Source organism: Dreissena polymorpha, chromosome 6, assembly GCF_020536995.1.
Source record: "Dreissena polymorpha isolate Duluth1 chromosome 6, UMN_Dpol_1.0, whole genome shotgun sequence".
NCBI classification, from domain to species: Eukaryota; Metazoa; Mollusca; class Bivalvia; order Myida; family Dreissenidae; genus Dreissena; species Dreissena polymorpha.
This window is the reverse complement of record NC_068360.1, coordinates 46,572,639-46,633,586: the sequence shown is the minus strand read 5'-3', so window position 1 is coordinate 46,633,586 and position 60,948 is coordinate 46,572,639. Positions and strand designations below refer to the sequence as shown.

Genomic DNA, 60,948 nt, shown 5'->3' with positions numbered 1-60,948 from the left:
AGTAAGGAACGACAACTCTGCGTGGAGATTGAACACACACATATACGTATTTCTCTTTGTTTAAGGCAATCGCACATTCTCGGCCCTTTCCGTCAAATTTCGGATACGATTATGATAATCTGCGAGGGGTACCGAATGTGTTAAAGGTTGTTTTTTTTATAGCTTTGACACAAGGTTTAAAGTCTTTCGTTTGAGCTGAAATTTACTTCTATGAAATTCAAAGGCCGCACGTCTTTTATATGTAATAATGAATTGTGATTATATAGTAAAAATGTTGCCTGCAGACCACCAAAGCGACATACAAACCGACCGAAATTTGCAAACCAATACACACCAACGTAGATGTAGGCAAACAATATATAAGACAAAACAATAAACTTTGTTTAATGTTTATTGATTTAATTTGAGTTTTTTGTTATACAAAAAGTCAAATACATACAAAAATAAACATAACGTAATTTACATAACATGAATTATCATTTCTTTTATTGCCAACAAAACTGTAAAATCGAAAAATAAGAATTCATAATTTAATTAGCGTAGATAAATGTTGTCAATATTAATCAAAATCGACAAGTCTCAATAAAACTCGTGACATAGATGTACAGTATTTTCAACCATAATGTTTAGTATTGAAAACGATACTTTGTTTCTTGTTAATCTTTGCTAAGCACGTTGACATGAGACTGAGCAAATGAGTCGCGTTCTGAGAAAACTGGGCATAATGCATGTGCGAAAAGTGTCGTCCCAGATTAGCCTGTGCAGTCCGCACAGTCTAATCAGGGACGACACTTTCCGCTTTTATGACATTTTTCGTTTAAATGAAGTATCTTCTTAGCAAAAATCCAATTTAGGCGGAAAGTGTCGTCCCTGATTAGCCTGTGCGGACTGCACAGGGTAATCTGGGACGAAACTTTACGCACATACATTATGCTCAGTTTTCTCAAAACACGACTCGTGACATAGATGTACAGTATTTTCATCCATAATGTTTAGTATTGAAAACGATACTTTGTTTCTTGTTAATCTTTGCTAAGCACGTTGACATGAGACTGAGCAAATGAGTCGCGTTCTGAGAAAACTGGGCATAATGCATGTGCGAAAAGTGTCGTCCCAGATTAGCCTGTGCAGTCCGCACAGTCTAATCAGGGACGACACTTTCCGCTTTTATGACATTTTTCGTTTAAATGAAGTATCTTCTTAGCAAAAATCCAATTTAGGCGGAAAGTGTCGTCCCTGATTAGCCTGTGCGGACTGCACAGGGTAATCTGGGACGAAACTTTACGCACATGCATTATGCTCAGTTTTCTCAAAACACGACTCAATAGTCATCCAAATACTAGTAGTTAACAACAATTGTTCACTTTTATATATTTAGTTACGCCAGATATCTCGTATTTTTATGTATTCAATGCGAGAATACATGCTGTTACTTAAATGACACTACTCCCTTTATTATCTTACCCCAATATGCATTTTGCTTATTTGAATAAATGTACAGCAAACAGCTTAGTAATTCTCACAATATAATTATCGTCTTTGAATCCGTGATAAGTTATCTACAAGAATATAACATAATAATCATAAACACAACCATGTATAACACGATTCGAAAGATGCTTTTTTTAATAATGCTTCTATACTGTTGATTACGAACGAAATATGCATGTAAAACATGTTTGATTTACTTCATGCTAGTACATTTTTGAAAACAAATTATAATTATGTTTACAAATGGTTTTGAAATAATTAAAATGTTCAACATATTAAGGACTTTATCAAAATAAACGTGTACACTATGAATGTAATGAGTTTGAATAAATAGAACATATACAAACATGTTCATAGATGTATGCATATTTTATATGCGTGAAATACGACTTCAGCTGAAAATTCGTATATGACCATTGTAACATTTTAACATTGAACACAATAAAATCACATTTTTCAATAACAGAAGCACAACATAGCATCGTAGCAACACTGAAAAAATATATCACAGGTAGCTTACCTAAAATACATAAATAAACTTATAAAATATTTATCAAGCTATATACATATCTGAGACGCGTCATGCGAAAATGGATCTTACGCCAAATGCGGACGCGGAAGCCCCTGACCTAACTACGCGATTGCGAAGGCTTGTCTAGAGCTATGCTGGCCTCACATCTCATAAGACCCCATTTCGCATGACGCGGATCAATGAATGTCCACAATTTTGCACAACATTTAAATTTGAGCAACAGTTAAAAATGGAAAACTTATGTAGTATGGCATCATTGTTTCTCAAAAGGCACTTGGTAAAGTCATTCATTTGGCATTTCTCGCTTCGACGGAGCAGAATGTTCACTAAGTATTATAAGTTCTATCGTACTGGTTACCATCGCGTCTGCAATGTCCCAAAGAACGCGAACCATAATAGGACGATCTGTATATTCTCACCCGGTGGATAGTTGTCTTGTACCGAATATTGCATTGTTTGTTCAGCAGGCAAGTGACCGGACATGTCATACCAGTGTCATTCCAAGAATATGGTCTCTTTAGCGGACGTGACGAGATATGCAACGACGGTATTATCGCATGAAGTTCGGACGCTACTGAGCACGTGACCGGATATGCTTAACTCCCGGCGTGGCTGCTTTTTACGAGACACGTTCAGTCAGGTCGGGAATATTCCTGTCCTCAACAGGCTTCGAGCTGACGAAATGTAAATAACCAACAAACCAGAAACAGTATATATTAGAAAACCAGCGAACGTTCCATCACTTTGGGAACCAGCCCATATAAAGCACAATGTCAAAAATGATTGGAAGCCCGTTTGTCAATATGAACACATGACAATAGATTAAAACCCTTGGAAATGTCATCTATTGGTTCTCAACCTATCTTGAACAAACCGAAATATGTTACTCCGGCTTCTCCCTGGGCAAGGAGTTGGATTTTAGAGACTTTAACATAGATCAGATCGCCCTTATTGAGTTGGACTGAGGCGCCGACGTAGCTCGTGTACCGTCCGTAGTCTTTCTTCTGTTCCCAGCACTGTGTGACGTCACTTCGCAACAGTTCCTGGTCGCCCAAGGGATAGATGACGTTGTAACGGTAGACGGAGTGGAACAGCGACTGCGAGCGATCCTGCGGATCAAGCAGCGTGTCTTGCTGGTCTTGCTTGTAGTAGATGAGGAAACCGACCTGACTGTACAGGAAGTAGCGGCCGGACTCCGGAATGACTAGGGAATGGTTGTCATGGGAGAGCTGTATGTTGGTGAGGTGAGTTCCAGGCGCGACCGGGCCGATACTCCAATTCCGGATCGGAACGTCTCCGACTGGAAGAAAAAATAACACTTCTACTGAATATCTGAGACAAAACAATATCGTGTTGCACTTTCGTCTATATCTATATAAGCTGCTTTGAGGTGTCAGGACTTCCTCATTTAATTAAAGCATACTATATGTATTAAGCGACTTTTTTCAAACGATAGTTGATTGTCCTTCAAACTAATTTCGTTCTATTCTATTGAAAATAAAGATTGAAATAAAATCCGTGAAACCATTATTCTTTAAGATATTTATTACAGATATTACCGAATATTGACGCATACATTACTGGTTTTCCAGTTAAAATGTTGAAATAAGAAACGTGATAACCGGGAAGTGTGAAATCGATAGAATCAAAGGGTATTTTAATGTCGTCGTGGTGCAATTTTAATGTTTCGCGTTTAACAAATCAGGTAGTTATCTTGAAAGCTTACTCGTCAGGTTTAAATTAATGATACCTCATGTAAATTCAGACATTCGCTAGCTTAACCCATTAATGCCTAGCATCTAGAAAAAAGGCCTTGGCAAACAGCGTAGACCCAGATGAGACGCCGCACTGTTTGCTTAAATGAATTTCTGTACGAAATATTCTAAATATAGAAATAAATATACTAGGCATCCCTAATTTTGGAAAAATGATCAAATTTTGAAGGAGGGGGAGTCTACTAGGCATAAATAGGTTAATAAAGCACAGTGTTCCCCGATAAAGTTACGTGTATTGTAACCTCACCTAGATTTGACGGCTGCGTCCCGGCCTGCAGGTGCGCTGATATGTTGCCGAATGAGTTACCATTTGTGGGAATGGACGGAGAGCCAGCAGTACCGGAAGGATTGCACAATGCAGACGGCTTGGTCTCCGAGTTGATTAACTCTATTGAAAGATTTTTTTTGTTTTATGTTCAAATGAATTGATTAGAAATACAACCATAAGCAAAGAAATTACGTAACACTTCTAATCACTAGCATATTATGTAAATAATAATTAAATTAAGGTTTAATAATTCAATTTGGTAGCATTTGTGCAATTTATATGGAAATTGACCATTTTAACAATAAGAAATGTTCTGCATTTAAAGTAAGGTTGATATACTATAATAGATGCATTTGAAAATCTTTAGATATTTTACCTTGAGCACATTTTTCCTCCTGCTTTCTTTTTGCGAACTGTAAAAGAAAACAGTATTGTCTATTAGTATATGAGTCTTGTTCTGAGAAAACTGGGCTTAATGCATGTGCTTAAAGTGTCATCCCAGACTAGCCTGTGCAGTCCGCACAGGCTAATCAGGGACGACACTTTCCGCCTAAACTTGATTTTCGGTAAGGATTGACTTCCTTGAAACTAAAAATACCATAAAAGCGGAAAGTGTCGTCCCTGATTAGCCTGTGCGGACTGCACATGCTAATCTGGGTCGACACTTTACGCATATGCTAAATACAGAGCGATCGTCTTGATACACAAAATAATGCGCATGTAAATGTCATTCTTGTAAAAACAAACAAAACTTACCAAATTCAGGAACACTGACGTTTGGTGAGACGTTTTTGCACAGCAAATGTGATGCCCGTCTTCATCGCGTTTCAGAAGCTCATCGAGTCCCGGTGTATTTTCCGGGAATGGCCCCAACGAAAGATCCGCACACGGCAGACACAAATTCGATCGATCTTCCGCCTTCGCAAGCGCACTGCGCAAAGTCTCGGTCGTCGTGAGCAGGTTTGAAATCGTGACTTGGTGACGGATGTTCATGATCAGGGCGGCAAAAGATACAACGCAGCAAAGAATAACAAGCAGTCCAACAATAATAATCGACATTCTCGAGGTTATCGACAATTTCCCCTTCGACGGCGCTGCCTCTTCAGCTTCATTTAACTGGTTATGGTGACTGCCCGAGCTGTCACGTGATGTTGAAAAGTTCTTACGTTTCTCCTTGAGGTTATTTTCCACCTGATCATCGCGTGGCCCGTTGTGACCTGTAAATAATGGATACATTTGCACGGGGTAGATTTGAGGACTGTGGTGGGGTGAGTGTAGGCCTACATCCGACCGGAAGTGGTCAGGGGAGTGGAACGAAGACGAGCTCATGCGTGGTTGAATCTTTTCAAACTTCCGGTGACCATGTGGTTCTCCGTGGGATAATTGCAAATTTAATGGCTCTGAAAAATAGTAAACTCTTGATCAAAATGATGTTTTAAGCTTATTTAGTTATAAAGCTTGTATGTATGTGATTGCAGTGTTTAACTAGTCCTGAAAATTAAAGTGCGTTATATTTTAATCTGCAAAGCATGTTTCTTTCTCAAAACATTTGCAAAAAAACAGCTATAATAAGTGATACGCTGCTGTGTTATTTCATTAGACCTTAGTTACATTATCTCGTTAAATCGAAGCAATTTTTCGTTAAACACAATCCCGGCAAGGTAACATAATAATACATTATCCAAATCCTCAAGTTTTAAAATGTCGAAGATTTGTTTCAATTTGAAGTTATTTGGAAAGTTTATGCTTATTCTCTACTATCTATATTTAAATATGCATGATACCCATGTAAGTAAAAGGACAGTTTAGGAATGAACAACGAAATAGCTGTTGTTATACAAGCTTTTTGCTAAAACTTTATACAGTACTTTTATTTATTGTTTTAAATATGATCACGTTGGTAATGTTCGTATACCCCACGCTGTTATCAAATTTCACTTCATTAAATAACAATACATTCAATACAATTTGATAAGCGTTCGAATGTAAGTGCAAATGTATTTTTAGAGATTTTCTGAAAGTTGGAAAAAGAAGCGAGTTATTAAAAGCGTTGTGACATAATGACATAATCCAATAATTGAGATCAGTTGAAACCTTGACACGAATTGCAAAAACTTTACATGTTCAATTTTTAATTGTAAATAATAATGACTTCTAATATGTGTGTAAGCCATACCACTATTTCGTCTTTCACTTTTAAAGATTGAAATTAAAGAAATAAAAGCCGTGCAAAATAAATAAAGTAAAAATTATAACATGTCAAGATACAACGGATCGCATTCAAAGTTTCGGAAAACTAATTTATTTCCTTAAAAAACACTGGATTATTTTGTAATAATATAACAATGTCGCAATGTTGAAAATTTAATTAAACAAAAAGCGTATTTTCTCCGCGTTTTGTGAACTCCTAAAACTGTTTATAGTTTAATGATACTGCATCTTAAAATATAATTGTCATAACTTTATTAAAACTAACAATATACACCGATGCAGCATTCTGCAACTATTTATGTACATGTCTAGTTCGGCTAATTGCTGCGCAACAAGTACGACTAAAACACGTATTGCAATTTTTCTATCAAGCGTTTCATAGTGTACAAAAAGAAAATAAACAGCTTCGTACTATGCAACCTCGTAAACACCGTCCCTAAAGATTCACAATAAAAATATTACTTAATGTACATCCACAAGCGTTTAAAATTTATAAAGAAATACCAAAATAATCGCTAAAAATATTTCACCTGTGTGAACTAGAGAGTACATTTTAAAAGGCAGAGTAGCTCGTGCATTAAGCATTACTCAACACACTTAATGTAGCTAGATAAACAATGTTATCATTCAATACAAATAACAGGTATTTATACAGTATACAATTTATATACTACAACCGTTATCCCGAATCGAAACTATTCATTATCAGTTGTTACTATATATAAATTGTTTAGTCGGGAGGGAAATTTTGCTCTTATCGAAGATGAGCTAAATTAACCGCATTGTCTCGCTTTAAACTGATATCCGTAAAAACTGATTTTACATTCCGCATAGCTGCACGCCTTATTCGATTTAAGAAAACCAATTCGCGAACGTCAATTAAAAGCGAATAACGTTTTTGCTTACACGTTGATTCTGACGTTTATTCCATTAATTAAACCATTTATGCCTAGTGGACTCTCCCATCCTTCTAAATTGGATCAATTTATTTCCAAAATAAGGGATGTGTAGTATATTTATTTCTATATTAAGAATATTTTTTACAGAAATTCCTTTAAGCAAACAGCGCAGACCCTGATGAGACGCCGCATCATGCGGCGTCTCATCTGGGTCTACGCTGTTTGCAAAACCCTTTTTTCTAGACGCTAGGCATAACTGGGTTAAAACGATATGTCTATTTAAGCAACCATGTCCTATCTTATAAAAGCTAAATTTAAGTTACACTTTCGTTTCAAAACGACTGTAAATGCTGTTAAAAATGTGTTGTTTTTTTGTTAATGTGTTTTGGGAATTAAATACATCATCATGCGACACATACCTACGATAAGAAAATAATTCCGGTAATTAAATAGACTTGTCTACATATTTTCGTATTTTTCTTAAATTATGGTAAAAGGAATTTACTGTACACAACTTTAATATATGGAATATTTTTTAATTATTGAAAGAACACAGATATAATAAATGTGTCAAACTGTTACTCAAAGAAATAATCGTTGTTTGCGATTTGCTTCTACTCATGTTTCTCCTAATTTTAATTATGATTCAAATATGCATGTTAACTACCTGTGGTCTCTAATGAAAGCAATTAGTCAATGTTCTAACTGTTAATATGTTCATAAAACTGCACATTACCACAAATGATACCCGTTTGCATCAAGAATTACTATCAAAATACAACCTGCAGGCAAGATTTCCATACATTCGGATCGTGTTATGACGGCGAGCGCAAGAAAAATAGGAAAACGACACATCGCCATATCAGACAATGCACACTTCTGAGTCTGTACAAGACTATACATAAACTATGGCTTTCTGCGTAAGAACCCTTATCGCTGTAATTGGTTAATTGCTTCACGAATCCGGCTCTTAGTTTTTTTGCATTTGCACCCTTATCACTAATGGTAAATCCCCCGTCGTTCATTTGAGCATTGTTCTGAGAAAACTGGGCTTAATGCATGTGCTTAAAGTGTCGTCCCAGATTAGCCTGTGCAGTCCGCACAGGCTAATCAGGGACGACACTTTCCGCCTAAACTTGATTTTCGGTATGGAGGGACTTCATTGAAACTTAAAATACCATAAAGGCGGAAAGTGTCGTCCCTGATTAGCCTGTGCGGACTGCAAAGGCTAATCTGGGACGACACTGTACGCACATGCATTAAGCCCAGTTTTCTCAGAACGCGGCTCGTTTATTCCGTTATCGTGATCGTCGTAATCTTATAAATGTTCAGTAGTCATGCAATGTTTAAATTTTCATTAACCATTTGCATGCTGGAAAATTTGTCTTCTGCTTAAATGTCGTCTGCTGAATTTTTATAATTAGCTTTTTCTTCTAAAAAAAATACTATCAGAATAGCACACAGTTTGGATCCTGATGAGACGCCACGTTCTGTAGCGTCTCGTCTGGATCCAAACTGTTTGCAAAGGCCTTAAAAATTCGGTTCCAGCACTGAAAGAGTAAAGCTTTCTTTCTGTCAAAAACGCGCACTTTCCGGTGCGGTCTAACGTAAAGTAGCTACCGGAGGCCTTTGGTTGCATTTGACGCATAATTGATTTAATTATTTATTACAGAAACTACATGTATTTTGTTATAAAAGATTTATCCCTTTCATCCGATAAATAACTTGTGTACGAGTTACTAGTATTCGTACACACATTTAGGAGTATACACGGTACTTTGCCAATAAGTCATGTTCATTTTGATGAATAGAACGGAGACTCAATAAGTTTTTATTAGTTTACTCCTATTTTGTTCAGCTCAATAACATTTAAAGCTCAGTAACATCTAAAGCCAACGTCTTATTGTAACGCCCTCGGTCCATATTCAGGGTAAAACAAGTACTTGGCGTCTATGGGGATATCAAAAGAACGCTCCAACACTGGAGATCGAACCAGAGACATCCCGCTAGTCGCTAGGCGGACACCTTGTCCACTACGTCACTTCGAAAAATTAATTAGATGGGCGTTTGAAAATAAAAACCTGCAATACAATTCAAATGGGCATATTTTACGAAAAATTATTTGGGTAAAAAAAAATTAAATATGAATTGATGGATTTATAACGTAAACTTAAACCTTATTTTTTATTCCATATTTTATACATAAGAAAAAAATCCATATTTACAGAGAAACGCGGAGTGGATGCAGCGTTTAATTTCGTTAACGTGAAACGGTGACCCGATCTCGATATTGCTAACATACACAACCAAATCAGATGCTGTTGCCCTTGATATGGTTAGTATGTTTAATAAGGGACGACACTTTTCGCTTTTAAGGTATTTTTCGTTTAAAGGAAGTCCCTTCTTACCGAAAATCATGTTAAGGCGGATAGTGTCGTCCCTGATTAGCCTGTGTGGACTGCATAGGTTAATCTGGGATGACACTTTACGCACATGCATTAAGCCCAGATTTCTCAGAACGCGACTCAATTGGTAACTTGTAAAATACGTTGAACTCAGTCCGAACGCGGTAAGTACGTGGGACACTGCGTAAGTTCTTATTAATAATAGAATTAAATAAAAGTTGATTAGAACATAACGATTATGTTAAAAAAGACATACCAGAGCAGTCACTTAAAGAGCAATCGATAAAACATACACACTATAAAAATTAATACAATTTAAATGAAAGTAAAGTATTAGAAAACTGAAAGTAGGCAACACATATGTAATATGTAAGAAAATATAAAAAGTAAAACACCAACCTAATTCCTCTTTCAGTCCCCGTACACAATTATCCATGTTTAAGTGTAAGTATTCGTCACCTTCAAGTTGTATTCATGAATCGTTACTAGTATATTTCACAGATATTACACGCATAACGGATTTACAACTTCATAGACAAAACGAAGGGGAATACCATATCGAACCCACCTTTACGAGCATGTAATCGACTATTTTTAAACCTATAGACCGGACTTCCTCATTCGCGTAAATCTACAGGTAAAATAAATACATCTCCCTGGCGTTAATCCCCCACTATGCTACTCGAAGATTTGAGTTTAAGCTGACATGTCGTTTTAAATAATACAGAGGAAATGTAACCTTTTCTTTGTATTTGCCGGTACGGAGTGACTCAGATTAAGTGGTGCATTTTATCATAAAAGCTATCATCGGAAGTAGGTAAATCTATTGGTTAGGAAAACCGCAAAACTGACTCAGACATTTCCTGTGGTCAGGAAACCTCGTAAGTCGTCGCATCTTGACCGAGTAACCGTTGTCATTAACGATGACCCGTGGTCCATTTTCACGATTTAAAACTTTTATGACTTAAATTGCAATATTAAAGTCCATTTTTTGCAAACTCCGATCATTTTTATGTCCAAAGAGGGTTCGAATACGTTAATCTGACATGTTTGCGAATATTCCAGTATAATGTGTAATAAAGAAATAAAAAACAATCACACAAAAAATATTATGAAAAAACTTTCCAGATTCATTTTTAAATTACTGATACATATCCTTGCAATTTAAAATAAAATAAAAAAAATAATCATCCTTGATCGTATTTTAAGCTGGTGACATAACAGTTTATAAATAATCTAAATGCAAAACGTTTTTTTGTTGTAAACTTTCCATTACCAAATCACCATCAAATACCAAAGACTACAGATCAATCAATGTATGACTGTTTGCTATTTATAGACACACACAACAACGTTTTCTAGTCATTTATAATCAGTCAAGTTTTGTCGTATACTCCATTCAGCGGCAGGTCATATTATTTATAGCTGATATTGCATGTGCGAATAGAGAGAAAGTAACAACAGTATGTAACAGTAATATTTAAAGTAGTGGAAAAAACTATGGTAGTGAAATAGCAGAAGTAGCAGAAGAAGTAGTATTAGTTGTTGCAGAAGAAGAAGAAGGAAAAGAAGAAGACGAACAAGAAGAAGAAGAATAAGAAGAAAAAAGGAGTAGTAGAAGTAGTAGTAGAAGCAGCAGCAGCAGCAGCAGGAGTAGTAGTAGTAGTAGAAGTAGTAGTAGTATGAGAAGAAGTAGAAGCACAGCAGCAGCAGCAGCAGTAGTAGTAGTAAAAGTAGTAGTAGTAGTTGTTGTAGTAGTAGTAAAAGTAGTAGTAGTAGTAGTAGTAGTAGTAATAGTAGTAGTAGTAGTAGTAGTAGTAGTAGAAGTAGTAGTAGTAGTAGTAGTAGTAGTAGTAGTAGTAGTAGTAGTAGTAGTAGTAGTAGTAGTAGTAGTAGTAGTAGTAGTAGTAGTAGTAATATAGAAGTAGTAGTAGTAGTAGTAGTAGTAGTAGTAGTAGTAGTAGTAGTAGTAGTAGTAGTAGTAGTAGTAGTAGTAGTAGTAGTAGAGTATTATTATTATTAGTAGTAGTAGTAGTAGTAGTAGTAGTATTAGTAGTAGTAGTAGTAGTAGTAGTAGTAGTAGTAGTAGTAGTAGTAGTAGTAGTAGAAGTAGTAGTAGTAGTAGTAGTAGTAGTAGTAGTAGTAGTAGTAGTAGTAGTAGTAGTAGTAGTAGTAGTAGTAGTACTAGTAGTAGTAGTAGTAGTAGTAGTACTAGTACTAGTAGTAGTAGTAGTAGTAGTAGTAGTAGTGAAAGCAGCAGCAGCAGCAGTAGTAGTAGTAGTAGTAGTGGTAGTAGTAGTAGTAGTAGTAGTAGTAGTAGTAGTAGTAGTAATAGTAGTAGTAGTAGTAGTAGTAGTAGTAGTAGTAGTAGTAGTAGTAGTAGTAGTAGTAGTAGTAGTAGTAGTAGTAGTAGTAGTAGTAGTAGTAGAAGTAGTAGTAGTAGTAGTAGTAGTAGTAGTAGTAGTAGTAGTAGTAGTAGTAGTAGTAGTAGTAGTTATAGTAGTAGTGGTAGTAGAAGTAGTAGAAGCAGCAGCAGTAGCAGTAGTAGTAGTAAAAGAAGTAGTAGTTGTTGTTGTTGCTACTGCTGCTTTTTGGGAAAAAAATGTAGGTAGACGGTTCAAATAGAACTAAATAATATGCTATTTGTTTCGCATGCGTAAAATAAACACCCGACACCATCATCATTATTTAACGCGTATTATTAACATGAAACAAAATCCACTAACCACTATTAATTGATTAAGTTTATTGGTCGAGGGACAATACATTGATTGATTTGAAACCGTACTTTTCATGACATGCATGAAGATCAAATACGGTAAGGGTCCATACCCGTGAGATCTTTTAGAGGGTAAGGGTCCATTTATAATCTTATATATATATATAAACTCATAACTCATTATCTCCACATGCAATATAATATTGCTTTTAAAGTGTTTACTTGAGTCACTGACATTAGCAATCTTTAGCACTTTCATGTAGGTCATATTTCATTACATTCTTTTGTATTAAAAGTCTTAGGTGTATTTTAATTTTAAACGTTCACACGTTTTACTGTCATTTTATGCGAAGTTTCACCATGCGGCTGTTTATGATGTATACTGTATTTTCGGTTACCCGTTCTTAGAAGAGATCAATACATTTCCTGGAGCATCGCTCATTTTACTGATTTTGGATGAATTGAAAACTATGTCGGTTATTGATGCATTATTGCCTCAACTTATTAATGCTTTCTGGTTACCTATGTCGGTTATTGATGCACAATTGCTTTTATAAATAACAAATACTTATAAATTAATACAAAAGATATGTAGATTATGTAAAAGTTAATCTATCTGACCCACTGAGAATGTGACTCTTAGGTTAACCATTATAGGATATTACATATAGTTGACATTAAATCGTAATCTACGATAGCGATTTACGCACATGCTAAAATTAAACGAACTGCTGATAAGCGGGCATGGTTTAAATATGCAATATGAATCATATCCTACTACCCAAGTCCGATTACCCAATTATATGATAAAACCACTTCCTTGTCCTATACTTTTAAATGTGTTACGTAGTGTTTTGACATGCAGACAATCTGCTGTCACCAGGTCAATCGTGTTTGTATACAAATGTTATCGAAAAGGTCAAGGCTCAAGGCTGCCAACAATTAATGATAACAAATACGGTTACAAATTGTCTCAACTGATAAGATACCTTACATTTTGCTCCTATTGCTCGTGACACAAATTTAATGTCGTATATAAATAACATAAATATTATAGATATAGTATTCATATACTAGTCCCAGTATTATTAATCAGTTGAAAGTCGACCACATGTTTCAGTTGCGATGATAACATTATGATAAAATATTAAATGCTTACACACATTATCAGTGTATTACAAACGTTGATAAACAACTGCTTCATAAAGAACATGTATACTATTTTACAATCCACTTTTCTATACATATACATAAGAAATACCTAGCATGCGGATGGCAAATAGGTGACAGATTAAACGATCAATAAATATAAGCATTAATATTTACAGTTAACCTTGCTGAATTGATAACTCATAGAAGAGTGTATTATGGCACAGTGTCTCTTAATGGGCTTAATTTACACAAGCGACCTCAATAGAAACTAACCTTCTGAATATTGTATTTACCAAATACTGGTAAAATAGCGCAAGTAACAGTACTTAAACAAGGCGACACAGCAAACCAGTGAGACAATGATAGCAATCAACAGCGTAACCACCAGAAACGTACTTATTTTGTAGCACTAAAGGGGCCGTCCAACAAATTGGTAAATTGACAAAATTAAAAAAGTAGTTTCAGATTCGCAAATTTTCGTTTGCGTTATGATATTTTTGAGGAAATAGTAATACTGACCATTTACCATGCTCTTAAATATCAATAGTTCGAGCCCTATTGAGGGTGACTTTTTTTACTTTTTTAAATTGTATTCTTGTTTTTTTACTGGAGAATTTTAGGCAAAATGTTTAAATTTATCAATATAAAGCATTCAATGACATGCTTCAATACATGCCAAAATCTGTTGGACGGCCCCTTTAAGTCCTCGGGGAGCTAGTGCATTCAGAATGTGGGCTATATATAGTAATCTAAAAAATCTCCTTTTCGGCATCACTACGGCGTTGATTTTTTTAATTACTCTTAAAGTTTGTTACTTAATTTCATTGCACTCGATATACTACAGTGTACAATAGGCTGACATAATTATCGCTGACCTACCTTGCATTTATTCCACAATTATGGCAATTTGAAATTACTTTGACTTTAAATGCTCAAAAAGGAAATAATATTGTAACGCATATTTATTCTTTAATATTCAATAACGCATCCAAGCTCTGCATTTCAACGTAGTATTAAAACAGGGTAAAATGTGTGCTTTAATTACAGAAAGTTGGGTTGTTTTTTGCGCATTTAGCGTTTATATAAACATAACATTGTTGTGGTATAATTAATAACAAAATGAAAATTAACATTACTATATAGTCTTTGGGCATTCTTATAAACTTATGTGCATTTTTGTTGTAACATTACTTTATACACATTAAATGCAAACATTGTTGTCTCCTTAATACGTTATAAGCCGTTTATATAGCGGAACAACGTTTGATCAAATTATTCTTAACAAGTGTGTATACTTCCATCTAAAAATAGTTTTGCTTTAACTACACAAAATCTGATGACGATTCATATATTTTTTTTATTTAAATTAATAATATATATTTTATGTAATGAATTTTATATAAAACAGCAACTCTTTTCATCACGATCTACCGGTAAACAAAATAATTGCATGAATCATACTTAGTGTTAAATTAGTTTGTTTCTCAAACAATTAAATGAAAATAAGGAACACAAATTTACACAGAAACACATTATTTTCTCGTTCAGAAAGTGGATCAGAAGGAAAGATAATATCTTAAACCATACCTAAGTTTGGTGTCCTTTTAAAAATACAAACTTTCTTCCAATTTTCAGTCATGCTTGCAATTTCCTTATACGAATACATCATGATTATAAATAAATTGCTAATATTAAAACCACCGTAATGAGTTTGGACGTGAAAATTATAAGCCCATGTATTTTGAAATACGTTTCCATGTTGAATACTTATAACGTTTTACTTCGTTCGCAAGTACATGAAGTTGTTTTTAGTTGTTTTCGAATAATTTAATACACCTTTAAGAACATCTCCGTGTAGTTTAATGCTAAGAATAATGTTTTAAATCATCTTTGTAAAGTTTTATTTGATCTATTTGCTTTACTGCATTTTGCAATTTCAGTTCTAATTTCATTTTTAAACATGTACTATTAAAGGGATCTTTTCACGCTTTGGTAAATTGACAAAATTGAAAAAAGTTGTTTCAGATTCGTAATTTTTCGTTTTAGTTATGATATTTGTGAGGAAACAGTAATACTGAACATTAACCATGCTCTAATATAGCCATTATATGCATCTTTTGACGATTTTAAAACCTAAAAATTATAAAGCGTTGCAACGCGAAACGATTGAATAATTTGGAGAGTTCTGTTTTTGTCGTTAAATTTTGTGAAACTACGAAGATTGCTTATATAAGGTATAAAATACGTCAAGAATGTGTACTCGGCGGAATAGCTCAGTAGGCTAGAGCGTTTTTACTTCAGGACTCTGGCAGGACTCCAGGGGTCACTGGTTCGAAACCTGCCCAGGGCAATGTTCTTTTCCTTTTTTTAATTTTTTTCTTGATTTTTTACTGGAGCTTTTACGATCCAATGTTTACATTTATCAATATAAAGCATTAAATGAATAAGTTAAAAAAATGCCAAAATCTGTGAAAAGGCCCCTTTAAGGCTATACCATAATGTAGGTATAATGTCTCGCCTCAAATAACTTCCATTCAGCATCTCATTTGGCCTGTTTGTGCATGCGCCCATTTCAAATGCCCTATCGTTTCGCCTCCACTTCTTAAGATATCAATCTTAACAACTACTTAACAAATAAAGCAGCCCTACCTCTGTTAATCTTTCCAAACGGCGGGAAAATCACAACTGTTGGACTTTTCGGACTGCCGCAGTCGCCGGATGCCACCGTGTACTTCATTGTCGTCTGTCTTTCAGCTCTCAAAAATATACTCTTCCTGTGACCTTGTGATTCACGTCTGAACTTTTGTTTGGCGCCCTTGGTTCAAAATCTGGCTCTGTAACAGACGTTACTTTTTTAGTTGCCGCCTATGCGAATTCCATGATATTTACAAAAGTTTCAGCCCACTTATACTTTTACATTCAATTTACGCAGTCTAAATTTGGTCTCAATAGCGTGGCAGTTGAAGTATCCATTCATTCATCGGCTGCGATCTATCTTACTACTAATTACAGAGCCTATGTTCGGCCAAGTAGCCATTTCCCGCTTGCGGTTTTCCGGAAGGAGGGACTTTTAAGAGAAAAATCCGTAATTATTTCCGAATCGAATTCATTTGAACAATGATGGTTCGATATTGCGGAAACAGAAAGTAGTAAACAGAATGTCAAACAAGTTAAATGTCACGCCTGGCACAGGTTCGAATAGACCACATCAGTCAACAACGTCGGGCAACAACAGAACCGCTCGCGCGACAGGAATGCGCCAAAAATGTAAGCAAACGAAATGAGACCTGAGTTATGTAAGAGCATCTCCCACAACGGGAAATTGCGTATTAATCCGCGCGTTTGACCCTGAAATAGTAATGTTATTACTTTATTTACACTCAACTATGTTTAAATAGACGCAATTGTTGTCAATTGTTGCATTATATTTAGACTTTCTGTCCCATTCGTATTGCAGCCGTTCCCAAATCCTACTAATATTTTGTATATTATACGCAATAACCCATATCATGCGTTCGTGCCTGTTGTTACTATTTCGGTCGTTTATATCAGCACCTAACAATATTTTGATTCAATTGCCCAATAAAATCACAAGCTAGAGACTTTCAGATATAATAATCTTTGTATGAAAATCGTAATTGATAAAGGGGAACCCCCGGAGTTGCTTAAATAGCACACGGTTAATGGTAAAGCGTACACATATAGTTTGCTTCAGGTAACTAGAGTTACGTTAAATAAATGGCCCTACCCTAAAAGAATTATAGAATTCGTCAAAACATTTCTGTTATTGAACAACTTGTTTTAGACTGACTGATATTTTAGTTCAATAAGTGTTATTTTAAATAGACACCTTAGTTATGCTTACAGTTTAAAAATCATAAAGTTGGCTTTTATGGATCAAGTAGTCTAAACATAACTACAAAGCCTACGAGCCCATGTGACACCGACTTGCTACACACAAACGTTAGCCATAAGGAAAATAATATATCAGCCTTGATTTGGCTAAATTTAATGTCTGATTGATGGACATTGGTCGGCGAGCTGAACTAATGGCCCAAAAGACGAATTTTAAGTTGCAAGAGAGTAGTGTTCGTGAAAACGGATAAACCGATGCCTATTTTTGCTCAAAAACCATAATATATCTATGTAATAATTTGAGCCGTGTTCTGAGAAAACTGGGCAGAATGCTTGTGCGTAAAGTGTCGTCCCAGATTAGCCTGTGCAGTCCGCACAGGCTAAGCAGGGGCGAAACTTTCCGCCTTAACTTGATTTTTTGGTAAGGAGGGACTTCCTTGAAACTAAAAATACCATAAAAGCGGAATGTGTCGTCCCTGATTAGCCTGTGCGGACTGCACAGGCAAATCTGGGACGACACTTTACGCACATGCATTAAGTCCAGTTTTCTCAGAACACGACTCATATGATTATTTCTGGAAACTCCAACGCATCGCTTTAGACACGCATCTTATCACGATATACACGCATCAGTTAATCAGATAATAAGCTCATGATCGCTGTTTATCGACCAATAAACAACTTATGTCGATCTAATGCGTGCCTGTTAAACCCTTATTTCTACGCATTAAAAATCTCGTTATAAAACTTCAGTGATTTTGATTCGATACTATTTGCACATGGAGTAGCTCATCCGACGTCCGAAATAAATAGTTTTGATCATTTTCTACGTAAACCAGGCATTGAACAGTAACACAAAAGAGTAAATGGGTCTTGAAATTCAAATAACCAAATTTTTAGGTTCAGCCAAAAATTGCGTCTATAGGGTCAGTAGTCAAGCAGATGGTCTTAACCCGTCACAAATCTTTAATTTGAAGGATTGGCATGACGGCATTGAAAAGCCTATATCCCCCAAAAATAATGGGAAAAAAACGTTTCTAATGAACATCCGATTAAATTAGAAAGACGGATTGAACAATCATAACGATTTGGTTTGTATTTATTACCGAAAGGTTGCTGTGAACAGGATAGCTTGTTATCCCGTTGGAGTATATCGAGCAAGTCTACTAGGATCGTACCAAGCGCCAATAGTGTACATTCTATTCGCACCGAGCGCTTTCGTTTACTTTTCAGTGGATTTTTTGTGGAATAAAAGTAATAAACTTCCTGTGCACATGGCGCTCTCTTACAATGCAATATGTATTGCCGATTGACAGGGTCGTTTGTTAATTTTTATGAAGAGTAACATGTATCTATAATAATTGGTAATTGTTTTGTCACGATTCTGTATCTGTTTATTCTATGACAGAACATCGAAACTCGTGTACTGAATCAAACATCAACATGTATGTCTGTGGCTCAGTAAACGACATCTAACAACGGATATTGAATACCAAAATGTTGTTCAAATGCTAAACCCATGTACGCCTAGCGTCTAGAAAAAGGCCTTTGCAAACAGCGTAGACCCAGATGAGACGCCGCATGATGCGGCGTCTCACCAGGGTCTGCGCTGTTTGCTGAAAGGAATTTCTGTAAGACATATTCTAAATATATATAAAAAAACTAGACATCCCCAATTTTGGAAATAAATTGATCCAATTTAAAAGGATGGGAGAGTCCACTAGGCATAAATGAGTTAAGTAGTTGATTGACCTGACTATTATTTTCACGCCGTCGAATACTATTTACACAAACTTGTATTTCACTGTAAGCGAAACACTTGTTTTGAGAACGTAATTTTTATAAGAACATTCTGGTCAGGACCCTATCCGATAATGAGACCATGAACCTTGAAAAGACGTCATAGAACACAGGGTAACTCCTGACCAGGATGCGCGGATGAGCAGGATGGGCTGGCGCTACGCTAGAGGCATATGACATAAGACCCTTTTTCGCATGGCGCGGATCATTACGGATTAAAAATAGCATCCGGATCTCTTAACTATCGACCACTTACATTTATAAGAGGATCACCATGAAGTAATTCAGAAAGGTCAAATACGTAAAAGAAAATAAGTGAGGGTGGGCGTATTTCAATATGACTCTTCGCTATCTTCATTTCAGCGAAACACGAAGATCGTTTGTAGTATGCCTTGATGAGATTAATCGCTTTGTTGTTTATTAACGGATTCTGTTCTGTTTGATAAATACGGATTTAATTTGAAGTACTTTAGAAACTATCCCTGTTAAATAATTTGCTTATTGAAATGCACTTTATTTATTGTATACGTTTACAAATATTACTTTCCCAGACTGTAGGCTGTTGAAAGTCAACGTTATATTAATCAGTACTACGTACTTTAATAAGCTTAAAACGCTTAACGACCCATACACAATCACTTGCGAAAAATACTTGAAAACAATTCACGAATAACTACTTCTTTCCTTAGTTGCAATTTTGCAAAATTAACATGTAACACTCTTTTTCCGTTACATTATATCACGTTCACGAATGCGGCAGCATTTCAGAATATACTGACAGATGTGTCAGGTTTGTGACTTACAACGGTGACTTGCACGACCTGAGTCACTCACTGTACAGCAATGTTTTCACGACATCTGCATGATGTATGCCTGCAAGAATGCTACGCCTTGTTGTCAACGCAAGCACATACGCCCTTGACATATGTATCCTCTGTCGCGTTCTAAAAAAAACTGGGCATAATGCATGTGCGTAAAGTGTCATCCCAGATTAGCATGTGCAGTCCGCACAGGCTAATCAGGGAAGACACTTTCCGCCTTAATTGGATTTTTGCTAAGAAGAGACTTCATTTAAACGAACACGTCATAAAAGCGTAAAGTGTCGTCCCTGATTAGCCTGTGCGGATTGCACAGGCTAATATGGGACGACACTTTACGCACATGCATTAAGCCCAGTTTTCTAAGAACGCGACTCATATGTATCCTGGTGTCGCATATCAAATTAAACGATGATCAGATTGAAAATTTAATATTATTGTAATAATTATTTAAGAATAATAACAACCTACTCATGCAAGAAACCACATGATGTACGTATATCGAAGTCGTATATAAAAACAATAAAGATAAAAACCCAGCTATACTTCAGAATATTATATCTTAAGCTAACATTATACATGTACATTTCTCAAACTGGACACTGAATTTGGCTTCCGGTATTTTTTTTAAGTTATTACTTAGGCAAACCTAACATAATTATGATCACGGTACTTTGCGATCGAATGAAGCATGAAAATGTTACTGAACACAGACCGGTAACTTTGCAATTCAAGTCTTAATGTGTATTTTCAACTATAGATTCAGTATAGTCAGTATTCACTGACACCGCAGTTTGCATTCGATCATTTCTAGAGGGAGGAAGCGTAACACGTGAGTACCACCCATTGACGTTGACGTACTAAAAATATATAACAAATTTCCTATCGCCGTGAGGCAAGAAAGAAACAACCCGGACACATCATTTATGCAATCAAGAAGTATAAATTATACTCAGTGGTTGAACATATTAAGGCGTTAGCAATTATCTAACGTCTCGATCACAGGGGCTGCCCTGAGGTCATAAATGGGGGCGTGGGGGTTGGGGGATTTTGTGTTACAGATACGAAAGCTAACGAACATTATAACACTATTTTGATAAAACTATTTGCATGATGGCAAGGCATAATATTTTTGTATACAAAAGAAACCTTCATGAAATCGAATCTGAAGTTACAAATTTCACTTGTACTTTCAAAAATTGAAAACAAAATTCGGAGTGCAAACCAAAACACTGCGGAACCAAATACGGAAAACGTACCATAAACAAAACTGAACGACATATTAATTATTTTCATTAAATGCTGTACGGAAAGAACTTGCTGTTCAGAACGAATTTAATGACATGCAACCTTTGCCAATGAGTCAATGCAAGTCCATGGAGCACGGTCTTATGCACACATTTCTGCGGTGATAGAATGTACTCTGTACCCGACACATCAAACACTTAACGATAATACCACCATCAGTAGTCAACAGTAAAATATCATCTTGCTTTAGTAAGCAAGTCCAACAAGAAAGAAAATGCAATGTTTCAAACAGCTCCTCGGTGTCATAACGCAATAAGTGCGTATACTTTTTACTTCAGATGTTGCTGTAGGGGGACCAAATTGATTGGAAGTTTGCGGTAAGGAATGCACCAAGGAGGCTGGTAGAAACATCTCGGTGCACCAGGTGGGAGTCTCGCCGCAGACAACGAGCGGGGAATTTCTGTTGTGTATTTTGTTATGAACGCTAGTACTATAATCGATAGTAATTATGCATAGAGAATAAACTCATATCGAAAGAAAGTTAATAAGTGCAAACTATCTTCGGCTTTGTAAGCGATACGTTTCTTCATAAGCAAGCTGCGTTCATATGTAAAAGTTTATTGTAGTGTTACCAAACTCCAAAGATTTGTTATGAACCTTAAGTTTGCTTATTCTCCCGTTATAAGAAATATTTAAATCAGTTGAAATAAAGATGTAATCGTGAGTAAAGCGCGTGCGGTAGTGAAAAAACGGTACCCTACACAATATTACTTACCAGCGAATCACCAAACAGCATGCTATATTTAAAAGCCGTATAGATCCATCGTATCGTTAAATTATAAGTCTTGTATATGTGAGAGTGTTTTATAAAATGATTATCCGATGGCAAAAATTACATGACTTATAAAGAGCCGATGTAAGTCATTAAATGATAAGATGCTAAAACGGATGATACCAATCAAATAAGCATTTTCTTTATTCACTTAAGAACTATGCAAATTGTATAACATGTGGCAAATGACTAACCGAAACCATCAAGAAATATGGAAATAAATGTAATACATTATATTCAAAGCATGAGACACAACTGCAGCTGTGTACCATTAAAATGATCAAAGATCGTCATAAAAAGACATAAGTCATTGGACGAAACATATGATTTGCCATTTCTATTTCGGACTTTTTTATTTCCATTTTGAATGCAGTACAATTTCGAATTGTAATAACGAATGTAAATAAAGTCTAATTTGTTAACAATATTTTTTTTTCGTACAATTAAAATTCAATTTCATGACCTAAAGCTAAACGCGCAATGTGCCGATTCAAAGGATTAATAAAACAAAATTAATGAATATAAACAGTTCATTTTGTCATTTTAATTATATGGAATAGAAAATTTGATACGAACACATGAATACGTCTGGATACATGATTTGCAGCTACAGTAATGTTTTGAACACTATAACCACAAAAAAATAAATAATAATAACGCGCACGATTTACACATAAAACATCAGCTCGCTACTTTTACGTATGCGTCATACACGTGTCTCGCCTTACATCGGGAAGGTGAACTACCTATGTATGCACCTCTAGACCTCTAGACACGCTCGACTGACTGCTGTGGTTTAAAGGGCGCGTTACTACCGCAAACTACGTTCATAAACGTTCAGAGCATCGTGATACTGGTAGATTTAATCGACGAATAACGCGAGTATTTTTGTTTTAAAATTTATGAAAAATATTATTCCATGAACATTTCGAAATTTTGATAGATCCACTAGACATTTTTGGAATGCGCACACGTTCGAGTTATGGTTACGTGAAGTCTCCTAAAAAGTTTCCTCACTTAATGAAGCATAATTTACCGCCTTAAATCCAATCACATTTGGTAATAGACGTGTAAATGCATACCTATAGCCAAGAAGTGTTAACTACTTTCGAAAATAGAATCTATGCACAAAGCAATCACATAACTTGAAGACTTCTACTCAAGTTGCCCATATGACGGTTTCTTTCAACATATACTAGCACTTCGAAAGACTCGATCATTTCTTGCAATAAATAAATCATGTTTCGGTAAAGATCTTACAATTCACACAATTGCAAGATTTATATTCTAGTAGCCGTGCTTTTAATAAGTTTTTTTTTTAATTCGTACATTTTGTATCACGTGTTTGTATATAATATTCTTATCAATTTGACATTTGATTTTTTAATAGAAAAACATGTAAAGGGTTCATAAGATGTAGACCGAACAGCCGGAAAAGACTATAGAATACACTAGTAAACTATTAATTAGAAAAAATATATGGGCCGTGCTCTATGAAAAGGGGGTTTAATGTATGTGCGTAAAGTGTCGTCCAAGATTAGCCTGTGCATTCCACACAGGCTAATCAGGGCCGACACTTTCCGCTTTTATAATATTTTTCGTTTAAAGAAAGTCTATTCTTAGAAAAAATCCAGTTTAGGCAGAAAGTGTCTTCCCTGATTAGCCTGTGCGGACTGCACAGGTTAATCTGGGACGACACTTAACGCACATGCATTAAACCCCATTTTCACAGAGCACGTGTCATATGTTTGATGTAAAATGTCGCCATTCGTTATAATTGGATTCGCAGTTACTAGTTATCTATCATGGACTTATTCAATCGAATGTTCATATATTATGCGTGAATATCGACCAAAAAGCGCACGTTTCAACTCCAAGTATTATATAATTATGTATTTGCTAGATATTGTGCAATGGGCACCTGCTTACACCAGCAAGGTTTATTTTAAAAGGGAGATCACAGCGTTTCGTCGATTGGGATGCAAGTCAATAATAGGTTACGTACCTTTCCTTTGTAAACACTTAAAATAGTATCTTCACTCGGTTTAAATTGCTTTGTTGTTGCGACTTTTATAGGGACTTGTTCACACTGTGGAAAAATGTGAAAATGTCCTAGATTCAATAAAAGAATGCATACACTGTACTCAAACAAGCGAAATAACCATAATGATTCAGAAAAAAAATGTTAGGAAAATAGTTAATGAATCTTCATCAAAAGAAGTCGGGGAAGCGTTTGCTAAGCTTTTCATTTGTGAATCGGAAAATATGTGTATTAGAGACAAAGCGTTTAAAATAAGAGTCAAATATCAAAAGCATTCCTAGCCATATAGTAGTGATAGCGCGTTCGATTTCGATTCAAAGGTCAACGGTTCGAATCCCGCCAGGACAGGCAATATTTTTAATCAAGTTTTACTCAACTTTCTTTGTTTTCTATTATTATTATTATTATTAATAGTATTATTATTATTATTATTATTATTATTATTATTATTATTATTGAAGACCATTTCAAATATTTTATATTGGCTAGTTAAAACATTTAATGACGATTTCAAACATGCGACTTTTTTAACAAGTCCCTTTTAAACAACTTACATGCAAGACTGTACGTACATACAGTCTTAAGTCATTCTTAACTTCAATTTGTACTTCACAGCATTTTAAAAACAAATGTGTCTCTGAAAAAATCGTGATTCTAACAAATGTGTTATATTATGCAAAATTTTGTAATCAACATCGTTTTTTAATAAACAGTACACCTGGAAGTGTATATTGTGCAACAAATTTCCCGAGAATAAAAATAATAAACATATTATATTTGCATATTCAAATTCAAAACGATGATTCACAACGTAAACATCTATTTCTTTTCGTTTAATGTAACAAGATTTTCAATTTTGGAAGTATCCTTTACCTGCGGTGTTGGTTTGCCGACACGATACAAGTTACAAGGTACTAGATAATGAAACGAGAAACTGTATTATTAATCGGTTATTATTGGTGAAATAAACCATTTTAGTGATCAGTGAACTTATGTGTACTTGTCGATGGTATAATATCTAGTTGAATCATGGAATGATTTACGCGCTGTCGCAAGTGAAAGTTATGCGCTTCCGATAGATATTTTATAACGCCAGGTGGACTGTGAAAGAAAAACTATTTATGTGACGCATAACTAAGAATGTAATGTAGAAACCAGTCATTGAGTTTATTGATGATTGTCAACGAATCAAAAGTCTCTATCATAAAATATTTAGATGACTCCTAATTATATAATGAAACTATATTTACTGACTAATTCCACTAGACATAAATTTATAGCCACGCCTGCTGGTTCTTTGCCAAAGAGTTTATTGTCAGTAGATGGAATTTTGCAGGCATGTGCTTCTATTTACTAAAACACCATGATTGGTCAACCCGAACAATGATTTACAACTGTCTGCGGGTGAATTATGCATGTAACGATAAGGAAATGACTACTCTTGTGAAAGCATTTTCTACTTAACTGACTGAGTGTATCTTGTGGTGTTTCGATGAATGGAAACACCATTGTATACATGTATAGGGAAGTAACATTAAAACATATAGAATTTATTAATACGGAAAAGAAATATTATAATGAAAACATACAACAATGTTTACAAAACACATGTCGATGTTTGATGAAAATTAAATAAATGTTTATCCTTATGCATTTTATAAACTTGATCTTTTAGAACATTATGATGTAATGGTATGCGGCAACAGAATAATACTTTATATAACAATCATACTGCCACTGTGTACGTCTCACAAGTAAATCAAAAGCCTAAATATTGTTATGGTGTTAATTTAACTATTTTAATTCCATTCATATTGTATCATTCAATGAAGTATATATTTTGTATTATTATGTACGATATGCGTTAATTTTCTGGATTAGGCAGACATATTAATTATCAATAAATAATATTCTTCATGTACCTTTTATTACAAAATCATTAAATACAACGTACCGATCTAGTCCACCTGAAATCCTTAGACACAAGTGAATTATTTTCCTTAAATTTGTTAAATATTATGCACACAAAATGTCCGCATTGCCAAACACACGCAAGCTAACCACTCAAGAGTTCGTCACTGGTGGACAGAAACTGTGCGACACTCTCGAACAAATTAAACATCCTCTTGACGTGTTCACGCCTATGGTCTACATCATATATCCTCTAGCACTTGGCGGGGATCGCTTAATCTGTACAACCATTAATTAACCTTTTGTTCTCGTCTTTTTTTAAGGTTGCAACTGGCAGATGAATGGGGTTATTTTTATCCAACGCGTAAGTTTCTGCGTATTTGGAGACCGAAACCAAATATGTTCAGGGACAGATGAAAAGAATGGCACGACAACAGCAACGAATTCACGATTAACAGTAACGAAATCCATTAAATTGACTGTGGAAAATACGATATTGCAATGTGCAGATGTACAATCGCGTTGATAGGCATCATTGTTACCAAACCTTTTTGCAATTCAGTATGAACGTGTCGAAAATCAGGTACACGCGAATATTTGTGAGCTCGTTTCACAATGGAAAATTAGTATCTATATGAATAAACATCAGTTACATTTTTGATCATGTGTTATGGACTTCTGTTCCTTTAAAACCATTTAATTATTTACGTCTGGAAATAAAACCTTGTTGTATAGAATATGAGCTGGCATAGTTTTACATTCAATTTAAACAAAGCATCATTTTTTTTAATTCAGCACCTGTCATTATCGTAATACCGTACAGTTGTTTTCAATACTTCAGTACATCATCCCAATATTGTATTTAAACTGTTTGACCTAACAATGAAAAAAACGCGATAGATGAAAAATGCATGTTATTTGTGATTGAACAATACCTAGTGTAGTAGTTTAAAGATGATGTCTGCATGCAGTGTATATGATGACAGCTGTTGAAATAGTTGTTTAACACACCAACACGTAAATACATAAGTATGTTTCATGCATAAAAAATTAACAAAACTATGCCAAGCAATTATCTTGAAACGTAAATCTTTTTAAAATGATTTCAGCTAAATTTAATAATAATAATAATAATAATAATAATAATAATAATAATAATGATGATAATAATAATAATAATAATAATAATAATAATATTAATAATAATAATAATAATAATAATAATGAAAAAAGATATAATACTAATACTAATACTACTAATAATAATGAAACCAGAGTACACTATAAAACGATTATCTGATTTTTTTTATTTCGTATTAGAATATATAATTAAATCAATCACACTTACATGTTTTACAAGAAATCCGGTGTTTTTAATTTTCATATACTAAAATCTCTATCAAATATATCCACCGTTGTTTTTGTTGCTTATATATTGCCTTGTGCACACTTGTCCATTGAATGTGAATGCATCATCAGATGTCCTTACTTTTTAAATCCCACTTGGTTCAACAACACCATCTGGTTCAACAACACCAAAAATGCGTTAATAAGAAGTATAAATATACACAAAATAGACACTTAATAGTTTAGATAGAAAGACATAGTATTTAACAAAGTTTGAAATTTCACACTTAATTAGCTACTAAACTAACAAAACGTTTTATGTTAAAACATTTGTTTCGTCCGTTGACCCTGTATATCTAATCTTCACAAGTCATTCACCCCTGGCTATGAAGAACATGGTACGGTATCTGTCATGTTAGCTAAGCCATTACATCAATATGCCAACGTTATTTAAGGTTAAGGCTATGCCGTATAATTGCACGTTTACGTATAATTTATTTTATAATATAATTTAATGAAAAATGACTTATATGCAACATATAAATTTACAAGGTAACTTTAAAATTATATATTTTATTGCTTAAATTACAACAGTATGTCAGTTAAGTGTTGGTGTCTTGTTTGCTTTTTTATTAAGTGTTCGATGTTTTTTCGTTCAAATTTTACTTTTTTGAACTCATTACGAAAATTGATGTTGAAAATGCTTTCTTATAAACAAATGCTAACCGTACATTTTATCAATAAGTCTACGATTATTTTTTATTAGTATTATTATTAAGATCTATTTTTTGTCAACAGGGCATAATGCATTTTGTAATGTTCTTTAATAAAAACTCATATTAAACCCTGAATAAACTGTATCTATAAGTCGCTTTAGTAAAATTATTATATATATGTTGTACACCTTTTCTGAACGATCGTTGAAAATACCATACGTCCTTTGTTTATTTACTCGTTTATAGAAGTGTTGTTTTCGTTAGATATGCGGACGCTGTGGAAAATTGAGATAGTATTTGTCCGGATTTGTACATCCTGTGCGTGCATTTAGTCTCGCTTTTGATTTAAACAGTTTTTTTATGTTGTGTTCAAGCAAATATTGTACAATTAATTTATAAATAATTTCAAAACGCATAATACTATCGGGTGTTTGGCTTTTTGAAAACACAGTTTATACTGAAAACACCACGTTTTTACAATAGCTCTATAGTACAGTATCAAGACTTCGCAATATTAACACGATGTCAAACAACGATGTAAAAATGGATCTTTAGAGTGGTTAAAAATGTGACCTCGAGAGCATTTGCCGTTGTGGTTTTACTTAGTTTAGTAATACTATTTAAAACCAGATATCCGATGGGTGTTGGTGTTTTTTTGCATATAGCCATATTTGTATTAGTATTTAAGTCGTACTTGTACATGCTATCAAACGGATGGATATCACCATTGTACTCTTTTGTCAAACGGTATAAATGCCATGGTAAGAACAGACTTACTACATTGGCGCCATATGACTAGAACTAAATCTGATACCAAAACTGTACGCAAGCATGCCACAAAATGACGCATCAATTTTAGAGATTACACACTATCTAGATCTATAACTATAAACCAAATTAAAATGATTTATCATAACTTTCATGTTAAAATATCATATATTATTGATTTAGTTATTCAGTATACAAATGAAGCTATAAGCGTCGGTTTTACTTTTTGAATTGAAATCTAATCCATTATTAACAAATACGGACAACGCCGTTCAACTTACAGTCCATGTAGTACAATTTTATGATACAACTCACTAAACATAATGTTATTTTATAACAAAAAAAAATGACTTAAAGGCATTTCATGTGGTTGCTATAATAACGCCTCACTGATCAACTAGCATAGAAGCACAACGATGTTAGTACAGCCTTTTGTACTTTATTGTACAAATTCGAACATAAATTCCCCATATAACATAGGTCGGTTTTGTTAAACACGACATCAGGACATGATTACTCGGGTACTTTGATAATTAATTGAGCACGTAAAACACGTCCGTATACGAATTATCTCGTCAAACATGCTCCACAATGGAACTCATAAATATAAATTGTATAGACATATAAAAGAGCATTTGATGGTTAACATAACTGATAGGTTTATGTTTCCGTGCGAAACCGAACAAAGCCTTCAATTTAATGAAATAAAGTCGAATCTTTTCTTATGTGGTGTTGTTTATTTGTCTGGACACTTTAAAAAAAATGCACACGCCACTGAATGTTAACGAATCAATGTTCATACTATACAATTGGATATGGTGTTTACGCAACCCTAACAAACAGAACATTTACGGTGATTTACAGTGTCGTTCACGAGTTTACTTTCTGGTCGAAACGGTTTGCAGGCATATAATCTAACTCATCACAGATAACGTACCACCATAACCTTTCAAACAGGAACATCCTTAGCTCGCAACGGTTCGGAAGTCCTTCTAGGAATACCAAGGTCACTTTCGTCATTGTTTTACTTTTGATGTGCTTGAACAAGTCCTATTGCCTACATGTCTGCAGTGGCTATAATGACCGCTCAATAATGTACCACTGGGACATGGTAAACGTGTAGAAAGATATCCTAAATGTTTTGTTTGTTTATACTATAATAAAAGTATTAAGTACGTCTAACTTTACTCATATACAATCGTGTAAATGCACTTAGGTCCGTTAAACTGTTCGGCTTCGATGCTGATTCACAAAAACAAATCTTTAAAATGGAACCCTTTTTGAAATAAACCGAACCAGAAATGTGCGTTTATTAAAAACTATCCGGTCAAAGAATATGATTTTCAAAAGACTTAATATGAACTAAGGCACTAAAATTAGCGGCAATCAACGTAATGCATTGTGTACTGAAAATGAATTAAACAGCTCGCTAGATAAATTTTCAAAACAGGCGCTATTATAACATTTTTAATTGCTTTGTTTATTTTTACAAGTATTGTTCAATATAAATGATACATTAACTAAATCAAACAGTTTTAATAAATGCTAGACATGGTTATTGTTTGATGCAAATACCAAACTCGCTGACCTTACATACTGCTAGTACTATTTCGTCACTTTGCCGGTTTACATTGTAATATATACACTAGAAAAACCAACACACTTGAGCGTCACGTTTTGTTTAAGTGTGTCGGCATTGGCATGCAGACAGGGTTAACACGCAACGCTCAAAATATTAATTTATTTCAAACTTTAAAGGGGCCTTTTCACAGATTTTGGCATTTTTTTAACTTATTCATTAAATGCTTTATATTGATAAATGTAAACATTGGATCGTAAAAGCTCCAGTAAAAAATCAAGAAAAAAATTAAAAAAAGGAAAAGAACATTGCCCGGAGCAGGTTTCGAACCAGTGACCCCTGGAGTCCTGCCAGAGTCCTGAAGTAAAAACGCTTTAGCCTACTGAGCTATTCCGCCGAGTACACATTCTTGACGTATTTTATACCTCATATAAGCAATCTTCGTAGTTTTACAAATTTTAACGACAAAAACAGAACTCTCCAAATTATTCAATCGTTTCGCGTTGCAACGCTTTATAATTTTTAGGTTTTAAAATCGTCAAAAGATGCATATAATGGCTATATTAGAGCATGGTTAATGTTCAGTATTACTGTTTCCTCACAAATATCATAACTAAAACGAAAACTTACGAATCTGAAACAATTTTTTTCAATTTTGTCAATTTACCAAAGCGTGAAAAGATCCCTTTAAGTTTAAGAAGTTGTGTGAGGGTTATTGTCATACGAATAACTCACTGCAAACTACTAGGTCTGACACATTATGTCAATTTTAAAGATCAGACTCTTGCTTTACTGGTATTGTAAGTAAATGAAAAAATTGCTGGAATTACAAAGTGTAGCAAATAAACACAAATATATTTGTATCATGTAAACACAATTTAAGGTCAAACGATCGCTTATAAGACGAAAAACAACAGTTAGTGGCAAAATGTCTACAATGTTCTGCATGCCTTGGCGCTCCAGATAAACTACTATCGATCCTAATATGATACAGATACAATACTCCGCACAATACGGTTTTCACTGGTGGACACATATTTTTTCAATTCTATTTTTTCGTGAAGAAGTAATTCATGAAGGGATGTTTATGCAAGTTGATATAATTATATGTTATTTATCATATTGATAATATTAATCTAAATTTTCTACAAATGTCTAGCATTAATAAAATTGTATAAGATTTTAAAATATATCATACAAATATCTTGTACATTCATGGATATGCGACTATTTCTTCAAACATTTTTATTGAACCAAAATATTTTTTTTTAAATCGGAACTTATAGAGTACTCTATAATATCGTATTTTAACTTTAAGTCGATATTTGTTGGCTTGAAATCCAAGCAAAGCCTTTGTTCTGTCACACTGTTCATACAATCGATCCTTACTTTTAAAAATCGTTGACTGGTATTTAAGATGTCCCAAACTCTGAATCATATTAAATATAGATGTATTGATCGTTCGATTAAAATTATCATCAAGCCGTAATTTATGTGTATTACATAGTATATACATTTTATTGTAAGACAGGTGACGACATACAACTTATTATTTACTGGTTGATGCTTATTATTTTATATGAATTTCGGTTTAATTCAAACTGATGCCATTGTGTGATCTCAAACATATTGAAATAACGCACATTAAACCGAGTGGGTATAAAATAATCGACGTCTTTTTCCCGCTGAATCCCTTCTTTCTAGCAAGATTTCAGAGCCCAACATTATAAAGCACAAATTTCATATCATCGTAATGCAACTCGTGAAAAAGCAGCAGTACAATGTTACGCAGCTTTGATAATCATATGTATACATACAATAAAGATAATGGTATCGTATTGCTTTTTCGAAAGACATGATTGCATGCTTTTCTTGAACTGCTATGCTGTAATGAAGAATGAGTCATACGTTTTCACCTTTCAAATAGTTTCAAAAACCATTATTACTTTCACAGGAGCCAAAAGTCAACTTACACATGGATGTATGTCTTTAATGATATTTAATTTTAAGAAAATACAGGAAATATCAGTTTCAGTTTCAGTTTATTGGCATAATCAGCAAATACATGCCTTTGGCCACATAATAAACAAATATACATAAAGATGACCACACAAATGAAATACTAAACACAAAGCATTACACATAAATGGATAATTAAATGAATACGTGAATACATAATTGGTTTTAAACGTTAACAAGAAGTAACAGAGTAGCTAGCTAGCAGGGTAATCAATTCTTGTTAACAAAGCATTATAAATAAATTTGGAATTATTTCTTTATTTTCTAGAGTTACTACTGGACATCATAGATGTGAACTTGTTGACAATATAAAACGACTGGTTAACATTATACTTAATTCTTAAATCTTGAAAAAGCGTACATATACATAAGAAGTGATATTCTGTTTCAACCATGTTACTGTTACACAGTTTGCATGTCCTGTTTTCCTTAGGAATGTTATTGTATCTACCAGTTTCAATTTCTAAACAATGAGCACTAAGTCTAAATCTTGTTAGAGCTTTTCTATGGCAATTATTATCAACACAATCTATACATTTTTTAAATGTATAATCCTTTTAAAATTTAATATAATAATACTCATAGCTACCATGTGTATAAGTTTCAATGTTCTAATGCTTATAGTGTAGGAGGAGATAGTGGCCAAGACGTACAGACAGACAGACGGCGGAGATAACCACATAATAGATTTCAAAATCTAAACACGGACCCTAATTTCAAGGTCACAGGGGTCAAACATTGTATGCGCATGGAAAGGTCTTGTCCAGAGAAACATGCGCACCAAATAAGAAAGCAATATCTGAAGGGGCACAGACGTTATGAGCATTTTTTTAATCGCGGTCGCAGATTTCGAAACCTGAACGCGGACCCCAAGTTAAAAAAATTCATGTGCATGGAAAGGTGTTGTCCAGATACATGTAGACATGTGTACCAAATGTGGAAGCAATATCTGAAGGGACGCAGTAGGTATAAGCTAAATATGAAAGCAATATCTGAATGGACACAGTAGGTATAAGCCTTTTTCGAGTCGCGGTCGCAGATTTCTAAACCTGAACGCTGACCTCAAGTTCAAGGTCAAAGTCACAGGGGTAAAAAAATTATGCTCATGGAAAGGTGTTGTCCAGATACACATGCATACCAAATATGAAAGCAATATGTGAAGGGACACAGTAGTTGTGAGCCTTTTTCGAATCGTGGTCGCAGAAAAATCTCTGACCCGGCCCCACCCCAATCCCCATAACTTTTGACTCAAGGGTCAGATCAAAGTTCCAAATAGTGCACTGTCGCACATATGCTCATAGCTACCATGGCTGTAAGTTTCAAGGTTCTAGTGATAATAGTGTAGGAGCAGATAGTGGCCAGGACGGACGGATGCACTGACAGACGGCGGAGATAACCAGATAATCCCCACTTTTTCTCCGAAAAATGTGGGGATAATAACCAGAATTTTCAAATGTGTTAAAAACCTGGTTAAGATTTTTTCCATTTTGCAAAAAAGACGTTTTACTCAATTTTAAACTATAGCAATACATACTCAACAATGGTTTCATCTTCGTCTGATGGTAACTCCATCTCCCCATCTTCATCATAATTCTTCAAGACAGTAACATTGAGTGCACTAGACCCATTTAAATGTAATATCTAAAGTCTATGTCTGTTTAAAAAGAAACTGTTGAATGTAGTACTCTAAACATAACCATGACAAACCATCCATTTCTTTTATTGATGTTAGTTTACATCAAAACTTATTATGATACAATTTAAACTTTTGTTCAGAAATATGATATAAGAAATGAACAAGAGAGGTGATTCAACCTTGAATTATACTTTATGGCCAAAAAATAAAATAAATGTGTATTTAAATTGTCTTAATAAGTTAGATGGATTGCTGGTTTATACCTCTTTTGAAGCTTAATACTTTTCCATTCAATTTGAAATGAAAAAGTATGATAAATGTATATTTTGACAGGAAACATACACATTTGCTTTTGTCTTTGTTAAGGTAGGTTAATTCTCATATGACTTTATTAGTCCAGAAAATTTCATACAAAAAACAAAGATTTTGTTCACACTTATCACTAGGACAATACTTTACTTGGCGGTGACTTACTTGAATGTCCCCTTCAATTAAGAAATCATGTTCCATCATATCAAGGTTCTTGAAGAAATCATCACCTTCCAATAAAGGCATGTCTTGGCTAAATCTCTCTATGATTTAGAGTAGTGAGGTGTTTGTAAAACGGATTAAGCTGAAGCAGAAAATGAAAGTATGGTAAAAATAAATTTAAATTTTCAAGCAAACTCAGCTTGTTACTCCTGTTTTATAAACCACTAGTACATGCCATGGCAATTTAAAAAAAGTACATATATTTAATATTCAAAATGTCCTATTGACATCTGAAAATTTAACAAAACAATGGGAATATGCCTAAGATCCATTCATAATCAAATAGATAATCAGTTTTGCAAGCAAAGAATTTTTGTATAAAGGAAGTTGTTATCGTTAGTCGGTCAAAATGTTTATGAACTTTAGTACTTTCTCTCACAGATTGATTATATGGATATTTTAAGAAATGAAACAAAATACTGTAATGCCGGTCCGTCTGGTGGCCGTCAGACGGTAGCCAACATTACAAATGTCCTACTGAATAAAGAAAATAAAGACTGCATAAATTAAAATATCGCTTTTTATTAACACAAAAGTCATTTCTCAAGTTTCATATTATTTCTGTTTTCTGATGTTATTCGTTTCTTAGCCTAAAAGGAAAATCAAGTCATCTCACCTCGTTATCCATGACCCTTTCCAATGAGTGCCAGAACGCAACTGAAACCAAACGACAGTTTGGCCCTATTTATACTCGTAGTAAAGTGACGTCATACGCATGTTTCAATGAATGACGTCACATGACTTAGCAAATCTTTAATGAATGACATATGATTAAGCACAATTCCAATGAATGACGTCATATAATAGTAAACATTCAAGATGCCGGAAAAGAGAAAATACCGCGAAATACTTGCGAGTTAAATGTAATTTATGAAAAAGGTTATCATTATAATATGATGAATTAACAAATAATATGCAAAGAACTTATCAATATATCATTATATTGATTATACTAGTATTATCTTTAATAATTATAGAATAAACAATGATTTACTCATGACATTGACAATCGTACTATGTGTACATCGTAACTGACTATTTAAAGGTAATAATAGGCATTGACATATGTCATAGCAATACACTGTTTTGTGAGACAGCTAGTCAGTTATGTTGGGAGCCTGTCACAGTTAAATCTTGTGTACAACATTAATAACCTTCACAGTTATAACATGATGATATGATCTGTTATAAACGTTATGTTAACATCGTAATTACAACTTGCTGTGTATATTCGTGAAAGATTTCGTTCTTTTTAAACAATTTTAATACAATTTGATCATTTTGGCATGCCTGTCACCTTGTAAATAAATATTTTGATAGGTATGTGCACTTATCATGCAACCGATTAACGTTTGTGAAAATTGACAAAATAAAAAAAATTGTTTCAGATTTGCAAATTTTCATTGTAGTTATGACATTTATGAGGAAACAGTAATAATGAACTTTTTACATGCTCTAAAATATCCATTTTATTCATCTTTTGAAGATTTAAAAACAGGGATTTCAATAGATTTTAAAAACCAGGAGTCAATGACCCCTTGACTGAAATTTAGAGGAGTCAAATAGAAAAATGCTGGGGTCAATTTTGAAGCGCAAAAATAAGTGTGAATGAATTGTGTTTTTGTCTGTGTCATTACATTTTTTACATAGAAGTAGTATTAGAGTAACACAATGTATTAAAAACTTATATCGCTTTGTTAAATTATTAAATAACAATATTTGGGTTAAAGTGTTGACAATTGATAAACGGTTGAAAAAGAACTTTCGTGTTTTGTGTAAATAAATAAGCAGTAGCTGTGTATGTGTTTTCGCAGTTTCTATTTTATTTCTGATTATGAATCATAATTCTAAGGTACTGTTCTAAATGCATATGCATGTGCCCAGTTAGTGCACACGCACTCTGTAGACCGTGACATGTTTATCGAAAGAGATAAGATAAACGACATATGGGGGGTAACCTGTCGATGTTAAGACTGAGTTTTTAATACTTGGGCATGAATCTCAATAAGGAGTATAACGGGATTTATTACCATGGAACTCGAGACGTCAACTTACTGACAGTGAGTGACAAGCAGGTCAAATGTTCGATGCGTCAAATTGACGCATGGCAGAAAAAATGGTCGGGTCAAAATCGAGTCATTTTCAAATTGCTCGTCAAAACGCAGGACTATGCGTCTATTGAAATCCCTGAAAAATCTGAAAATTATAAAGAATTGCAAAGCGAAACGATTGATAAATTTGGAGACTACTGTTGTTGTCGTTATGTTTTGTGATACTACCAGGATTGCTTATACAAAGTATAAAATACATCACTGATTGCATGAGCACGGATGGCCGACTGGTCTATGCTTTAGACTTTTACTCCAGGAGTAAGTAGTTCGAGCCCAGTTGAGGTTTACTTTTTTCTTTCTTTTATTTTATTCTTGTTTTTTACTCTAGCTTTCTAGATCCAATGTTTAGATTTATTAAATGACAAACTTCAATACATGCCAAAATCTGTTAAATTTCCCTTTTAATACCAATTTAAATATTTTATGATGCAAACTTCCACATTTAAGAGATTACAATCCAAAGATTTTAACTCAAGGATAAAAACTCACTACTTGTTCCCAATTCGACCAGGACTTTTTCTAATTGGTCAATACATAGCTGAAACTAAACCTTGATAGCCATACAAGGTTTTGTAATAAAAGGTTCTTGTTCACAGAAAGACAATATGACAATAATATAAATGCCAATAAGTGGCCTTGTGGTAGATTCTGTATCTGAAATTGAAAATTGCTAATTGGAATGACATGAACTTTAATTTGTGATCATCCATGCCACTTAAGTCTTATTTTTAAGAATTGCAAACAGATTCAGCCTAACTTGAAATAAGACTGAAGAGACATTGATAAGCACACATAGAGTTCCCATCATTTGGAACTTTTTGGCAAGTAATATCCATCATGCATTTTCTTTAAATCATAGAGTTTAAAACATGCTGGAGGATTTGAACCTTCTCAAACTTCAATTGAGGTGAGGTCATCGGAGATTGACGGTCTTGTAAAAGGTAGGGGAAGGTCATGAACAGGCTATCAATGTTGATCCCTATTTGCATCAAAACACACTATTTGGGCTTAGCAGTTTGAAAATTACATCCAACAAAATATTTTGTCAACATCAGTGGACAATAACCTAAGTGCTAGCAACGAATTTGAGCCAACACTGATAAATCAATCTTTCTTCGCGCAGAACAATCTTGACTGGACAGCAATGCGAATTCCACATGTACAAAAAGTTTTCAGGCTGCTTTATCTGCAAAAGGGGGAGACGTGTCGGGCTCATATTTACTTCATCAGTATTTCCCGAAACCAAACTTGGTCATTTCAACCATTCAGATCCAGAGATTTTCCCACCCACATTTGGCAAAATGACATAATCAGATAAAATATTAAAAATATTATCCATTTCAAGAGCTAGAGTAAAGCAAAGTATTGCATATAAAATTGTAACTTACACAATATACGCCCATTAATGTATTTCGACCGAAATTACTTTTTATTCGTTTACCATCTATAAACATGAATTCCAAAAATGAAACTGAAACTGTTTACACAAACTCTTAAGCAACGAACTCTCGAGCACCTGCGTTATTTCCAACAAAGGGCTACATACAACTAAATCGCGAACAGCCGACAACTTGAACAGATTAAAAAGGTCCCGAGCAATGATGATTGCAATTAGGATTGATGAAATAATCACTAAAAAGCACTACTACTACTGCTGCTGCTGCTGATGCTACTACAACAAAAACAACAACAACAACTACTACTACTACTACTACTACTACTTCTACAACAACAACAACAACTACTACTACTACTACTACTACTACTACTACTACTACTACTACTACTACTACTACTACTACTACTATTACTACTACTACTTCTTCTTCAGATACAGCACTCCTTGTAAATAGAAGATTTTGCGGTGAAGGGGTGAACACTTTACAAAAGGTGCTCAGTTTTGTGTTAGTTTAAAATTATTTACATTGTAAGTGTTTACAGATGGATAAGGGGGGCAATTGCGACCACAGAAGTAAAGGTTTTGAATACTTCTACTGTGGTTGCCACATGTTTGAGGGGAGGTAGTCCTGTACGAAAATGTTCCGCCCGGAATTGAGACGGAATTTTATTGACAGTTTCGCCTGGAAAATTGTTGATTCCGCCCGGAATATAGTGGTTGTAACAAGAAATAATGTTTTTCAGGCGGAAACGAGGCGGAAATGGGGCGGAATTTGGGGCGAAATATGCTAATGAGGCGGAAAAGATTTCCGGGCGGAAATTATTTTTGCATGCTGACACGGTGCAGAATTTGGGGCGGAATATGCTAATGAGGCGGAAAATATTTCCGGGCGGAAATTAGACTGGGATGGAAATATCCGGGCGGAATTTATTTTCGGGCGAATAGACAGGAGAATATGTGAATGATTCCGAGGGGGGAGGTATTATGAACTACTCCGGTATATACATAGCTCCTTAAGCTGCTGATGGATTGACGGACTTGAAGAGGTCACAAAAGCATAAAAATAAACTTTTTAAAAATCACAAAAACAACATGCACCTTTCAATCTTTATCCAGATACAGTTATTGATAAAACAAACCTTTTTTGCAGATGACACAGCATACTTCATTGATCGAACACTTAACTCATTCACTGCTTCAATAAATGCAATACATTGACTGTAGTGGCTTAAAACTAAATACTTAAAATACTTAAATACGTAAAAATCAACAGTTATGCTTGTTGGTAAACTAAAACATTCACTTATTAAATTTAAGGAATACACAAACTTTGGACCTCTGATGGAGCTAAAACTCTTGAATTCTATTTCACAAATGACAACAATCCCGATATGGCATAAAACATTCAATAAGATATAGACACCTTTGACTGCATTATGTTTTTTTTATATAATGCGAAATTATTGCAAAGATAACTAGCTTGAGCATTCATTTTAAATGTTATAGGTTAAAGCCACCCGCCAAGGCTCGTGCTTTTTGTTTTCTAAGCCTCGCATGATAAACCTGATCTATAATCGACACTAACCTATTATTCTCTATTTATCCCACTTTTACAGCGAATTCGGTTAATTAAATTCACGTTGATTAAATATCATCTATAATCAACGGCAGTAAATGACGTCAATATTTCGACGAAATGACGTCATAAATCCATTGAAATTATCCAGTCAAACTAATTTTTCTTAAACGAAAAGGTTTACAAAATAAAAAGTTGCATAAATAGAATTATAGATTAGTGTTGATTATAGATCGGGTATATCATGCTCGGCACGAAAACGAAAAAGCACTCGCCAAGGCTCGTGCTTTTTGTTTTCTAACCTCGCATGATAAACCTGATCTATAATCAACACTAACCTATTATTCTCTATATAATAAACACAGCATTATAAGAAAACAAAGAAAACAAAGTAAATATAAAAACAAACCTGTTTAGTAAAAAGTTCCATCATAACTCATTGAATCGCTATTTTAAGCCTTTTTTACACACTGAATGTTGACTTCCACATTTTATTTTATTAATGCAGAATGTTCATCAAAGTAAGATTAACTCACCATATAACTATAACTTCAAGTTAAAAAGTGCAATCATTGCTTTGAAACTGCATTTCAAATTTTCAAGCCAGAGTAACAGGTCTTGCAAACACCCCGCTCTTATTTTCAAAATTCTGACTCACACAGTGAACCAGTGTCTGTCCTATCAGAGGCTGTAGGATCATATTACCCATGCATTCTTCTTTGTTTACAACTGGGGAATACAAAGATTACAGCCACCAAATTGACATCGTTAAACAAAAAACTACTGATAAATAGGGATAAATTTACTGCATTTCACAACAATTTTCAACTTGCATCATACATCTCTTAATCAAATTTACTCTAAGACCCTTAATTTAAAGATATTTTAAATACATAGTAGATTTACATGTGCTTTAAATGTTGTAAGGTAAATTATCATATCAAAGTGATTTAATTATAAGGTCTTATAAAAATAAGCCTGAGCCAAAATAAATTTCATCCAGAACAGTATATCTAAGTTAATTATTTTTCTCCAAATTTTTAGGAGTGAAAACTTGCAGCTGAATTTGTGGATTAGACCTATTTATTCAGTCATTCCAGCCTTAAATTTGTGACATTTTAAGCTAATTTCAGCATTTTTTGCATGGGTAAACTATTGTATGAATTGAATATAAATGTTGTTTCCCTTGTGTAGCAAATGATTCTTACAATAACCACATAGAAACTGAAATCAAAACTATGTTGATTAATTATCTTAAAGTCCCATTTTGAAATTCTACTATCAATAGTTTTCTAAGTCCAACATTGTGCCCCAGAGAAATTTATAAGTAAGAAATTCCGCCCGAGTTAATTTTCTTAGTCAGAAATTCCGCCCGAGTCTTATTTCCGTCCGGAATAGCTATTGAGTTCCGCCTGGAAAAAAATCAAGAGACATGGTCTTTTTGGGGCGGAAATCAATTTTCGCCTCTAGTCCGCCCGGAAACAATAGTTTCCGTCCCAATTCCGCCTTATTTCTGTTGCTTGGAAGGGATGATTCAGTTGATTTTGGTCTGATCATGAGAATACACACCGCAAGACTTGAAACAGAATCTATCATTGAGAAATATAGTGACGTCCTTGGGGAAGAGATTGGGTGTATACCGGGCGAGTACGAGATTAAAATCGATAAGTCAATAGAACCAGTAGTTCATGCACCAAGACCGGTTCCAGTCGCGATTCGTGAACAATTGCAAGCTGAACTAAAACACTTCTTAGAGAAATGCAACATTATTGCTAAAGTAACAGAACCTACGCAATGGGTCAGTAGTTTGGTGTGCGTAAGGAAGAAAAACGGAAGAGTGCGAATATGCATTGACCCCACAGATTTAAACCGCGCAATCCGAAGAGAACATTATCCAATGAACAGTTTTGATGATGTTGTCACAAGATTGAATGGGAGTAAATACTTTACAACGCTAGACGCGAATATGGGTTATTACCAAATAAACTTAACTGAAAAGAGCTCGAAGCTCACAGCGTTTAATACTCCGTTCGGCAGGTACCGATACCTGCGGATGCCGATGGGCGTGAAGTGTTCGAGTGAAGTGTTCCAACGGTCCATGGAACAGAACTTTGGTAACATTGACGAGGTAGAAATAATTGTTGACGACATTTTGATTCATGGTAGAACACTGGAAGAACATAACAGGCGCTTGGAAACGGTGCTTCAAAAGGCACGTTCAATTAATCTGAAGATGAATAAGAAAAAGTGTATGTTTGCCAATCCGAAAGTGGACTATGTAGGTCACAAAATGACTGGAGACGGAATTAAACAGACAGATCAAAGAGTGAAGGCGATAGCAGACATGAGAGAGCCAGAAAGCTTCAGTGAGCTGGAAACTGTGTTAGGCATGTTATCATCTAAGTTCATCCCAAATCTCAGTGAGTTGAATGCACAACTGCGCGATATGAAAAGGCTAGAAACGTGGAGCTGGGGTGACGAAGCAAAGCGCGCGTTCAATAAAATAAAAGAAGCTCTTGTTTCAACAAAAGTACTTCAGAACTACGACTTGAAAAAACCTGTCACACTCACAGTAAACGCATCAATGAGAGGCCTGGGAGCCGCGATAATCCAACAGGACCGTGTTGTGGCATATGCGTCACGTGCGCTCACACCAACAGAGCAACGGTACGCTCAGATCGAAACAGAAATGCTAGCCGTTGTATATGGCTGTGAAAAATTCAACAAACTGCTATATGGCCGAGATACTTTCCTTGTGGAATCTGATCACAAACCGTTGGAGTTGATTCTAAAGAAAGAAATACATAAAGCTCCGCTAAGGATTCAACGAATGATTTTGAAGCTTCAACCGTATGACTTCAACCTCGTGCACAAAAGCGGCAAGGACATGGGTCTAGCAGACTGCCTCAGCAGATTACCGTTAGAAAATCAAGATGAGAAAACCATCGATGAAGAGTTGATTGTTTTGAAGCTCGACACGCTGTCGTGTTCAAACCATGACAAAATTGCACGCGCAACACAAGCGGATGAACAATTCCAAGTACTGGCAAAGGTTATCATTCGAGGATGGCCAGAAACGAAGTGCGAAGTTCCAGTTGAAGCCGTTCCATTTTGGGATTACCGCGATGAAATATCAATTTACAATGGAGTTCTGTACCGAGGGGAACGCGTGTGTATCCCGAAAGAAATGAGAACAGAAACGTTGAAAGCGATACATAAGTCGCATTTAGGGGTAGTGAACTGTAAAGAGGGCGAGAAAGTTAGTATTTTGGCCCGGCATGAACAAACAAATTGAAGATCTTGTTGGCAAGTGTAGTGCGTGTTTAATGCATCGCAAGATGAGCCAAAAGGAACCAATGATCATCCAACCAGTACCTTAGCTACCCTGGAGCAAAGTTGGAATGGACTTATGCGAACTAGAGGGTAACAATTACCTAATCATTGTAGACTACTTCTCCAACTTCATTGAAGTAGCACCATTGCAAAGAGACACTCGAACGAGCACCATCTTAAAACACGTAAAGCAAAACGTGGCTCGTTATGGAATCATGGACTCAATCATCTCGGACAACGGTCCACAGTTCACCAGTGCTGAATTCCGAGAATTCATCGAAAAATATGGCATCACCCATATAACGTCGTCGCCTTTGCACCAACAAACAAACGGCCTTGCTGAAAAGGCTGTACAAACCGTGAAAAATCTAATAAAAAAGTGTAGCGAAACACGGGACGACATCTACTTAGCCCTGTTAGAACTAAGAAATACACCACGCGATAACATCGGATCACCGATGCAACGTTTGATGGGTTGACGTGCAAAAACACTAATACCTATGAACACTACAAGAGGCATAAACTTGCTTGGAGTGTTCATAATCTGGAAATTAACCGAATGCTTGATATTTTTATGCTCGCACAGCAATCTAATCATTCCTAGCGCCTTCACTGCTGGCCCATTGACACCGCTTATAATAACACCACTCCTTGTGATTGGTGCAACCTTTTCAAATAGCTTCGCTGTTCCATATGACATGACACTGCACATTGCGCCACTGTCGATTTCAAATTTTATCGTTTTACACCCTATTTTCATTAAGCGGACCATTCATGAGTATCTTCACTCGATGTTGCGATAAATACGTCATTCACATCCGCATGTTCAAACTGGTTAAACATTTCCTCGACCTGGTCTTCCTGGGCTTCTGTGTAGTTGACACGTCGTTGACCTCCACGGCCCCGATATCCACGGTGGATTCCCCGATCACTTCCGCGATGACGCAGTCTACGTCCATAGCCACGTGCCCCTCTGTGTGATATCCCCTTTTGTTTATGCGATGCCCCACCGACTGCAGGACATAATTTGGATGCCTTGAAATGGCCAAACTCACCGCAATTGTCACACTGTTTTTGATAGGCGGGACATTTCCTTACTTCATGTTTTCTGCAACACTTGGCACAGTATTTTTGTTGCTTATGAGGGTTTTGATGCGTTCTAGCGATGTTTACGTGAGGGCTTTCGCCCAGTGATTTGATGTGAGATGTGGTCAATTCTATTTGCCTACAAACCTGCACGACACGTTCGATGGTAAGTTGTGTAACCGGTATCTCCATTAGCTTTTCACTACACTTTGTGTCATTCACGCCATTAATGATCATGTCACATATTAACCCTTCTTTTTGTTCCCCATATTGACAGTGTTCGGCCTTTCTTTTTAATTCCGAAATGTAATCCATTATTGACAGGTTACCACGCTTTGTGTTGAGGAACTCTTGTCTTTTAATGTTACGGTAATTATGCACTCCGAAATGTCTGTCAAATTTTGTGAAAACTGTTTCTAGATGGTATTTATTCTCTGCTGGCACTGCTGCGATTCCAGCATCCTGATTGGCAACAACTTCCGGCGCCCACGCGAACGAATCGTAAATTTTTACGCACTCTATCCCCATGTTGGCAAGTAGGACACCAACCTTTCTTTTTCCAGGCTTGTCGTCCAGACCTAGCGCGTCCAAATGAATTATGAAGTCCCGTTTATAGTCTTCCCAACTTGATGCACTTTCTGACGGGTTAAATTCCGGTAACGGCCTGATTCCCTTCGAAGCCATTTCGCTGTTGTATAAAATGAACCTTTAAAAACAGATTTGCAACGTACGATTGTCATGCAATCGCCTTATTGCGCCGATTTTTAATAGATTTCTGACACCATGTAATAACTCTGAACTCGTCTGTGGGTAACTCACAACTGGCTTTATTCATAGATTCACATATATATAAACCTCAATACAAGTAACTCATGACTGCATGCTTTAACAAGACAATACGAGTTGTGTCCCTTACATTACTATACATGACAATTTCCGCCCCAAAATTGTGTACTAGGTGAATCCCATTGTATTACTGATCTTGGGTAGAATGAGAAATTGTAAGTCTTTTGAGGTTTGCATATGTGCCTAAAACCATGGTTACTGCTGAGTCTGGATCGGCGGCCGACAGGAACAAGGAGATAATCGATAGGAGTGATGACATTTATGTGGTTAATAATTTTATATAACATGATAAGACGAAAAATTTTCTGCTTGTTTTAAGAGTGGGCCAATTTAGGATGTCTATCATATTAGTTACTGAGCTGGTGTTGTGGTATCTGTTTGTTACGAATCTGGCCGCACCTCTCTGTAATTTTTCCAGTTGTTTTATTTGAGCTTTTGTATGTTGGTCCCAGACACTGGAGGAATACTCTAGTTTAGGCCCAACTATTGCTTTGTAAGCATGATCTTTAACTTTTGATGAACTAACTTTTAGGTTGCGGTGAAGAAATCTTAGTGCCTGGTTTGCAGTTTTAGTGATTGAGTTAATATGGTTATCCCATTTTAGATAACTTTGGTGTGTGAGAGTCAGAGACCTAGATATTTGGCATGATTTACTTTTTCAAGGATGTGATCATGTAATTTATATGAGGAGATTATGGGGTTTCTTTTTTGAGTTATGCTGAGAATGTTTTTTCGGAGTGGAATTTCATCAACCAGTCCTGCTACCATCGTCTAGCAGCGTCGATATCTAGTTGGAAGTTCTGGGCGTCTGAGAGGTTGTCAATATTTTTGAAGATGATGCTATCGTCTACAAAAAAGTCTTGGGGTGCTATGTTTAATATAATCAGCAAAGTCATTTATATAGATCGGAAATGAGATGAGCCCCAAGACAGTGCCCTGTGGGACTCCAGAGGTTACAGTTACAGGTACCGTACTACAGATTAAAAAGGTCCCGAGCAATGATGATTGCAATACTGATTGATTCAATAATAACTACAAAATACTACAACGACAACTACTACTACTACTACTACTACTACTACTACTACTACTACTACTACTACTACTACTTCTACTACTACTACTACTACTACTACTACTACTGCTGCTACTACTACTACTACTACTACTACTACTACTACTACTACTACTACTACTACTACTTCTACTTCTACTTCTACTACTACTACTACTACTACTACTACTACTTTTACTACTACTACTACTACTACTACTACTACTACTACTACTACTACTACTACTACTACTACTACTACTACTACACAGTTCACTCAATTGGAGTTGTGATGCTGATAACCCTCGTGTCAATAAATCGGCGGGATTTTCATGAGTCGGGCAATACCTCTACTTTCGGTTCTGAGTCAATCTTTGTATTTCTGTTCGTCAGTTTCTTAACAAATCGTAGTAGCGTTTTCTGTGATACTAGCCAAACGATCTTGCTATCAGACCATAGGAACACATCGGAGAGGCCTGTCTGTTGTATGATATGTTGGCACAGACGGGCACCTGTCACTGCCGCCATCAACTCCAATCTCGGTATGGTTAACTTGTTCAACTGACCGACGCAATTTTTTGACATCATCAACGTGGTCTCGAAACCCCTGGAAATGTATGCTACCGCGCCGTATGACGACATGCTGGCATCACAGAATACGTGAAGTTTTGTTTCAGCAATGACGTCATTGTTGCCATGGAAGTAGCTACGTCGGAAATTGATTTTGACTAAGGAGTGCAGGTCCGACGCAACATTACGCCATTTGTCTTGTACATCAATTGGTACTGGGCTGTCCCAATCGAATTTATGTTGCCACAATTCTTGAAGAATAATCTTCGCCCTTACTGTAATAGGACTCAGCAATCCGAGTGGATCAAATATTCGTGAGATTTGTTGTAAAATGGCACGTTTGGTAATCACACCTTTTGTTTCTATCTGTCTTTCCGCAAACGTCAATGTATCTTCTTTACAGATCCATTGCATTCCAAGAATTTTTGTGCAAGTGTCCGTGTATAGCAATTTCTTTTCAGATGTCTTAGCGCGAAGTTGTTCACTTTTTGAGTTCCAAGCACGTAGATTGAAACCTGCCGCTGACATCAGTTTTCTCGAAGTTGAATAAAACTGAAGTAGATCTTGTTCATTAGAGATACTTGATAATACGCTGTCAACGTACAAATCTCTTTTCAAATAATCGGTCACCCATTCACTACTGCAAAGTTCAAGATGCTTACGAATCGTAGCACTTAAAATGTATGGCGAGCACGTTGCACCAAACCACATCTGTATGTGGTCAGTGGACTGCACGGGTCACTCGGGTCACTCAACCACAGGAAGCGCGTGACGTCTCTGTCAGATTCATGAAGACCAATTTGTAAAAACGCCTTCTCAATATCAGTGGCTACCGCAAATTTGTGCATCCTGAACCGTAGAAGAATCCCCGTAAGGTCATTCAACGCAACCGGAGAGTCACGGCACCAAAATGTTGCGTATGATCGTATAGTGTTAATAAACTACAGAATCGTGCGTTAGGTTCGACCTTTTAATAAAATTAAATACGAACTTGTATATACAACATAAGAAGAGACGTCGATAGTATACGTGACGTCGAGTGCATATTAGCGGATAAACATCAACGTTATGAATTCCCTACATATTCCGGGCCTCGGAATAATATAAATTCTAACAACAGTAAAATATGACATGAAATAATGTGTAAATAATAACAAGTATTATTAAATTAACGTAAGTCTCTGCTTATCACAATATTCACATAAAGTCTCTATTATCACATTATATAAACAGTCTCTCGATATTGTTTTCACATTCTTCAATTGGATAAAGTTTCACAATTGGTCGATGAGTGAGTCAATTTTTTGTTTTAACTTTCGCCGAACGAACGAGTCCGTCATTTCCCGGCACGAGTTCCTTAACAACGGCCAAGCGCCACTGCGTCCTTGGGCAGTCATCTTGTATCTGTACGACGTCGCCTACGGATATCGTCTGGTTGTTATTTCCCCGTACTTGACTTCTTTCTCTGAGTGCCGTCAGGTATTCACGTCGCCATCTTTCGCGGAAGTTCTGTATGAGTTGCACTCGTCGAGCACCTTGCTGCACAAGTGACGAACGATTGAGAAGATGGGCAGGCGTCAATGTTTCCGGCTGTCATAGCTCGCCGGAAGTGACGTACGTAAGGGGTCTGTCGTTGATAAAGGCTTCTGTTTCAGTGACAATAGTCTGTAGTGTCTGTAGTGTTTCATATGTCACGTACGCTTTACCAAGTACGTTCTTCAATACATTTTTGTTGAGACTGATCATTCTTTCCTACCAACCGCCAAACCAAGGGGCTCTTTTAGGGATGAATTTTCATTCGATTAATCGGTTGTTGAATTCCTCACGCACCACCGCAGATTCACACACATTATTCAAATATCTAGCAGCAGCCGTGAATGCCGTGCCGTTATCAGACATCATAATGTTTGGTGTTGATTTGCGACTACAGAAGCGCCTAAATGCAAACAGGAATGACTCCGCCGACAGATCTGGTACCAGTTCCTAGTGAACGGTTCTCGTACTGGCGCAGGTAAACAGACATATGTATGTTTCCATGTCGTTTCCGTTATTGTCACGTACACTTAGAGCTCCGGAATAGTCAACACCTTTATACGTGAACGGAGCTACGTCTGACACTCTTGTCTTCGGTAACGGAGGAGGGTCGGGTGCTTTGTGGGACCGACGTGGCTTTCTACACCCGATGCTTGGTCGGAGTGGCAACCGACGAGTGACATGGTTACTGTGGCAACAGTGACGGCAACAAATAATTCGCAAGAAATTATTGAGATGAAGCTGTGAGGAATGAGGCAGTCGGAAGATGAAAGTCTTGATCATTGCTATAGCCGGCGTCCATAATTCTGAATTCCCGCCCGATAGCCACACGTAGCTCCTGAAGCTGCCACTTGTCATCTCCGTGGCTCCTGATAAGGTTGCGTCGCACATCCGGTGGGAGCTTCTTCATAATTATTGGAACAAGTCGATTTCCAAACGAATCTTGTGACTGTCCCAGTGACTCTAGACCCCGGATATAGGTTTTCATTTTGTCATGAAATTCACGAAGACTTTGTACGGAATTGCGGGTCGGCGGAAGTTCTAATAATAATGTCATGAAGTTATCAATGATTTTGTGCGTCTGCCCGTAGCGTTCCCGCAATAGTTCGATCGCAGTCTGGTAGTTTCTGCCTTTCAACGAAAATCCACCGATCGCCATAGCTCTCTTCAATTAAAGATCGAAGATACGAAAACTTCTGTACATCCGTGAGTATTGGGTTCTGGTGCACCGCTGAGTCAAATGAGTCCCAAAATGTTTGCCACTCGCTTATGTTACCACCGAAAGTAGGCAATGTCAGTTTCGGGAGTTTCGTAGACACAGTAACGTAATTCGCTCTATTAGATGTTTGGGTTGGAACACGTTCCTCTTCCGGTTGCATTGAATGCCGTACTTCGCCCGTCGTGAAATGATTTTGATTTTCATCTCGTCGCTTAAGTGTTGTCTCACTTAATTTCTTGATTTTTCTTGATATCTGTGTATACTCATTTCAAGTTCAATGGAATACTCCTCACTGTCGAATAGTTCAGTTTCTATATCTCTGAGGTCTGCATGGTTGATGATCCTTTCATTCAATCCTCTGATCGTATGTGTTTTCTCTTGAATGATTTCCAGTAGTTTCTGCGACTCGGAAGTTGAAGAAATGTCTTCGAGTTTCTCAAATTGTTCCGCTATTATTCGACGCTGAGCTGCACGCAACGAAATGAGTTTGTTGAGTTGCATTTTGCTTTTTGCCACGGCACCAAAATGTTGCATATGATCGTATAGTGTTAATAAACAATGAAAATAGATGCGTTAGGTTCGACCTTTTAATAAACGATAATACGAACTTGCATAAATACAGCATAAGAAGTGACGTCGATACTAGTATACATGACGTCGCGTGCATGTTAGCGGATAAACATCAACGTTATGAATTCCCGACACTACTACTACTACTACTACTACTACTACAACTACTACTACTACTACTACTACTACTACTACTTCTACTACTACTACTACTACTACTACTACTACTACTACTACTACTACTACTACTACTACTACTACTACTACTTCTACTACTACTACGTCTAGGCATTATCCAAATATTCCTTTTTTAGCCATAACTTTTCCATATATTCATTGATTTTATAATAACTTGCCACAATAAAAGAATGTGTCTCATACAGCAAATGATGTGATTCAATCCCAAAGGGAAAGGTGAGTAAAAAGGACAGAAAATTGTAAAAAAAAGATCATTGCCATTAATGTCTCAGCTTTGCCATATAAAGATCGATTTTGAAATAACTTGGCACATATGTTGACCTTGATGAATTAGTTTAAAAAATGTGTTTAAACTTTAAGAATTCTTAAAGTATACTCTTATAGACTTTATAATATACCATTTAAACAACCTTTTCCTTGAAGTTTTGAAAATGAGTCTAATTTTCAACTAGTTTCAAGCAGTATAAATCATTTGTCCTTTATGGAGAATATCATTAGGATATAAGTCAAAACCAGAGGAATGTGAATGCAAATTATATTTTTTAAAGGAAAAAAGAAATCATTGAATAAAAAATAAAAATAAACAAATAAATAGTGTCATTTTAAGCACAAAAATTCAAAACATGCTTATTGTCTGTTTGTAAAATCAATTGATAATTATTCTTGGTGGGCCAAATAACTTCTTTGCAATATGAGAAAGAATTCTGCTCTCAATTAAATTACCAAAGAGACAGAAACAGTTAAAATAAATACTTTTCAAGTTTATAATAACATGCTTCATGTGTATAGTTTCCCCTCTACCTACTTGTAAAACTTAAGTCAATCATCACCAATTACGTGGATTGAATCAGGCTCCGGTTTACTGTTGGTGACCAGCTAACCAGATGGCAGAAGTTGGAGAAAGGAATCGTTAACGGCTGCACAGTTACCGTGGTGCTCTTCATCATGGGGATGAACTTGCTGATAAATGCTGACCAACGAGAGTCACGTGGACTAAAGACAGAGTCATAAATCTATCTCCCATCTAGCAGAGGCTTCATGGATGACCTCACATTGACGACAACAAACACGTCCAAGCTAGATGGTTGTTGACAGCCCTGACGGATGTCGCTTCATGGGGAAGAATGAAGTTCGAAGCAACACAATCCAGATCTCTCGTCATAAAGAAAGGACAGGCAACAGAGCGGTTCAAACTCTACGTACAGAAGGAAGAGATTCCTTCCATAGTGACGAGTCCAATAAAATGCATGGGCAAGCGGTTTGATGCAAGCATACAAGATCGCGACAATATCAAGAAGTTAGAGCAACAGGTAGAGAAGGTTCTCAAGAAGACCGCTGCGGACTACCCAGCAAGTTCAAAGCTAGACTCTACCAGCACCCTCTGCTCCCAAAACTAATTTGGCCGTTTAGGAGGTATTCTGGAGCACAACAGTGGAAACCCTGAAGAGAACTACTAGTCGACACCTCAGGAAATGGCTACGAGTTCCACCCAGCTTTACCAGTATTGGACTCTACTGGAAGAGCAACAAGTTACAGCTCCCGCTATCTTCAATTTTAGAAGAGTTTTCAAGACAGCAAAAGCAAGCCTTGTGTTGACCTTGAGGGACTCTCCGGACGAGCTCATCCATGAGGCAGGGATCCAAACCCGAACGAGCAGAAAATGGTCAGCGACAGAGTCTGTGAGCCAGGCAGAGAACGCGCTCAAGCACACATACATTGTAGGAGTGACTGCTGTTGGGAGTGAAGGAATTGGTGCGAGAAAGGTGGTACTGTGGAGCCGATCAGACCAGAAAGAGAGGCGTGCCATGATTCAGTCTGCGGTCAGGAGAGCGGAAGAAAATGCCAGACAAGCTAGGGTTGTAGAAATGGGAGCGCAGGGAGCATGGACCACATGGGAAACCGCAGACAGGATGTTGACCTGGGAAGATATTTGGAAGTATGAGCCTTTTCGTTTTTCCTTTCTTCTCAGGTCTGTCTATGATCTACTTCCATCCCCAGCAAACTTGTGCCGATGGGGACTCACAGAAGATCCAAAATGCAGCCTGCATGACAGAGTGGGCACCCTAGAGCATGTTCTGTCATCTTGTACTACAGCACTGACACAGGGAAAATATAGATGGAGGCATGACTTGGTCCTCAGAGAGTTAGCTGACTGGCTAGAGAAGGAACGGAAGAAGGTACGCAGCAATTACCATCGCCATGGGCACATCGCTTTCGTCAAATAGGATGACACCATGAAGACACAGAAACCAACAAAAGCATCAATTCTTGATGGCGCGAGAGACTGGAAGATGGAAGTTGACCTTGGTAGAAGGTTTGTTTTCCCAAACGTGGTTCAAACGACCCTTTGACCAGATATTGTACTGTGGTCAGAGAAAGGAAAGAGGCTCGTCACCATAGAGCTGACAGTACCATGGGAGGCAAGATGTGAAGAGGCCTTCGAGCGGAAGAAGGCAAAGTACACAGAACTCATGGATCTGTGCAAGCAACAAGGCTGGCGTACTTGGCTATTCCCCGTGGAAGTTGGCGTGAGGGTTCTGTTCCCAGTCCGTCATAGGCAAATGACAGCAGTAGGAACTACTGGCAGGGAAAGAAAAGTGGCTATCCAGAGACTGAGCTAAGCAGCTGAACGGGAATCAAGCTGGCTGTGGCTGAGGCGAGAGGAGAAGAGCTGGAGGCAATCAACCCACAGGCAGTGACTGATCACTACTGTGGGCCCACAGCTATCAGAATGTTCATGGAATTAAAAAGGCCGAAACATTCTAATACGGCGGCATCCATGCTGATGATGTTGGTAGAGGAGCAGTCTATAACCAAGCATAGATTGGTTAGACTGTATTCAAACTAAAATAACTTAAGTCAGGCAATCATTGAATACATTCTCACAACTACAAAAAGCGTATTTAATTAGTTATAATTGATATTGATACACAATAATTTATCAATAATTTTGATTAATTATTACAAATAAGTAATCAATTAAGTTTAGACAAATTAAGTTATCAATTAATTTAAGATTGTGTTTTGTTTAATTTTTCATATTGAAACTATGAATGTTTTAATTGTAGTTGCAAGGCCAGACCATTTGTTCACATGACTGTTTCGGGTCTATGTTTCTGATGACTGTGTTTCAGACCCTTGTTTTCACATGAATGTTTGTGTTTCAGGCCCTAGCTGCACCAGCTGCCAGAGGGGCTCCTGGAGGGAGACAAAACCAGGGGCCAAAACTCCTACTCTACCAGAAGGTTCAGAATTACTCCTTGCTTTCATTTTTTATAATTTAATTAATGTATTTTTTCTATAAAATTGGTGTTAGATGTTGCAATTATTGCTCATTAAAAGTGGTGATCACATTTATTTTACCTGTTAATTTGAGTTGTATAGATGTTAGTACAAATATGAATCACATGCAAATTAAGCTGCAATTTTATAAGAAAAAATTGCACTGGGAAGTTGGAAAACATATCTTTGAAGGCTTGATCATTTAAACTTTTAGCTTGTGATGGGTATTTGATTTCCAATAAATGTATTTCACATCTTAGCATGTGAGCAGAGGAGAGATTGTCTGTAGTGTCTGAAAGGATTCTTACTTCCTGAAGTAACCCATTTATGCCGAGTGAACTTTCCCCTCCTTCTAAATTGGATCTATTTATTTCCAAAATTAGGGATGTCTAGTATATTGTAGGATAGGTCACTCTGTGTAACTGTATGTGTCTATGTCTCATGTATTATGGTTTATGTCCCTTGTCTTGTATGTATCCATTCTCTTGTGAGATTCAGTCCCTTGTCCTGTGTGCGTCCAGCCATGTACTGTGATGTCATACTTGTTCTGTCCAGTAAGAATGTGAATTATCAAATAAACAAGATTTGCATTGGTCAGTTCTAAAACCCTTGTAAAATTCAGTAAAATTTACTGACCATGCTTTCCTTTGCTCATAGGCAGTCGAAAGAAACACTTGTCTTAACACTATTGTTGTGTGCACTTTATCTACCAACCTGGTGAGTTTGAAATTATTTGTATTTGCATCTATTTATTTTGTCTGCATTGCAAATGAATCTAATTTATATGAAATATTGTATTTGTGTTTGTTAATTTGCGGCGTGTTGTACTTCTGTTATTTTGTTTGTACTTGTAGGTTTCTGTGTATTATTATATTATATATATATATATATATATATATATATATATATATATATATATATATAATGCCCGATATACTTTCGGGCTCATAAACATCCGTACCTTGGAAGGGCGTTAGTTGTTTCCAACCCCTACCCCACTACATATAATTAGAATATTTCTTACAGAAATTACTTTAAGCAAACAGCGCAGACCCTAATGAGACGCCGCATAATGCGGCGTCTCATCTGGATCTACGCTGTTTGCCAAGGCCTTTTTTCTAGACGCTAGGTATAAATGGGTTAAGTTGATTATCATAATCCCAATTAATTAAGTATTATAAGGTCCAATAAAAAGTTCCATTATACCTATCTGTTGCATTTGTTAGTCTTATCTTTGATGTTTTCCCCAAAGACCTATAAAAATACGGTATTCTCTAGGTCTTTGTTTTTCCTAAAGCCCCAAAAGATCCAGTGAAGGAGGAGCCAACCAAAGAGGAGGCCGCCCCTAAACCAGCCCCTTTCATTAGGCCCCGCCACAATAAACACGAAGTCCTTCAGGCCCCGCCTTGGACTGGCCAGGGCACATAGGGCAGCCAATGAGATTCGAGATGCCAAGAAATATTATAATGAGGTCAACGCCATGTCCCCAGAGGTAAAGGTTCTTTCACATTTAAAATAAATATAAACATTAAATAACGATGTGACAATCTGAAATTGTGATTAACTGGTAGGTAATAAGATAGATCATCTAAAGTGTACAAAAGCAATATATATGTGTTCTTATAAAAGCATACATAATATCTATATATTTAAGATTGCATGCATATTATGAAATTCTGATTTGTTAATTGTTCATTGCAAGTCTGGACTACATTAAAATCATTAATTCTACGTTGAGAATATCACTATTGGATGCCAAGATTGAAAACGAATTTTTATCTGTGAACTTATCTTTGTGATCCAGTCCTTGCTGTCATTATGAATAAATCAATTCAATTGTGAAATATATCGCAATCTCAACTGTATGGTATCAGTTACGGAGCTCATTGATTCTTGATAAATGAAGGATACAGTAACACCATGTACAAGAACATACTACATGTTTTTCGGGCAATTAGATCATGTCCTACCAATAAAGGACTAATTTGAAACACTTGCAATAAACTGTATATAATCAAATGGAGATTAAACCATGTAACATGGTGCAATCTGTAATTGTCAAATTGTGAACAGACTGCGACCGATTGCAGAACAGCGTATTATAACGAACTGACACGCATTTTATCAGGTCTTAGCCAGAAATCTTAGAAAATGATACGCTCAGTTACATTATAGGTTTGACATAATAAGCTTTCTTATGTAGATAACAGTTGTATTTTTAAGCTACAAATTCAACTATTAAACATTGAAAGAAGCGCTAAGATGTGTACTGTAGAAAAATGATTAAGGGCGTCATGTTAGGAGAGACAATTTTCAAATGTAAATAGTGCCCCTTGTGACTTATCATATAAGCCTTGTTCTGGGAAAACTGGGCTTAATGCATGTTAGCAAAGTGTTGTCCCAGATAAGCCTGTGAAGTCTGCACTGGCTAGTCAGGGAAAACACTTTCGACTAAAACTTGATTTGTGTTAAGAAAAGACTTTCCTACAAAAAAAATATGAAAGGGGAATGTGTCTTCCCTGGTCAGCCTGTGTGGACTGCACAGGCTAATGTGGGACGACACTTTACGCACATGCATTTATGTCCAATTTACACAGAACAAGGCTCATAATATCATACCAAACTACTATTTTGATGTGACATGTGTATCATACCAAAAGTCAAAAATAGAACTACTATTTTGTCATGACATGTGCTGAAAACTTTTGATGTCAATCTAACAATGTATTTATTGAATGCACTCTCATGATGTGTCACCTCATTGATAAAAGGAAAATTACACAAAACTTTGAAAATAATAAACGTAACATTCATCATTCTTGCAGTTGATGTGTACTGCAAGTTTTTCGTCTCGGAAAAACCCTCGTTCGATGATGCCTACATTTTCGGTGACTTTGTAATATGACGACCCAAGACTTGGACCAAACATGATCACCTATGGCAAAATTCTTGGACTTGGTAAATACAGATTTTAAATATTATTGTCAACGATATTCATACATTGTGTTTGAATTGTTACCTGAATACATACTTAGCTTTGTCATGAACATGATTAACGAGCTGAATGGTACTATAATAAAAATGAGCCGCGCTCTATGAAAAGCGGGTTTAATGCATTTGTGTAAAGTGTCGTCCCAGATTAGCCAGTGCAGTGAACATAGGCTAATCAGGGACGTAACTTTACGCCTAGATTGGATTTTTGTTAAGAAGAGACTTTCTTTTAACAGAAAATATCATAAAATCGGAAAGTGTTGTCCCTGATTAGCCTGTGCAGACTGCACAGGCTAATCCGGGACAACACTTTACGCACATGCATGAAGCCCCTTTTTCCATAGAGCATGGCCCAAAGTTATTGTGGGATACTTTATCAACTGTTTTCCTCAATACTTATATGCAAAAGTACTTGTCATCATAAGGTACTTTAATAAATTCATGCACATAGGTCTCTGTATGTATTATGTGGAGGAGCTTAATTTGCCAAAAAAAAAACAACATTTTGTACATGTATAAGTTAAATGTACCGATTTCTGAACCATTGTGACGACCACATGAACCATCAAAAGAAGCAATTAACCACTGTTGTTTGAAGAGTCTAATGTTACTAGTTGCACATTAAGCACAAAGGGTCATTGGACTTTTTCTGAAATTATATAACGTATATGAGCAACCAGAAAATGGACAACGTAGTACTTCAATGTCTGAACACTTCTGTAAATAACATTAGTAGACTACACTTGGATATTTATGTAAAGGATATCCAGTTAAGATGACATTGTCGAGTCATTTTCAAAAGACATTAAAGAATAAAATAATTATGTGTTTCATACAGTGCTATGAAAGAGTTGGAATTAAGTCGTAATATATAGGCCGGGTTCTGGGGAGATCTGGGCTTTATGCATGTACACAAAGTGTTGTTTAAGAGTAGCCTGTGCAATAAACACAGGCTAATCAGGGACAAACTTTGCGCCTAAACTTGAGTTTCATTTAGAAGAGACTTTATTTTAACAAAAAATCACTTAAAGTCATAAAGTGTCTTCCGTGATAAGCCTGTGAAAACTACACAGGCTAATCTTGGACGGTAGTTTAAGCTGTTCCATAGTGGAATATTGTTCGGATACAAGTCTTTTATTTAATTTTAGACAAAAGTCTCAAGGTAGTTTATATTGGTTTTAATAGTCAAACTAAAATAATATTTTCAATATCTTAAATTAATACAATGGTATAAATTATGTTCTAGCCAAATCCTCCCTTAAATCTGAATTGTGCGCGATTTAGCCGAAAAGTGACAGACATGAACGGAAATGTGACACATACTGCGTCGCAATTTAACACATCCAACTTGAATGACTATTTTATTTGCTTCCACAACCAATATGTCTGCCTGTGGTCTAATCAAGAGAAAATGCAAATACATTAAAGCGAGATTATACGATTTTTTATATGTGTTAAATTCTAATATATTGATAAAATATGTTACAATAACACAAAATAGGCAAGAAAATTTAAACATTGAAGACGAATTTCATAAAATGCAGCAAAGACAAATTAGCGCCCCGAGCCGATTGTGACGACTATATTTCGTATAAAATTTTCCTACAATTACCGAAGCATTCGTCTTTTTATTAGGATCAGAGTAAGTGTTCGTGTGTCGTATGAATATATATCGTTGCAGAAATTAAAAATGGACCGTTAAACTAAATTTAGATTCACATCGTAAATGCATTATATATATGCTGGCAAATTCGACTGTACATACATTTTCGATTTCAGAATTAAATATCTGGCTTGTTTCGCATTTTTCGACACATGTTCTTCTTATCTTTTATTTTAATTTATATTGAAATATATGTATAATAAGTTTTTCACAAATTTTATATAAATTCATACATTTTTGACAAAATCGTATACCGGTAATCTCGCTTTAATTTATGGTGACTCTAATTGAATGTTCAACCTCCAAGGGAAGGTAATACTAATGTAAAATATAAAAATCGCCGTTCATGAGATATTCATGTACTCTAACCTAACATTTTCATGAACTTTAAGTTAACTAATTCTTATAAGAAATTAAGAAAATATGTATCTTATATTATACCACAGAACATTTAATAACAATAATTCTATGTAATACTCTCTATTCTATGTCTTAATTTTGTATATTTTGTGTGAGAATAATTTCTATATTAGATTAATGATGACGATTCTGTTCTATGATGGTATTTCTTATATGATTTCATATTCATTCCATGACAGTAATTTTCATGTTATTTAATAACAATAATCCTGTTTTACGATAGTAATTTAGTAGTTAAAATTGTATCCATGAATATTTTATTAATGATAATTGTGTCCTATAAGATTCATAACAACTATATAATTCTTACTAACATTTGTATTATGTGACAACGCACATATATTAGTCGTGTTCTGAGAAAACTGTGCATAATGCATTTGCATAAAGTGTCGTCCCAAATTAGCCTGTGCAGTCCGTAAAGTGTCGTCCCAAATTAGCCTGTGCAGTCCGTAAAGTGTCGTCCCAAATTAGCCTATGCAGTCCGTAAAGTGTCGTCCCAAATTAGCCTGTGCAGTCCGTAAAGTGTCGTCCCAAATTAGCCTATGCAGTCCGTAAAGTGTCGTCCCAAATTAGCCTGTGCAGTCCGCAAAGGCTAATCAATGCCGACTCTTTCCGCTTTTATGACATTTTTCGTTTACATGAAGTCTCTTCTCAGCAATAATCCAATTCATTCTTAAAGTGACGTCCCTGATTAGCCTGTGCAGACTGTACAGGCTAATCTGGGACGACATTTTACGCACATGCATTAAGCCCTGTTTTCCCAGAGCGCTGCTCATATAATTCTACCTGCATGCAGGTGCACTTGAGAAGTATATTAAGATCCTTGAAGAGAAGTTCAAGAACAAGACCTTGCAGCAGGTGTACGCCGGGGTGAACGGACGCAATGTGGATGACCCTGAGATGCAACAGTTCTTCAAGTTCAAATGCTGGATATAGACCTTAATGTTCAGAAATAGCAACATTTTGCATGTCCGGATGGGGTTTTGTCATCCTTTTGGAGATTCAGGTTTTGAAAATTGGGAATGTGAATTGGGTCTTATGTTTATTTTAAAGCTTGCATTATTCTTAAGAGAGCTATGATCATGCTTAGCATTTTTAAATATTGATGTACATTTTATGTATGTTTGAACTTGTATATATAGACTCCTTTATTCAAATTTGATCTAACATGAAAAGAATGTGTAACAAAAATATATTATACCACATAACATATCACTTTTATTATTATCATGTGTGTCACATTTAAATCTATTTGGTATTTTATTCACAATGTTAAATGTCACTAAAATACCACCAGATACGGGGCATTTTTTCTTTTGAAACTGAAATCATTATTTTCACAAGCCGATGATTATATCAAACCTGTCTCAAACGAAATTAGTATGGTGTTTTTTGTAACTGCACTTTCATGCGACATTTTAAATGTGTATATATTCTAAGTGCAACCTTTAAAACTGCACTTTAAATCTTCTTTATGATATTTTTATGTCCCCCACCACTATAGTGGGGGATATATTGTTTTTTTTCCCTGTCTGTTGGTTTGTTTGTTTGTTTGTGTGTGTGTTTGCGTCTTACTTTAACAGTTGCCATAACTTGTGCAATATTGAAGATAGCATGCATGTGTATCTCATGGAGCTCCACATTTTGAGTGGGAAAATGTCAAGGTCATCCTTCAAGGTCAAAGGTCAAATATATGGGTCAAAATCGCTTATTTAATGTACACTTTTGCAACATTGAAGATAGCAACTTGATATTTGGCATGCATGTGTATCTCATGGAGCTGCACATTTTGAGTGGTGGAAGGTCAAGGTCATCCTTCACGGTCAAAGGTCAAATATATGGGGACATAGTGTTTCACAAACACATCTTGTTTAATTTAAGTTACAACCACATAATTTATGCCATCATTAGATGTGTCGGAATGTTCAACATCAACACCAAACATTGAAATCTAAGGAAATGCCAATAGTTTCTTTTTGCATTCACATATGTACAAGTCCTAAGTCAAGCATGTTATATGCATAACATACACTGGCATCTATCATTTGAACGTGCATATAATCACCTGTCGCTGTCAAAGGCATTTATGGACTTTAACCTTTGTGACGTTTAGAGGCTTAGTTCTATCTAGTCCTTCAGCAAAGAACCCAAAATTGACCAGTAAGGGGGGCGAAACTACACATATATTGCTTGGAAGATGCATGCCAGTAGCATGTGAAAATGGTTGATAACAGTCTGGTACTGGCAGCTTTTGGTATTTTTTTCTCCTTTGGATATGGGGCCTCATTCAGCTTAATTTTCATAAATTGTCTGGGAGAAATTGAACCGAAGTAGGGTCAATATACACTTTGACCACCAAACAATTGCTACAACACTTATTTTAACTGATCCTGGTAGGGCAGAAGGTCCTTAAAATCATATCAAAGGTTTACCACAATCGGATCTCCGGAAAGTTGTTTTTTTCAATATGGCCGCCAAGATAGCCGCCATGACCTATTAGTATTAATGATCATAACTATGTAACTATCCAATCAAATTTGATGA

General features: G+C 35.8%; 1 protein-coding gene and 1 long non-coding RNA gene across 8 annotated transcripts in view; one reads left to right on the top strand and one right to left on the bottom strand.

The window, feature by feature from the left end:
- Nucleotides 1-375: 375 nt before the first annotated feature.
- Nucleotides 376-26,133, bottom strand: LOC127834716 (uncharacterized). 7 transcript variants are annotated; one of them, XM_052360737.1, is made up of 6 exons: nt 26,001-26,133; nt 16,102-16,286; nt 4,823-5,466; nt 4,443-4,479; nt 4,046-4,186; nt 376-3,323 (listed from the first exon to the last, which is right to left on the bottom strand). In XM_052360737.1, the coding sequence occupies exons 2-6, from the start codon at nt 16,187-16,189 to the stop codon at nt 2,878-2,880; spliced, it is 1,356 nt and encodes a 451-aa protein (XP_052216697.1). In that variant the 5' UTR covers nt 16,190-16,286; nt 26,001-26,133; the 3' UTR covers nt 376-2,877. The 7 variants fall into 7 exon arrangements, with proteins under 7 accessions (XP_052216697.1, XP_052216699.1, XP_052216696.1 ...); XM_052360739.1 differs by lacking the exons at nt 16,102-16,286; nt 26,001-26,133 and adding exons at nt 9,981-10,040; nt 10,858-10,876; XM_052360736.1 differs by lacking the exons at nt 16,102-16,286; nt 26,001-26,133 and adding exons at nt 9,981-10,040; nt 10,434-10,749.
- Nucleotides 26,134-54,633: 28,500 nt separating this feature from the next.
- LOC127836254 (uncharacterized) overlaps nt 54,634-60,948 on the top strand; it is a 6,650-nt gene continuing 335 nt past the window's right edge. The window contains exons 1-2 of the long non-coding RNA XR_008028685.1: nt 54,634-54,822; nt 56,156-60,948. The exon at nt 56,156-60,948 is cut by the window's right edge and continues 335 nt beyond it. This is a non-coding gene — a long non-coding RNA (uncharacterized LOC127836254). The remainder of the gene's footprint in view (nt 54,823-56,155) is intronic.

Coding starts and splice junctions, on each gene's coding strand:
- LOC127834716 (XM_052360736.1), bottom strand. CDS start 10,476: ATGCGACGACTTACGAGGTTTCCTGACCACAGGAAATGTCTGA. Junction 5,467..9,980: donor GGGACTGAAAGAGGAATTAG/GTTGGTGTTTTA, acceptor ACTATTTTTCAG/AGCCATTAAATTTGCAATTA. Junction 3,324..4,045: donor GACGCAGCCGTCAAATCTAG/GTGAGGTTACAA, acceptor TTTTTCTTCCAG/TCGGAGACGTTCCGATCCGG.